Source organism: Manacus candei, unplaced genomic scaffold, assembly GCF_025592945.1.
Source record: "Manacus candei isolate 608988 ecotype Guabito, Panama unplaced genomic scaffold, ASM2559294v1 h1tg000013l, whole genome shotgun sequence".
Classification (NCBI taxonomy): Eukaryota; Metazoa; Chordata; class Aves; order Passeriformes; family Pipridae; genus Manacus; species Manacus candei.
The window spans coordinates 3,570,793-3,624,958 of record NW_026138061.1 but is presented as its reverse complement, the minus strand read 5'-3'; the positions used below and the strand labels follow the sequence as shown (position 1 = coordinate 3,624,958).

Below are 54,166 nucleotides of genomic sequence, written 5' to 3'. Positions count from 1 at the left end.
GCATTTGCCAAGTTGGACTGGAGCAGTGATTCATCCTGCTTCCTCACAGACCATCTCCATCCCTCTGGAGAAAGAAGCCTTGTCATGGCCAATTATGGAATGTCTGCCCCAGGGAGATGTTTATTGCTAACCCTGCAGTGCTGCCTTCCCAAACTCCTTCCTGTTGCGACCCTGCTCAGCTCCAAACTCCAGGAGACGCCAGTTGCTGCCATGCATTTTAGCTGACACAGATTCCTGCCAGGCTCGTGACTGTACCCAAAACCCAGGGGGAAAAAAGTTGACTCAGGGCCATAACCCCATGTTTGCAAACCATTGCCACAGTCATTGGTTTACGCTTAGAAGCAAACAGATTTTTTTTTAATTCCCGTATCATATAACTAGTGATTTTCTCCATGTTCTTGTGGGCACCAAATAGTACCTTGCACAGCTGTAGCTGGGCAGGAAATGGGGAGTGCAAAGAAGAGGCAGGGTTGCAGCAGCATTCCCCTCAGCATCTTTCCTCCATCCCCCAGGGAGCCCTAACATCACCCCCAAGTCCTTGGAGACACCAAGGGCTATGGCCAGCCCTGCTGTGGCTGCAGCCCTGTGCTACTTCTCTTCACAAACTCCTCACCTCATGCCCATAATTCAAGGAATTTGGAGTCACTGGGAGGTAAATTCAAATGCTCGTGGTTTCTGATAGATTTCTGTCTTGTGGTCAGTTTTGATGCAAACTCTGACCAAAGATTTTGGTGCCCTTCACAGAAAAAAGGTTGAAATCAGAGAACAGGGTTGAGCCTTTTCAAGGCAGATGAGGGATGGTGGAGTTGCTTGGTCACAGAGAGGCAGCAGCACATGCAGCTACAGGACAGGGGATACTCAACAGTGGGACAGGCACTATGGGAAGAAGGGATGTTGCCTTTCTAATTAGGTGCTGACCACCATCTGGCCCACCTCGAGCAGTACCTAATACCATCCTGACTGCTTTGCAGTTGTTGTATCCCAGTGGTGCTATGGGTAAAAACACTCCTAGCAAAGGTACTTCTTTCTCCAGTATCAGGAGGGGACTTTTACGAGCAGAATCTGCAAGGCTGCCACTACATGAGTCATTACATGTTTTCTCAGAGGTCTCATCATCCTAATATTCAAACATTTGAGTGCTTGCTTAGATGGGAATCCCCCATGTGATAGCAGCAAGACACTTCACAAATACAATGATGGCCCCATGGAAAGGTGTGAATTTGTTGCTTTTCATTTAATAACCATGGAAGCCAAGGAAAAGAGGTTTTTAGAAAAGGGTTGTTGATTGGAGGTCGGCCTTCAGAAGGGTTGATCACCTGACACATTTTTTCAAATCAGGGAATGTTGTAAAAGCTCATCACCTCCAAGGTCTCATTTTCAAGTGTCCTGACTCAGACACTAGATTATGCAACCCATAGGATCATATGGCTGAAAGTAGCCTGTTCCATGGGACAGTGAGTTACCCATGGCAGGTACTTGTCCAATGCACAGAAAATCTCCCATGAGAGATGTTCTGATCCCTCCCAAAGTAATGTACTTGAGTGTGTTATTAATCTCAGAGCTTTTAATACTGTCTATACTAAATCTTCTTTGCTGTACCTTCTGCCATACCCACAGGGATAAAGGGCAATCGATTACCCTTTTAGATACCATGTATTTTTTTACATCTTTAAAGTTTATTAGGATGTTTCAAATTCTCTAGACTAAACAAACCCAGCCCTTTCAATCTTTCCTCATAAGTCATGTTTTCTAGACCTCTGATCATTTTTGTTGTTCTCTTCTGGACAATTTCCAGTTTATCTGTTGGTGGTTTTTTATTTATTTAAGCGCAGGGCCGTGGCTCAGCCTTGCAGTGCTGAGAAGGGCAATAAACCTTGTCTGCATCTTACCTACAGCATTCCTGGTCTTGCAGACCAGAAGGACTTTTGCTTTTCACAGCAGCAGTAGATCACTGACTGGGGTTCAGCTGTGCTCACCACTAAGGAATGTTTGCAAGTTTGGGCAAGGTCACATGGAAAGACTGCAGGACATCCAGGATCTCCCAGGGTTATTCTGTAACTCTCCATCTTTGCTTTGGCTCATCAGGATCCCAAGTCAGACGCTGTTGAAAACAATAAGTTTCTCCATGAACTTCAACATGGAGCTTTGGACTGGGCCCTAATTATTGTGTTCTCAGCTGGGTTCATCACTAATTCTATTAATTTTAAAGGCAAATATTTAATGTTTGAATCATTTTTTTTTATACTAGGAGAAAAGTTTCAGGCAAAAAAATAAAAAAGGAAGAGAAGAGATTGCATTTTCTTTTCAACTTTCACTTGCCTTGCTGCAAACCCAGAGCTGAGTCCTGCTGCACAGACAGCCTGTGGCGGGTGGTTAGCTTTGCTTTGATCTCAGCAAAGAGCTTCGTAGGTTAAGCCTGTGTTTTTTCACTGTAACAATTTATCAAACAACACAGTCCTTTCCAACGGCAGCCTTTTTCTTGCACAGTAATATGTTTATAATTATAATGCATTTCCTGCTTCTTTTTGATTAAACACACCTGACAAAGTAGGAAAGATGTCAATGCATAAATAAATGGGCACACCAAGTTCATCACTTCGTTCTTTTTTTCCAAAAGCCAAGGAGTTCATTGTGAGGTGAATCCTCTAGTTGAGAAGGAAACAATTGGAGAGAGGATATATGAATAGCGTACAGGGTAATTTATCCCTGGCATTGTTCCTTAGCCTGACCTGAGAGCCATTAATAATTGACAGCAGCAAAAACAATCCCTTTTTACAAATATAAACATCCATACTTTTTTTCCAGCTGCTTGAAAGCTCCCCTGTTAAACAGTCATATTCTCCATGGCACAAGGAGCATGAATTCCTTAGTGCAAGGTTGCACCAGCAAAGGAGCTGAGACCTGCTAATTAGTGAATTGCTAATAACGTTTTCAGCAGCTAAACCTGATGAGTTTTCCCTGGGGCCCAAATGAAGCAGAGTTCATATGGAGGAACTGGTCTCTTAGTCTGCCCGTGCCACCAAAGTCCACAGGGCTCCTCAGGCTTTGTGTTGGAGCCCTGAGAGATTGATCTTGCCTCTTCTGTTTATTGAAGTTTCCAAAATAGTAGCAGAGTAGCGAGGAGCCCAACTGCTCTGTCACTCGGCAAGTCACCCACCGGCTCCAGCTGCCGCCTGTCACTTCTCTCCCCAGGGCTCTTTGTTTCCCTGCACTTCTTTCATGTTGCAAGAACCCTTTCCGAGAAAAGCAAGCAGCAGCACATCCCAAGCAGCCCTGGGCCATTAGGCGTGTGCCTCGTGGCTGCTTTAAACACAAGGCATCCTCACAGCTGTTGGAGACATTTGGCTCTAGGCTTGGGGGTGAGCCACGAGTTAAATACTGCTACAGGTGGGAAAAGGGGACAGAATCTGGTCCACTTCTTCATCTGGTCAGGAAGATGTTTGTAAACCACCCTCCTATATTTAATCCTCCATGTCTAGCTCTCTGAAGTTTGTTTCTTGACCAGGCTGTATCTTCTGATGAACAAGCCGTGTCCCACCATCCCTCCCTAAAGCAGGCATGCCGGAACAAGGACAAAGGCAAGACCACTTCTTCAGATCTCCCAGTACCACAACTGTAATGACATCCCCTGAGTTTTGCCCTGATCTTGGCACGTTGCTGAGCTTTCTCTCTGCTCTCAAACATGTCCTCAGACCAAACAACTGGGCAGATGTGCCCTGAAACAATGTTTGGAAATGGCAATGACTGCCCAGAGCACCAGTATGTGATACCAAGGACTATCAAGTCCAAATTTTCAAGCTGATGAGATGCTCCTGGTCTGTAAAATCAGCCCAAAACAATCTGAACCTTAGAGTAGAGCCCTTAGAGCTCTCTGTAAGAGCTGGGAATATGTAGGGGAATGTGTTTAGCCCTGAGGAGCAGAGAGAGGGTGCTGCAATGTGGGAAAGGGCAGTGTTTTATCCAGATCAGCAGCAAGTCCTGGAATTAATAGGGTTGATTAAACCATCTTGATGTGCATGGTATGTGGAGATAAAGGCCCAATTCCCTGGGGCTTCTAGTGAAAATTATATGTTAACCATAACAGTACGTGACATTCCCCGACAGGGATGAGGGACTCTGCTGGAAGACAAGAGACAAGTACAAATCAAGGGGGCAAAAGAGGCAGCTCTTGGGAGAGCAAAGTTACCACAAACTTGCTGGATCTGTTTCAATGCTGAAATGACGTGGACCCTGGCACCAGGCAGATCGAAAGCAAGGGAGCTATGCCTGCTTTGTGTTGTTATGACACATATATTTCCCTGAAAATGACATTAAAGAGTACCAGAGGCTCAAACATTGTTCTGTTTATCTGTTCCCTGGGTAGGGCTCTTACTCTTAGAGACAGCCTGAGCACTGCAGAGTATGGCCCCTGTCAAAACTTTTCCTCTGTCATGGAGACCATCAGCAAGTGTGAAATGGGAAGCCAGCCCAGGGAGTCAGGGCATACATGACTGTTGCCTGCTGCCGCCTGGCAGGACAGCATCCCTTCGAGACACACAAAGGGATGAGCTGTGGGAGGACACTCCCCTGCCATGCACTGAGGTTTGCCAGATAGGAAGCAGATGGCATAGGATGATTACTCCCCAGGGCATTGACCCTGGGTTCATCCTGTGCAGATGAAAGGCTCCATGGAAAGGCTCCTCATCACCCAGGCTGTGTCAATGGTACCTCAATATGCTTCAGGCCACATTTCAGCCCTGGGGCTCCCTTGCAGTGAAGCTGGCACCTGAGTTACCCGTTAATTCACAGAGTGAACTAACCCATGCTTGTGCAAGCAATACACAGATAGCCATGGCATCCTAAGAAGACTCCCAGCAGCTTAACTGAGTGCCAGCTCAAGCCTTGGCCAAGAAGGAAAGCAGAGAGGTCCTATGGACGTTCTTCAAGATGCTGTGATATTGAATGGATGATTCAGACCTTTTTAAAAGAAGGCAATCTTTGGGCTTGGGAGGTGCTGGCTGAAGACTTCTATCTGAAAGATCCAGTTTAGAGCCTACAAGAGTTGTCTTTCTGCTCATAATAACTTGGAACAAATGTCAGTAAATAGAGTCTGTTTCTTGTCCAGGCATAGAGGGCTCTGGAAATATTCTCAAAAGAAAAACAGCAACACACAGTGAAAGAAGTGGTGCAGGCAAACTGAAGTACAAATGGCAGAGAAGCCAAAAGCGTGTTTGCCCTTCCAATCTCGAGCTCATGTTTTTTATGGCATGAAATGTGACATGCACAGTCAGTCGTGGATTTCAAGCTGAGAGTCTGTTATTTGTGATGGCAGTGTAAAATACACAGACCCTTACTCCAAAGAGCTTATGAGAGATTGAGAGCAGAGGACACAGATGGCCCTCAGACCATCATAAGCTGGAGTTTCAAAGCATCCAGCTCATTCATTAGGCAAGAGCAACACCTTATGCCATAATCTGGATAACTGAAGCAGACCTAAAAGAAAAAAAACTTTGACTCTTTTCACCCTAGTCCACAGCCTATCCCACAGATCAGCATACAGATATGATTGAACAAGTGCCAAGGCATAGGATTATCTGGAAATTTGGCAACACTGGCCGCACCAATCTCTTCTATCCCCAAGTGCCTGATAGCCAGAAGGGCACCATTAACCTAAAACTTACCTAGGATAGGAGATTTTTTCGTGATTTTCTGCATCTAGATTTTTCCCTTCCCCAAGAAAGGTAGCAGAAGGTTTGGGACAATCTAGAAATGGGCACACACCTGGGAAAGTGTATCACTTCTGCTTTAAAAAACAAAGATTTATAGAGTAAGGACAGAACATTCAGACAGCTCAGGGCACTCTGATTTCCAAGAACAAGCTATAAAAACCATTTAGATTGTCTGAAAATTCTTTGGCATTTCCCTTTCATATTTCCAAAGCAATTTACAAGGTAAGGTGATAGGTAGTGCAGACCAACCTTCCTAGGACTGCCACAGGTGAAGGGAAATGTAGCAGGGGAAATGATTACATGGATCAATAGGATTTTGCCTTTGTCATATTTGTTTGATGCTAGAACACATTCTCCTCTGCTAATTTGTGGCTGGACTGATGCAAATACATGGATTTTCATGTAAGTACAGCATACTGCTTTATGGCTGCAGAATGTTGATGAGCTCAGTTTGATCAGGAGAAAATCCCTTCCCAGGCTTTAGTAGAAACCTGCAGATACACAGATAGCAGAACAGTGGTTCTGCCAGCCTCAGTGGGATGTGGCACTTGCAAACAGCATGAGTCATTTGCCCTGGAGCTGTAGTAGCAGAGAAGATCTGAAGATCTAGATCAAATTGGTGAATCTGCAACATCTGACACAGTTTAAGAGGTTAAGCCTATTTGTAGACAAATGAGGGTAATTTTCATAGCTGAAGGGATTATGTGTTTTTTTTTTTTAATAAATTCATAATAAACTCTAGGAAGGAGAATACTGAGACCTGTACTCAGATAACTCTGTGGAGATGAGAGGAAGTTTGTCCAAGATAGGGATGGAGTCGAAGGAGCCAGAAACTCAAGAGTGCATTATCCTCAGTGCTTCGTTTTTATCCACTCACAGGATTAAGTTATGCTTTCAGGACAGTACAAAGCATCCCTCTGGAGCCAGACCTTGATCTCCCTGCCTGGTGCATAGGTGGAATCCACAGAAGTGCATTTGAAGGGGGAACCTGGGAGAGATAGAATGGCTGTGCATCCATGGGCAAACATTCCCTTCTTTTCAGGGGAATTTCTATTCATTGTTTCTTGTCTTACTTCTGCTTTAGTCAAATATAATGCTTCATATAATTAAAAAAGGGACAACATTTTGCTCTTCTAATGACATGAAGTACTTGAACAGACAAATTGTAAACTATTAGCCTTATAGTTCTGTGGTAGCTCACACCACTTCTCATTCTGGTCATGTCACCTTTCTGTGTCTGTGGATTACGTCTTGCAGCAGAATCAAATCAAAGCCAATTTAGAATTTTGCCTAAAGGAAACCCTCCAGGAAACCCCCTTGGTTATCACTAGTGGTGAACATGAGAGTCAGTTTGCCAGTGGGCATCAGCAGTGCAGTTATGTGGCATCATCAGGAAGTGAGAAAGGATGGGAGTTGCTGAGTGATTGTGGGTAAAACATTATTTCTTTTATGTCTCCAATGCCACTTCATTAAAATAGCAATGATACCAACTCCTTAAGAGTATTTAAGATGAATCCACTAAAGCCTAAAAAACACTGCCTTTTGTGAATTGCCAAAGATTGTTTTTTTACAGTCCCACTGCAGCTACTTGCACTTCAGGAACTAACCGCACCTATAGAAACAGTGTTCTTAAATTAACATAATTATGATCTTAAATGAACTAGTAATCATCTGGATAAGTGCAAAGATTTATAAAATGAATATGGGACAGATTTTGACTGAGGCTATCCCTACCCCCCCAAAAAAAGACAAAAAGGCTGAAGTTAGCCCCCACTTCCTTTTCCTAAAGTGTGGGGGATTTACACTGCTTTCCATAGAAACTAAGGATGGATTGACTATGGAGTTATATAGACTCACTGGGAAAACAGGGCCTTATGAAAAGGACACAAACACTAACATGGTTTGCAGGTGGATTGTGCCCATGGACTAGTGATGCTTTCACTTAAGCAAAGGCTATTCTGCTTGGAGGCAATCTCCCAAGTAAGCTTGAAGATTTGAAAATCATTCCTTTGAGGTCATCTGAAACTTTTTTTCCAAATTCAGAGTAATAATATATGGAGCACTCCATGCACTCATGGCATTTACATAACGTAATGTATATGCAATTACATACATACATTACATTCATTTCTACATCCAAGGTCTGTAGGACCAGGTCCTTTCTTGTTCTCCTGGAAAAACCAAGTTTTTCAGTTCTTTCAATGTTTTTACACCAGTCTTTCTGAGACGTCTTCTTACAATGTCCCCTCAGCATCTGTTTTATTTTAAAAGGATAAAAATGCATCAGTCTCACACATTCTTGCTACTTTCAAGCTTCTCCAATTACATTATTTATATGAATCTATTCCCTTTTTTTGTTAGGATTTTTTTATTCTTAGTTTAAGTTTCATATACCCAGTGGCAAGGACAGAGACCTTCGGGTGTGTTGTTTTTAAAAACCATTTTATTTTGTCTGCTCTGTGATGAAAATATCTCTGCAAATGTAGGATTGCAAGGATGTTTGGGCACCTGCCATCACTCTTATTAACTTTAAGCTGATCCTAGGAACTGGCAGTACTTGACTATCCGGTTCCCAAGTAGCATTTGTGAACTGCGGGAGTCCTTCAATCTTATCTTCCAAGCATGACTCTTTGGGTCCCTGCACTTACCACCTGTCTTGGTAAGCTCAGCTTATTCTGAAATCTTAAAGTTAACATGAGACATCTCCGTTCTTTGGCCTCTGCATGTCTGTCTCGGTACAAAAGGGGACATGGCATGAAGATGCCCAAGCTGGCAACTCAGGACATTCATCTGCACTTATGCAAGTCAGAACTCCCTAATTTTTGGCCTGGACCTTGTTCTGAAAGTAGATGGGTCAAATGCTTCAAAGAGCCTTGTGGCATTGGTTAAGTCTCCCAGGACTAGAATGGGGCTCCTTGGTGCTCCACTGTTTCTCACACGTTCCCAAAAACGGCTCCACTCAGCAGAGGCTAGCAAACCAATTAACTGCCTTTGAAAATTCTGGCCTTGGTCTTTATGATGAGATCCTCTTCATAATAGCACTGCCTGGAGTGAGTAAAGAGCTTTCCTTGTTTTCCTCAATCAGAATTCAAGCAAACTTCTGCTGACCTCTTCATTTTGGCCATTTGATTTCAATGGGAAATGGACTGCACAGGGAACTTGGACCTCAAGCCTTGTATATTTTCTCTAATATTCTTTTATCTTCACTAAAAAACATTTACTAATATATTAAGCTAATGTTTCTCCAGAGAGGGTCACACACAGTTCAGCATGCATCTTGCATCCAGAGATTTCTTCAGGTCTCTAGTGTTAAGTTTTTCTAAATAGGTCAGGTATTTACTTGCTGTTGCTGAAGGGAACAAGCAGAGCCCTTCTAGTTGACATCTAAAATAATGAAAAGAAAACCATATGTAAACCATACTTTCTGGAAATAAACTAACCCTTCTACATTTACAGGGTCAAGGGAGTGCGAGTGACCCCATATATCCCCATGTGACTGCCCAAGTTGCTACACAGCAGAGGAAAACAGGTCACACAGATGTAGTTACAGAAGTTGAAACGGGGATGCAGGGGAGATGAGGAAATGCTGCCAGATTTAGAGTAACAGGTGGTTCCTCTGTGGCATCCATGAGGGACGAGTGGAGCTGGGTTCTGAGAGCAACCTCTGCTGAGGCACCTGCACGACATGGGGTGGAAAAGCATCTGCAGGGATGGGGCACCATGGAAAATAAACAGATGAACCAGCACATCAGGACCAATATATACCAAAGGGCATCAGCCCTTTCCTATAATTGGTCCTGCAAGGAGCTGTGGAGAAACCCAACCCTGCGATAAAGGCTGTACCTTAGGACTTTGGAAACACAGGATTTAGGCACCTGCTGTCCCAGACTGTGCCTGACTATCAACAAGCAGCTTGGCCACGATGCACAGATCCCAGTGAGTGCTTAAATACCTTCATATGTGTGGGTGTTGCTGTCTCAGTTCTCCTGTTTCCTTTCCATGCTGGATAAAAAATAGCTCCCTACCTTGTATGCTGGAAAAAACAAATACATTCTGCTGGGTCAAATGCTATTTGAAATTAGGTTCTTATTTTAGGGGCCCACTCAACTCAGAAGAAATAACACATTCCCATGTTTCCAGCTCAGCAGAGGCACCTCATGTGACCCTGTAAGTTTCTGCCCAGCAGAGGACAGGTCACACAGAGGCGGTGACAGAAATCCAAGCAGAGCACTGTGATCCAGAGAAGATTATCAAGCCCCTGCAGCTATGGGGGTGAACTCATAGCAGGTCAAGAAGAAAACAATTAGTACAAGGTTTGAAACAGTTTCTGGCGAAGCTCAGGGAGACTTCCCATAGACATCTCAGTGTCTCACGTGGACAATGATCTTAGTTCTCCATCATCTTAGCCCTCATGTGGGCACTGGCACATAATGTGCACTGAAATACTATCCAGCTTTAGGTCACAGCTTACCTCCAATTCATGTTCTTGAGCCTGTCCAAGAGAAGGTAGAGCTGTATTTTTACGTACTAAGCTTACAGGATTACACTGCTGCCACGTGCCCAGGGCTTTCAAAAGATGTAGCCAGACCCTCCCTAGTCCCACTGACCTTTTCCCATTGATGACTAACCTCAGGGCTGCCTGTACGACCAGACAGCAAACGAGTCAAGAGTGGCAGTTCCTTGGCAGTGACTTTATTCACCTTTCAGTGCCGCATTTAATAACTCTGGATGGCACTTATTGGAATAGATTTTCCAGCAAGTGGCATGCCAAAGTCTTGATGAAATCAGGCCTTCTGTCCTATGTCAATCACCTACCTTTTGCCAATTCAAAAGTGCTATCCATGCTGAAAAAGCAAGTCCCAAGGAGAACTTCAGCCCAGAGCACACAGCTAAACCTGGCCTAACAATAGGCTGCAGTAAAAAGAGGTCATCAGTGCATGGTCTTCAACCTGTTCTTCTACACTTTGCATTGAACAACAGACTCCCCAAACTACCGGAGGTACTTCCAAGTGTCTTCCTATCTGTTTCAGGGGAACCCTTTCATGGTCACTGGAACTAGAATGTGCACAGGTATGGGTATCTGCTGAGGGGCAACAAAATAGAAGTGCATCCACCACCTTATTTTAGAGACACTACATAGTCTTTACTTAAACAGCTGATTATATATATGTGAAGATTTTAGGGTGTGGGCAAAGCTAATTCTCAGCTCATGGCCTAAGCCTGTCCTTGCTAAATATGCAAAAGTAGACATTGTTCTCACCCTAGATTAGGTTATAGTTTCAGTTCTTGTTGTTCCCTGGTGTCAATGGGAAGTATGTTCTCTGGCATCTGCATCAGGCGCATTCGCACCAGTCCCCGATGGCTGCAGAGCTGCAAATTCTGCTTGTGGGTGGTGACTTTGCCTCCGGATCTTTTGTTTTCAAAATGCAGCTGCAGAGGAGAGGAACATGGCATCATTATCACTATGAAAGGTCTTTTCATCCCCTGTGGTTTCCGGGTTAGAGCTGTGTTGGCTGAGGATTCCTCCCCCAGGGTGGAGGAGTAATGGAAATGCAGCCTAAAACAGGATCAGGAGGAAGATGTGAAAATGAGCACAAATGCACAGCATATGAGTCAGTGCCACAAGGAATCTCTATCCCGTAAGTCAAGATCACACCTCCCCTTGGTACAGCAGAGCTGTTCCCACACAAGGAGAAGGCATCATGTGGTGTTCAACATCTTTAAAAGGACTTATGTCCTGACTGAAAGTTTAATAGTGGGAAAATATTTTCAGGTCAGTAACATTTCAGCTTCAGAGAAGGGTAGGAAAAGCAAGCATGACATGCTGCATTCATTATCTGCTGTAAAATAATATGGACCAGGCACTGAGGCCAAATCCTTTGTGTGGTGCAAATCAACCTCCTGATGCTAAACTGATGCTGAACTGATTAACTCTGCTGATGAGCTGGCCTTTGTCATCAAAAACAGTTCTCATACTCTCATGCTGTATTATATTTTAAATTTTTCATTAACAGCCTCACCTCAGACTGCTCAGAGGAATCAAACTATAGTTCTAGCATCAGGAGTAGGCAACATGGGCTGAGAAACACCCAAAACAACAGCTCCACTGTCAAGTGTTTCCAGACTCCCAGGGTCTATAAATCCACAATCCATGACAGCCTTGGGTTGCTGATGGCTGGAACCTGAGCCTCTGGGTTCTTCAAGGCAGACACCATGTCCTTCAGAGTGGGAAGAATTTGTCCCCCAAGGAAAGACACAAGGCCCAACAGAGAAAGACCTTCTCCTCTTAGGCAAGCATGAGCAGGGCAAGGCAGAGTCAAACCCAAAGAGCAAAGCCAGGTTTGAGCTGAGCCAGGATAAGTAGGTTGACATTCAAGGCAGCCACAAGGCAGACTAGAAAAGCTGCAGTCTGTTCTGAACCAAAGGTCCAATGGAATGGCATAGTTCAGGTCAAGGAGCACTGTAAAAAGAGTTATTTTTATTGCTGCACATGTTCTTGAGGACAGAAAACAGAAGTGGGATGTGAAGGGGCAGGATGGAGCACAGAAACAATGAGTGGGACTGCTGGTGGACTGCAGATCTGACCACTGGGCAAGCATCAGTCCCCTTCACCACCTTCTAGAGAAGCTTATCAAGCCCTGCCTCTTCCAGGGAGCTGGTTGCAGTGAGAGAGGAGATCTGGAAACCCAGGTAGGTCTCATGGTCCATCCATCCAGGCATCATGCTTGACACCAGCCCATCGCTCCTCCGGACGGGCCGCACCAACGTCTGAGGAGCAGCCACATGACACAGAGCCTGCTCACCTGTCACGTGCAGGCAGAGCAATCTGTGGCATTGTGCAACTGTGCAGCAGCACAGCACCAAGCCTGCCCACAGGCAACCTCAAAGCCCAGGGAGGCATCTCACATTCTCCTGCCATGACTGTGGCTTGTCTGGCCGCACCCAGCTCCCTGCCACGTCACAGCAGGTGTTCCAGTGCCAACCCTCCTTCCAGCAGCTCTCCCAGGCAAAGCAGGAGGAGCTTCTCCAGGAGAGAAGGTGCTCACAGAGGTGATGGACAGCAGGTGTCACTCCCCACTGGACTGGGCAGATGGTTTTGGGACAACCACCACAAGACGAGGATGATTCGGCTGCCCCTGCATGCTCGAACATCCTATCAGCCTGGGAGACACACTGGAAAATCCAGGACAGCAGAGGCCTAGGACTTGGCCCAGGACTCATCCCAGGATGGCAGCCTGGGCCATAGCTGTGCCCTTGGCACCCATTTCCCAACTGGTTCCTCAGAGGTGTCCATGCAGATGTGCACCTACACAGGCAGAGGGACACTTGTCACCCTCTGGATCAGGAGGACATGGCCAAAGGCAGGTCTTGAGCCATAATGGGTCTGCTTTCCATGCCTCCTGGTTTAGGGGTGGGCTGTGACATGGCACACTGTATTATAAAAGCCTTTGTGTAATTTCCTACAGTAGCTGGTCTCTACTGAGTTCAGTTTATAAGTACAGTGACTTTTTTCCTAAGTGCTGGACTGATGAATGCCACTGGCATCTGAGGTTCAGGATGTTCCCAATAAAATCGTGTTTCCAAGGGCACATGCACATCTTCCTCTCTTCTATGAATTTACACATCTAGAACCTGGTGAACTGCTGACAAGGCACAAGGAGGAGTAGGATGCAGGTTATCCTCTGGAATCCATCCTCGCTTATTTGAAAGCAGTTTCAAATGCAAAGTGCTGAGTAGAAGATGCTATTTGTCACTCTTCGGAGCAGATTTTCACTGTAGAGGCCCTAGTCTCATTTACAATAAATTTCCTCATAATGTGCAGGTGATTTATGCCATTCCTCAACTATAAATTATACTTACATCCACTCTGTGGTCTCTTTACATTGTTAAAGTGTAGTGAAGTGACCGTAGGGTAAGTGATAGGGATAATTTGTCTACAAGGAGAAATTCATCAGAATGACTGCGTGCATGAAGAAGAGTCTTTTTCATCTTGGGAAATACTCTGTATGTTTTCTTCATGTGAAAAAAACATTCACAACACAGATTCAATCTGCAGGCGTTGTTTCCCGTGACCCGAACACCACAGATATGTGCTATATCTTCCTCTGAAATGGGGTCAGGAGTTATGAATCTATTCTGTAACTAGCATCATTTTTATTCACAGTATTTATCCAAAGATCCCAAGCAGAGAGTAGAAAGCAATCAGAGTTGTGAATGAGGATATATTTGTCCTGTTTGCTTTCTTAGGTTTGCTTTTCCAGCATCCAGAGAATATATCTCTTCCTATTATAAGCTATTTTTCCAGAGTGATTTTACTTACAGTCAAAAATGAGCATTGTGAAATCAACTGTTAAATTTAGATCTTTGAGCTGTTTTCATCAGAACAAAAACACAGGGATTTGTAGCTGTCAGCTTCCCTAAAACTGATTCATACAGAAAGACCAAATCCTGAGCTCAATTAATTTAAGATGGTTTCCAGTCATACCAGAGACACAGGCATGAAAGGTGCCTTTGGACCTTCGGATGAGGATCTTTTGAGCATTTCAGGCAACGATCAGATCGGGAGAGGTAGCTGGGAGAGAGCCACTTTAGTGGTTTCTTGCTGCTAGCTTCCTGCTGAAGCTTTTGAAAGAGGAAAACATTCCTGGTTTCTCATTTTTATTACTATTTTAGGATATTACTTTGGCTACAGTTGGAGTTTTCTAGCTTTGAGAGCCAAATTCTACCATTAGATCAGCGGGGCATTTTATCTGGGAGGAGAAGAACATTGGCTGGAACATGTAATGGAGGACCAGCAGGATTCTTCTGCATTCCAAATAGCGGTCTTGGTGGATCTATGCTGATTCTGTGCTTGGGATAATGTTGTATATTCCTCAAGAGGGAGCAGTTCTAGTACTACCTACACCACTAAAAACAGATGCCATATTTGTCTATACTAGGGGCTAAGTCCTCCCAGGAACTGTCTGATAGCTTTTGGGCCCAGATTGCTTAATATGCTAAATTACAGACAATTACTTTATTATTCTGGACAGAGTATTTTTGTCCAACATGTCAGGGAGATGAACACTGTTCATAAGATAATGCTTCTGAAGTTCTCAGCAGTGCTTTCTGAGAAAAGGTGTCCTTCTGGTTCACTGGTAAAAGCGACATCTTCCCAGAAGAGTGAATCAACTAGTTACTGGATAAGCTCCTGCCTTCAGAGCTATACTTTACTCTTGGATTTTAGTCCAAGAACTACATTTGGGGCCAAAAATATGGTATCTGCCAGCTTGAGTTTTTAGCCTCCTCTGTTAGTCCAGCAAACCAGAACAATGGTCTGACTGACACTGTTTATTTGCAGGAATTGGTTACACCACTTATGTGCAGGTTCATTTTTTTTGTTGTTTTGAATGTCCTTTACATCAGGTTAGTTTGTCCCAGCCCTGATCCTGTGTCACCTCTGTGTGGTTTCTTCTAGGGGAAAAAACATACAGACTGACTGCTGCTGATAGCCTGTAGAGGATAAAGTAAATTAAAACCACACATGTGGTTGGTCAGAAAATTAGGTTTACATGTGAAGAGGCATAATTCTAATGCTACCTTTTTGTATCCCTGTTAAACATCGTGGAACCTGTTGTTAACACATTTTATGCTGCCAACTGTGTGAGCCATTTCACTAGTAAAGACCAAAACCCCCAGGAAGCACTGAAGTTGTCCTTCCAGAGAAGGAAAATGTTATGAGTCACTGATGCTGGTGCACCACAGATGGCTTTCAGTGGCTCAGAAGGTCATCCAATAGAAAAGGATAAAAAAGCAGAGAAACAAAAATCCCATCTCCTGGGGCACAGTGAGGTAACATCACCATAAGTAGCAAACCCTTGGTGTTTCTAAACACAAGAGTTTGCCTGGAAATCACACATTTCATGAAAAAACGTCATACACTTGAATTTAACCTTTTCCTGCTGGAAACATTGCAGCCAGACATTTTGCCTGCCGAGCTGTATTGACAATGCATGGGCTACAGCTGGGGGAAAGAGAGAATTTGGGAGGCGATGTCCTCTTCTGCCCTTTGTGCTATCCATGCCTGGGGAACAGGGGGATATTTTTGGAATACTATTTTAAATTTCCGGGAGGGGCTATCAGGTTTCATTTCATCTGTTGGTCCTGATCTGTGGTGCCAATCAAGCTATAGTTTTAAATTATAAAATGGAGTCCTATGTGGTGAGGAGCACAACAAGAGACAATGCCCTTCTTCACAGTTGGAGTTACCTGTGGCGATCTGTGCTTTCACCACTATGTCCATGTTACTGCAATTACTGTCTGCCTCGGACTTATTGATTTGAAGCCTATTATGTCAGCTTAGCCAGTCAGATCAGAGCAGTAATGCTCTGCTCTCCATATATCAGCCCCCAGAGGGAGAGAAAATGGATTCCTCTTTCTGGAGAGACTGTGAATTTTCTAACAGTGTGTGATGGCAAATTCATGGCACAGCTGACATCCTCTAAATCCTTGAGTCTTTACCCAAGGCTCCCTCAGGAAGATCCATCCAGACCCCATACACCCCAGTAAAGAAGGATCAACATGGAGTACGAATTACCCCCCCAGTGCATTCCTTTCCACTCTGGGAATAGCATCCATCTGTGCTTTGCATTTTGTCCCTTCTTTACAGCCTACAATCTTTCAGACATTTTGCTTTCACACCAACTAATGCTGAAACATCTGATGATCATAGAGTGTGACCATGCAGGGAAGATGGCCCAGAGATGCACTGAGCATATCTGTTTATATCCAGATAAGACTGGGTATGGGATGGGGAATGGCTTTGAAGGTCCATCAAGATAAGGGAGTTGAGTGGTATCCCCAGCTGACTTTTCTTGAGAAATACATTTGACTGTAATCTTGCAAAATCCCAGCACTGGGGAAGGGTGAAAAGGGATAAACTGTTCTTATGGTATCAGCCATTTTTTAAAACTTCAGCTACAGTGAAACCACACCAGAAGATAAGGTGGTTTCTGACTCTGATTACATGAACACTTTGGGGTTGATCTTGTGTCCAAAGATTTTAAGTTAAATTTACCTCCCCTTTCTTCCTTCAGCTTAAATGTTCTATTCAAAAGACAGCAGGCTTGTCCCAAAGATATCGTGAAATTAGTTGTATAGGAAAAGTAATAAATTTGCATTCTGGCTTGCACAGTTGTATATTGTCTACACTGCTACAATGATCTAATTTAGCTGGAGGAGTCAGACTCCAATATGATGACAAAGGTCGTTTCTGCACAGGCTGAACAGTAACAGCTTTGTACAAGGTAAACAGCAGTGCCTGGGAACAGGGGGAAAAAATGGATTCAGGCAGTTTAAGGTAGCTGTCTTATGATGTATCTCTGCGTTTCAAATAGCTCACAGATCTAAAACTTCAGCTGTTTAATCAGCTGTCACCTCTTCAAGATTTCCTAATTCTCCTACGCTACGCATGCTGCCTCGGATGATTCGTATTTTCCACAGACACATGATGAGACCTCCGTTAGGGCCCATGTGTCTGTCATTACCCTCCCACACCAGAGCTAATGTCCTTCCCATAATGGATATTGATATATAGATATACACAACACATCCCCTTCCAGAAAAGCTTTCCAGGCTTTTTCTCCATTAAGTTAACCTCTATTGTATTACCTGAAATTAATTTTGCTGCATGTTGAATGTTGGATGTTCAACCAAAAGATGAATGCTGTTAAGTGCTTACACGAGTTTCATGTTTAATGGAATATCTGATCACTAAACTTGGATCTAGAAGTGTTTTCCTTCCCTGTGCTCCAGCTGGTGTACTTACAGTGGTCACACTTTAAAAGTCAGCATACACTGCACAGTGCTCAACACCCTCTAATGCACAGTATTTGCTGGGAAATCTTCTCTTTACCAGCAGCTCTGCCTCCAGACAGCAGAGCTGGAAGAAAGGTACTACAGCCATCAGCAAAAAGCCTCATTGGAACCACCAAAGAGTTTCAAGCAAGAATATTCCTTAGGGACACAAACTGCAAATTTAAGAACAGAACCTCCTGCACTATTATCAGTGGGAAAGTCGCCAACAGCAGATGCAGATGCCAAATTAGCTGTTCTGGCAGCAGAAGACTGTTTTGCACTATTAGATGAATACAGTTACTGTGTCCCACCTAGCCTGGGCAAACACCTGGTGAGTTAGAGCAGAAGAACCTTAAAATTAAGTACAAACTTAGAAGCACTCACCTTTTTTTGATGCAATATGGGTGGGAAACCACACTAGAGAATACAGCTCTGAGAAAAAAAGTAAATCCTGCTCCCAGGGACCTGCAACCTGAAGAATAGGCTGGAACAGACTCAGCTGATAAACTTGTTCTTGCAGTCAATTACTGTAATTTAACAATTTCCTGCCTGTGAGCTGAGTCAGGGTAACTGTCCCAGAGCCCACTTCTGACTCCAGCGGAACCGAGGTAACCTGACCTTGTGTACCCTGTGGGAGGCCGATTGCATCGCCCCACAGCTGGTGCACGCGAGGAGCAAGGAGCCACGGTGTTCCTGCAGCTCTCCTCGTGCCCAGGGACTTGTTAAACCCAGGCAAGTGTGCATCTTGGCTACCAAAAAAAAAAACAGAAGAAAAGTTCTCTCCTGGGACAGGTGATGCATTTTGGATCAGTGGGACAAAATTTTCTCCTGAACTGGCCTTTAGCTGTAATGTGGCAGCTCACATATCTTACCGTGAGCCAAGGAAGGATGACAGGTAACTTTTTTTTTTTTCTCTTTAGGATTGATTTACAGTGGCTGGGTAGAGCACCTAACTGCTTCTGCAGAGCTCAGAGGCTCTTCATGCACACCAGCTCTTGCCAAAAAAACCCCTAAAATCGATGTTGCAGCCACGCAGGTGGCCTGCTTGGACTTCTTCTGAATTATGACCCCGCTGAGTTTGCTGAGTTATTCAGGGTCCTGCAGTACCATATGCCAATTTTATTATGTCTGGGATTAATTACTTTTTGCCTCAACCTCAACCACCCAAACTCCTGTCAAAGTATAAAGGGGTCTTTTTCTGACTCTTAGGTATTGTCATGGCTTGTTCCTCAGGCTTTGGGAAAGGACCCTGTGATACTCTCTAAAAAATGCTTCTGTCCATCAGCCAAGTGTTGAGATGAGCAACTCAGCACTAGGCTGTGTAATTGCAGTGAGTAAGAGACAGGACTTGTCTTCTGAATGGGAAGACCCTCAAAGCAGCAGTTATTTCCTGAAGTTTTAACTACATTTTAAAATTTAAAAATCAAGATGCTAGATATGTATTTATAAAGATAGATCTGGTACTACTTAGATCTTCCTTCTATTTTACAAGGAGAAGACTGCCTCTTTCCCAGCTAAATCTTGGAAAAGATGTAGCTGCGGCCGAAGAAATATAGACTTACTCTGAATTCATTCCTCCTGTTGCAGGTACCAGTGTTGTGCCCTCTCCTTGCAGCTACCAACTCTGGACTGATGAAAAACACCTTGGAGAGTATCTCTCTTGGGCTATTTCCAGGCTGCCTCCCCTTTTCCAGGATATTTTAGAAGCTGGGTTCCCATTGCTTGCAGAAAGACTAAGAGATCCCAAAAATGCAGTAGCCACCCATCATCATTTATAGCACAGCATGTGCTGAAAAATCCCTGCTTGTAATAGTAGTGATACTGCTGTGACTCCTTGGCACTTTCTCTGCAAATTCACTTTCTTCCTGGAAAAATCAGGCACACTCTACTCCATGCCTGGCCAAGAAAGTCCAGATGCTTTATTGCTTCATTCTCATGCTGCGTTTAGATTTTTAATGCTTTCATGTGAAAACACATGGGAACCCTAAGTCAATATTCTATTTATTTCTTCTGTAAAGTCACTTCTTGGTGCGAGATTTAAAGGTTACAAGCAGTGAATGGCTGTTGACTCCAGGGGTTACTCTTATAAAGCAAACCAACACTGATTTTTATTTCTGTTTATCTGATGACTGCAGAACACTACACACCATGTAAACAACACAAGGCACCAAGGGGGAAGTTGAAAGCGAGAATTGACCACTGTGGTTAAGTCTGCACACAGCACAGGCAAGCACAAAAAAGTGGATTAAAAACTGTTATGACTGAGCCACAAAGTGTTTGCATCTACTGGAGCAATACCAAGCCGGAGAGAGATGAAGCCAAAGCCCCCAAGTTATGTCTCTAATATCTACTTGAAGGGAAAACTCAGATACGCAGTGGCCTTCAGCAGCAGGACTGATATGACAAAGTTCAGTTTCCATGCAACTGTTGATAGAAAAAGAAAAGGATTATAAAAATACCTTACTTGTATGTATTCAGATTAAGACTGCTGGTGTCGTTGGGTATCCGTCGAAGGGCCTCGGCTTGAAGAGGGAAAGAAGGACAGACGACACACACGAGGATGGTGAGACAAAGAGATGTCTGCCTGCTCAACGCAGCAGGCAGCTTTTTTATTCAGTTCTCCCACCTCTACTTTCTCATACACAACACAAACATATTCTTACAACAACATCCAGGAATGCAGCACCTGCATTTAGCCACACAGCTCAAGGCTGTGTCCATGGGAACTGTCTAATAGCTCCACTGCTATTCATGGGAAATGGCCTAACACTCTGTAACACTCCAAATCCTTCAAACTTCATTTGTGGGGCTGTGACTTCACCCCACATGCTGGCATTAAGGTTGCCTGTGGGCAGTGATAGGCAGAACAAGGGAAAGGAGCCAACCTGGTATGATGCCTCCTATCTGCTCCTCTAAAAGGCCCTGGGCATGAGAGGTGGCCCACTGAGCAGCTGTGCCCTTCTAAGACCTCCCTAGGAGGGAAGGGAAGAGTTTCTCACCTTTTCCAGGACACATAAATCCCTGCGGTCCTGTTTCTCAAAATTATGCATAAGCTTCTCTGTAACAAAAAGGCCTGGAACACTGGCATCATTCCCTGAAATTGGCAGCGCCAAGTACTCAAGGACCAGTACATAGCCTTAAAAAATATAATATTCCTTCTTGATTGTCTTCTTAACCAAAACACATGGTAATTTGCATTTTCTGAGTCACAGAAGCATGCTTGGAAGTCACTTTGTAGCTTCTCTGCAACTGTCAGGGCTCCAAAGGTGCACTCTGGATTTAAACTGAAAGCTGAGCTTCTCACCCCAAAACTATGCTCCAGATATTTGTGCTGTCAAAAGAAAGCCAGCTATCACAAGGTTTATGATAAAAATCAGAAAGCCAGTAACCGTCTTTCCAGCAAAGCATTCTTTGTGGCTACGAATATCCAGCTGAATCTCAGCTATGTGTTTTAAAAGACAAATTAGTATCTCCGGCTGCATGACAACAAGCCTTAACTATATTAACTCAAGAAGGTGGCTCCACTAGTGTCCCTGCTCACTGGCACCCATGCTGACCCAGTGGGCAGCCCAATAGAGGGCAGTGATACAGAAAACAAAGCTGAAAGAGTGGTGGTGCTTTTAAGTCACAGGTGCGAGGGATAAAGAATGGATGGCATTGGGTAGAAAATGGCAAAAAGACCAATAGTTACAATACTTCTCTCCTAGTCTGAGTTCAAACACATGGGCCAAGTGGACCTATTCAATTAAGGATGTATTTGAGAGAGGTCCCACACGAAGCTGCAGCGCTATTCCTGGCCACACTCTGGGTGAGCTACGCTGGCAAGGAATGTATGCTTCAGGAATGCAGCTGGACAGGCTGTGTTTAGGAAAAGTTGTGTATCCTACCAACAGGGTGGAGGATCGGAACTCTCTAATAACCATGCTCCTCTCTCCACAGGAGGTTTCACACAGCAGATCACCCTGCTGCCCTTTGCAACAAGCTCCCATCACTGCGCTGAGCACTGGCCACCTACAAGATCTGGACAATTCCCCCTGTCAGACAGGGATGCTCAGTGTGTCCCACTGATGCTGCCAGGGTGGTGTTGGGGTAAGAAAACTGTAGAGTGACCCAGGATGGACTGGCAGACTGCAGACACAGAGGTGAGCATCCTGAGAAACTCCTGTGGGCTCTTCATTGAGACTGAGCAGTTGAATCTCTGGCTTTCATGGAAAGCAGCTGCTGGTCCAGGAGAGGGCTTTCTTACATACGGAAAAACAAGCTTTCTGTAAAACAGGTAGTTCTGGGTTAGAAACTTGTAATGGTCAGCTAAGGGGCACCTTCAAATCTAGCCAGGAACAACTTATCAGGCTCCTTCCCCCGCAGCGTGTCCCATAGCATGACCATGAAATGTGCATTTGCACAGTGAGAAAAACAGCTCCTTTCAGAGCCCATGAGCGAGGGTAGATGTGATATGTGGTTAAACAGCAAGGAGTTGCCTTCAGATTTTCTCCCTCATCATGTTGAATGGAGGCCTGGAGCGGGCAGCATGCCTGATGGGCAGGGCTGTAACCCTCTGGAACCTTCCCAGACCGTGCCTGGGGCCACCTCTCACCTTTGGAAACTGCCCTGCCCAGGGATGGCTTTTCACATTGTGGAAACAGCTGCTTTCTGCAGGCTGCTGAAGGGACAGAAGGGCAGAAATTCACACTCCATTCCCTCCATCTGTGTTCCTACCTTCTCTTCCAGGGACATCTGTCCTTTCAGCAGGCTTGCCCTTGGACTGCATGAGCCTTCTACCGCTGAAGGCTCCAAATCACCTTCGGAGATGGGAAAATGAAGATGCAACAAGGCTGCAAAAGGGAGTGCCTGGCATTAACCATCTCCCTGCAACAGGCATCCAGAGAACAAGAGAAGTGGGGGAAAAAATGGAGAATTTGGGTCACCAAACTAGGTCCCCTGAGACTGCAGGCAACCAGGCAGTGATGCTTGTTACACAGGGGCCACAAAAGCCACAGATAACACTGCAGCACCAAGAACAAACTTCAGATTTATTCTAAGAGCCACAGCCGTGATGTGCCACAAGGAGAATGGAAGAGATGAAAGACATGGCCACTACACGATGTCCCGGAATAATTACAGGAGCTCACTGATTATTCTAGGAGGTCAGCCATAACCTGCAGTACAAAGCCAGGCCAAGGCAACCCCACTGCTGACTTGATCTTCACAGGTGTGATACCCTCAGTGCTTAGTGGCATTCAGTGCCTTCTGCTTTCCCCAGCACTGGCGGTGCAGCAACACATGGCTGTGGACCTCGGGGAGGCCCTGACACTGATCCAGCTCTTGGCTTGGTTTATTGCTGTCCCACAGAGAAACCTGCATCCTGCAGGACTGTTGCCACAACCGGTTCAGGCGCCACTGGCCTCATGCCCACTGTAGCTCTGTACTCCAGCTCTTCTCCGTTGTGGAACTGAATGTCCAGCACTAACTCCTGACTACAAATTCCTGGGCTTAATGCAGTGGGCAGGAGGCAGAGACACCCTTTGACACGGAAAATATATATTTTCTATGAAATCATATCCCCAACCCTGTTGTCAGCTACACTGTGCACAGTTTATTTACTAGAAGCAAGAAATTATTCCCAATTTGACAAGATACAACTCCCTTGGGCTGCTCCTCTTCTCAATTGGTTTGCTGACATTAATTTGCTGCCAGCCTCCTGCCTTCCTTAGATCTACCTATGGCACGAGGAGGAGGGAGGATGGGCTGTCCCATTGCGTGCAACGTATGTGGAAGTTGGCTCGCAGACAACATCCCGTTGTTTGTCTTTTGTGCACAGGGAACTGCCAGTACTGTTGTGGCTTTCTCATCTCTATTATCTGTCCTAAGCAAATCACCTCACATTTAGGGGTGTGTTTCTGTGAACTGAGGTAAATCCAAGGGCATCATTTTACTTTTCCTAAGTATTTTTTATTTTTACAACAAACCCACTTGCAGGTATTTGCCCAGGAAACTATATTCCTCTCCCTCCGATTCCCAAGAAGCTGCTGATCTGCACGGCTCCCATTTCAGTGTGGAGAGAGCTTCTCCCTGCTGAGATCAAGTAACTCATCCAAGGTACAGCAGCAGCTGGCAAAACCAAATGACCTTTGGGGACAGTCTTCTGGCTCAAGTCCACACTAGTTACTAACACAAATGGCCTTCTTACCCCAACATCAGCAGCCAAAATCCCATCCAGAGGGTTAAAATCTTAAGCTCAGGCTTTCAAAGCAACCAGGAAAAAGTCTGGTAACCCAACCTGGCCTGCAGCTGCTTCCCTCAGCCCTTCAGCATCCTTTACTGGGTGCCCTTGTACTGCCAGACCGTGAGAGTGAGTCATTAAAGGATGCACCCAGCAACTCTTTGACCTCACCCAGCACTAGAACCTGCTTCCAAAGGTGAGTCATGGCCCAGCACCTCCCCATGCATGACTTGCCTCCAGAGGAGAGGCTGGCTCCTGCACCTCCTTGCATGCCAGCTGCCTCCTTGATGAGTACATAAGGTCTAATGGTCACAGGATGGGCAGGCAGGAACTGCCATGATTTCATTGCAGCTGTGACCTGATTGACCCTTCATCACATCATTTACTCTGCTTCTCTGTGGAGTGACAGTCATGAGACTTGCCTGCCTGGTATGAGGATTAATTCCCACCAGCTAATGCTTTGAAGATGAGAACAGCATACATTGCCAAGTGCTGCTGTTGTTGCTGTTAGACCTGTGCTCTGCCCAGGCTGCAATAATGCACAGTTCAGGAGCCCACGGTGAGAGTCATTTATGTCACTGGTGTCTGTGTGACATCCTTCTTCTAGGAGGATTCCAAAGGGATCCACTATTGGCTGCCTGGAGGGACCCACATCTACCATGTAGTCACCAGGAGGCTGATGGGCAGGGGCAGGAGGGTCCCCTCCCATTCCCATGGCTCAAGGAAGGCCTGATCCAGAGTAGAGCTACGGAATTTTTTGAAAGAAGGCTTCACAGGACACCTGTGAGCATCCAGAGAGTCCTAGAGTAAAACCAGCTCTCCTAAAGTATCCCTGGAACACACTGGCCAGTGAGTCAATCTTATTTCTGGCATTTGCTCTTGCTCAGTGAGTCGCTGCTTTCAAGGAATAGAGGTGTAGCTTGGGCCACACCATGGCTCACTGTTCCTGAAGTTAGATGCTCTTCATCATCACTGTGTGGCTTTCACAGATGGCAAACCCTCCCGCAGTGGCATGAACCACAGCACGCTAACTCTGCCACTGGCATGCCTAGCCAGGGATGACAGGGGCATGGAGGCTACCAGGCTACCAGATCTGTCTCCTTAAGGAAATATCTATCATCTGGATCATTTTTTAGATAAGAGGAACATGTATGCTTCTGAGGTTTGAAAGCACAGGCTGCCACAGCCAAACACGGGCTCCTTGCCTCTTCCCATCAGATGGACAACTGGGATGGCCTGAGAATGTGACACGGGCAGGATCCTAAAAGATGTGCCAAATGAGGGTTTGCTGCCCAGAGTCTACTCTGAAAGAGTGTTTCTGTCTTTATCCTTGTGTGGGAAATGCAGACAATTGGCAATGCAATGACCACATCAGTAATTCTCCTGATGACCTGTGCAAACCCAAGAGGGTCACGACATCACGCATTGCCTTTCTGTAAACCAATGCTTCTGGGTTTTGCCCAGCACAGGGCCCTTTACCCACAGCTTCATTTTCACTACTAAAGCTGATTTCCAGGGTTAGCTTTTACATGTAGTATCTGTGTGTGCTGACTGTGAACGTTCACAGGTTGAAATCAAGACATTGCTGGAATAAAGTCCTACCACCCTCCATGCAGAGTGGCAGCACCAGAACTGTGTCCTCTCCCCGCTGCACCCTGTGGCCACTTTGCCATGTCACTGTGTACTCGGTTTGTCCCAAAAACACAGTTTTTCCCTCTGAAACTGTGCTGTGGCAAATCCCCCCTGGCTCCAACCAGCACTGGGCAATGGAAGAGCCACCCTCAGCTGTTCCTCTGTGTCCTGAGATAAAATTCATTCTTTGGCATGAAAAGCCCAGCTTTGACGGGATTCAAGGTTGGGCAGGTGGCTTGTGTCCTGCAGCTCCAGGAGGGTGCATAAGAGGCTGTTTTGATGTCTGTGCAACACATGCACACACCGGCCAGCTGTAGGGAGGGGAACGTTCTCCTTTCACAGCTAAACATGCCACTTTTAACCTCTCTGCTGCCAATTCCCAGATCTGTAAACACGGAGCCACAATTTGTTACAGATGTACCAGCTTTGGACAAAAACAAATCCAATGCCTCCACGGTTCCTTTGCAAATCCCTGCACCTTCCCAGGCATTTGAATGGGTTTGTCCCTGCTTTGTTAACCCCTGCATACCAGTTGGCTGTGAAGGATGGAAGGCAGAGTTTAAGCACTTGTGGTACCTGCAAAGTAGAGGCTGAAGCAAAGGAAGGAGGCTGCTGCCCCACAACACCCCAATGTGGAAGCACCTGTGGGAGAAGCCCTCAAAAAAGCTGCCTGTGACCTACTGCGTGCAGACCATTGCTACTGCACCAGCCAGTAGGAGCTGAGCAGCTGGGCCACAAGCAGATCTATTTTGGTCTCTGGGGAAAGGGTCCACGCTCTGGAGCAGTAGCTCTGATTTCTCTCTGTACCACCATTTCTAAAATGTCAGTTCCTGCAGCTGGTCCAGCCTGGCTTACCCTGGCTCTGCACCTGTGTTTCTGTGCCATGACCTTCACTCTTGGTTTTTTTGTTGTTTTTTTCTCAGTCCTAAAATCTTTTTAGCTTTGATTCAGGCTGTGCTACAGTGCCAATGGTGGCAGCTCTCCTGCTGCCTGTTAAAATCTCCAAAGGTTTTAACATGCCACATGCTCAGTTGAACCCACGGCTCTTGCTGCCTTACGGTCTGACACAGTGCTTTCAGTCAGCAGGTGACCACCTACTGCAGCCCACTGGCAGCTCCCTGGCTTCTCACAAGGTCTGACAGTGATTGTGGGTTATCATGACAGATCATGACAGCTTTTAAAAGAGAAAGGAGAAATCAATCCCTGTGTCTGCCTTTCCTAGCACTCAGTTCTCTCTTCATTCCCTATTGCAGACCAAACCCAACTGCAGTTCAGAGTTGCTGAGTGATCCTCATTAAAAGGATGAAGGTATTTTCAGTGACATGGATCTGACTGGCTTAACCCACTCTGCAGGGCAGGATGTGGGTGACAGGCGACTACAGCTGTTCAGGGACACACTGAGCTCAGTGATGCTGCTGGGAGTTGCCTCACCCCAAGCAGCTCCACTGCTGCAGACCTGGTCCCCTCTGAAGCCTCCTGATGTGTGGACGGTGGTTCACCTGCAGTGATGCTGTTGAAAGATGTTCGCTTGTTGAAGGCACAGGGCACTTAAACTGCAGAAGAAACACACCAGAGATGATTTCGCAGCTCAAAGCATTCTTGCAAATCAAACAGTGTCTCCTGACACTCAAAAAATAGCTGTCACTGCTTGTAAGAGAAGGTGAGACAGCCATCCTGTAGGGGTGGCTTGGGAGGAGACCTCAGCCCCAGTGTCCTTGTACCTGGATTTTAATTTTTGCATGCACTGTGGCTCACCATCGCTCTCAAGCACTTTCTGTCCCCAGGGGCTGCAAGAACCCTTCACATACGGCAGTTTTAGCCAGTGGGTTTTCACTCTCCCTTCCTCCTGCTGACCCTGTGTAACACCCACAGAGGGGAGCCACGGCAGGAAATAGAGATGGGGCGGCCCGGGGCAGACCATACCTGGTGTGGAGCTCTCAGCATCTGCAGACACCGCCCCTGCAGCTCTCCTGCCTGCAGGGCTCCCACTCCGTCCCGGTAGTGCTGCATCGGGAGCCTTCCCTGCACCTCCAGTGCTTGTTTTCATTAGGTTTTGTTTTGGTTTTTTTTGGTTTTTTTTTTTTTGAGGGTGAATACATAGCACTGTCACTTGCAAGTGCCAGATGTTGCCGAATGCCCCGTGGCAGCCGGCGGCACAGAGAGGGAACGGCTGGCAGCATGACCCGGATTAGGACAGCTTATCCCCCTGGCCCCGCAGAAGGCCCCTCGCCACGTCTCTTCTCTGCAGCCCCCAGCCCCAAGCCGAGGCCAGGCAATGCCGCTGGCTGCCTGTCCTGACAGCCATCCACCCCCTCCTGTGGGATTGGAGCTGCTCCCAGACACCCAGGGATACCCCATGCACGGTGTCCCCAAGTAATGTTGACTTTGCAATAAGAAAATCCGCATATTGAGGTACGTACACCACAGCAAAGGGCAAACATGTCCTAATCCTAGCACAAAACATCCTATATTTATTAAATGAGCCATAGTGCATTCCTGGCTGGGGATGTACCCCCTCAACCTGGGCTTGGATGCAAAAACCCCGTGTTTTTAATGTTCAATATAGAACAGTTTTACTAACAAATGCCAGTGCATGCACTATGTGTATACAACACATATATTTTCATATATAATATTGTCTTATATATATTTATATATCTTTCAGTCATACATATTTATCTATAAAATATGAAAATAAATAGAATTAAATATAAAACCATACATAAAGCATAGATACAAAAAATAATATACATAAAACATTACACCAGTATAAAATATACACATACAAAGCATACACTTTAAAAACATTCTATCGATAATATTTTATATATATATAGTGTTCTCCACATAGAACCACATGTAACATTATTTCATGTATTCTATCTGTTTTCACAATGTTCTAAATTGATGGCTTTTAAAAGAGGCAGGAGAAATCAATCCCTGTGTCTGCATTCTCTAGCACTCAGTTCTCTCTTCATCTGCTCCTGCAGGCTGAACCCAACTGCGCTTCAGAGTTGCCAAATGATCCTCTTTAAAAGGATGACGGTATTTTCAGTGACACGGATCTGCCTGGCTTAACCCACTCTGCAGGGCAGGATTCAATTCTATATGTTTCTATAATGATAACTTTGCAATGTATATATTATTATTACACTATTATAATATTTTATTACATTGTATTACATTGTCTTATTGTATTATATAAAATTGCAATACACAGATATCTAAAATATATTCACAAGCCAACAAAACCATGCCTGTATAAATATTTCTATTGTTTGTGTCGATAAATCAAACATGGGAGCTATATACGGCATCAAAACACGCATAAAACATTATTTTTATGCATGTTGGTGTTCTACATTTAATGTTTTATGTACACAAGGCAGACACACACGAGAGCTGTCACGCACAGTACACAAATTCAGCACACACTCGTAACTCGGAGAGAAGCTCTCGGCCGCCATCCAGCTCACGCCCCCAGCGACCAGACCACGCCCCCTGTGATCAGGCCACGCCCTCTATGTTCAGGCCACGCCCCCACCAGCCCCGGGGCGCGGGCTGTGGGCGGGGCCTGCGCCGATAAACACGGCCACGTGCGGGGGGCGGGGCCGGCCCGCGCTTCCGGCAACACGCGCCCGCCGCCGCCGCATAAATAGCGCGGAGCGGCGCCCGCAGCCCCGCTGGTCGCTCCCGCGTCGCCGCGTCCGGCACCTTTCTGGGCACCAATCCCGCCGCCGCACCCTCCCCGTGCTGGTCCCGCGCCGCCGCCGTCGCCGCCATGCCGTTCCTGGGGCAGGACTGGCGCTCTCCCGGGCAGAGCTGGGTGAAGACGGCCGACGGCTGGACGCGCTTCCTCGACGAGAAGAGCGGCGGCTTCGTGGGCGACCTCAGCAGGTACCGGCGGCGGCGGCTCCTCCCGGCCCCGCTCCCCGGCGGTGCCGCCAGGGGGCGCCGCGCGGTGCCGGGGGGGGCTGAGGGCGGGGGGGCGGCGAGTGGGGCCCGGGCCGGTCTCGGGGGTCGCCCCGGGGCGGTGTCGTCGGGGTAGGGGTCGGTGTATGGGCAGCCCCGGGCCTTCCGGCGGAGGGGATCCACTACCCTCTCAGGCCTGCAGTGAACCCGAACGGCTCTCCCGCGGCCCCCGGGCGCGGAGAGCGGCTGTCCCTGCCCTGTGGTTGCGGGACGGGGCGAAAAAGCGAGGAAAAGGCGAAACACTCGCTGCCCCGCGGCCTGGGCGCTGCGCCTCCAGGGAGCATCTCCTGGAGGCCACGGAGGTGTCTGCCCACCTCCCTCCCAAAACAATCTTCCCCGCGCATCCTGACTCCCCGGCTGGGGAAGGATGTGTCTGAAGCCATAAATCTTCCCCAGGCCGTGAGTTATGTACCTTCCGTGCGGCTTGACTAATCTGGCTGCAAAACATCAACAACCCCCCCAGATGGTGCGGGCAGGAAGCCTTTGCAGCGCGTGGGCGTAGTGAGCTCTGGCCAGATCGCTCCTGTGAAAACCCAAACTTTTCTCACAGAATTGCATCTACTCCTCTGCTGTGTGTCAGGAATGCTCATGACAAAGGGGCTTGGAGCGAGCAGGGATTTACTGTGAACCGCTGCTGAGGTGTTATTGTGCAAGGAGGCTTATGTAGCAGGTATCTCCTGCTCTCTTTCATGCAAACTGCAAGTAAAAATCAAGCATAGGCTTGTAAATAGGTAGAATAGGTTTGTAATGTGTAAATAGGTTGATTTGTAAATAGGTAGAAAAACGTCTGGCTGCTGGTAGTGTGATTGTATTGAGAATACTGAGTTTGGCATGTATTTATACATCCCTTTTCCCATTTAAAAGTGAGGAGCTGACATATTGGCCCTGGGCTGAGGTCCTTGCAGTGCCAGGTCCTGGTGCCCAACTGTTCACCCTGTCAAGATGCCCTGGACAAGTGTGTGGAAACCTGGCAGCACATAAACAGGGAAACAATCTGCCTCCTATGCTGGAGTTTGTCCACTGTTGCTGTTATGCTGGTTTCGTATTACAGAGTCATTCAGTAGGAAGTCAACAGACAAGGATGTGCTGTTGACATGTGAGATTTAAAGCAGATCCCCCTTGTACTCTTGGACTCAAGTTCTGCCACTGCATGGGGCATGTTAACCTGACCCCCTATTGATTTTGTGTAACCATGATAAAATATGAGCTCGAATATCTTAAAACAGCTTCTTCCTTACTACCATATTCTGTTCTCAGGTTTTGGTCCCCCCAGCAGAAGGCAGCATGGATGGGGGACACGAGCAGCTGAGATGTTCTGCTCTCAGGTTTAGGTGGTTCTGAGCTGGTTACATCTGGTAGAATTGTCTGGTTCCCCAAACTGTTGTTTCTGTGAGTACTGTCCACCTGCAATGCTGCTGCTGTTCCCCTTCTGCAGTGTTGTAGTGGAGCCCGCAGGAATGGTGCCTTTTCCACAGCTGTGCTGCCTGGTGAGGGGGATGTGGAGGAGGAAGGGGGAACCAAGGCTCATAGTTTTCTGAGGATGGGGGAGGCTTCCTCCACCTCTGGGGCCATGTGCAGGTGCCAAACCAGAACACCCATCTGTAGCACGCCAGAGGGTATCTGGGTCCCTCATGGGGATGAAAGTCTGACTTGGTCACTTAAGTTTTGCATATGCTGGTGGTGTGGCCAGTGAGTGAACAGAGGAAACAAGGAGGTCCCACAGGTTTCATTCCTTTGCAGGAGCCTGTGCTGAATAGCTATGAGAGGTGTGTTTGGTATGGTGCTTGGGTTATTTTTTTTGGAGGCTAAACAGTGTAAACACTTGGTCTATAGAGGAAGCCTCCTGGCTGTGTAAGGGTCCTCATGGCTGTTGCAGGGGAAGCTTGCCCAGCACTGCAAGCAGCACCATGCTTTGGCACCTGTCAGAGCTCCAGGGCTGCTTGAGCCACAGCAGCTGAGAGGTGCAGTGATGTGCCTGGGACCCTTCTTTGAGATTAGGCCTCCAGACAGCCATAATTCATCCTTTGTGAGTTGTGCACAGTGCACAGTGTGGGCAGCTCTATTTTGTTCTCCTGGATGCATCACCTGTCTTCTGCTTGGTACCTGTGAGGCATCCTTGCAGCTCTGGGCAGCAGGTTGTGTGCTGCTGTGTGCAGCAGGGGCTGCTGCTGAGAGCCCCTGGTGGGTGCTACCTTCCCCTGCCACCCCCAGGGATCTCTGCAGCAGCACTGTGGCTGCCCAGGGGCTTCTCGGTTTCACTTTGTGGCTTGGATCTGCTGATTTGCAGGTCTGCAGAATGTGGAGATGTTGATGCACAGCTTCTTTATAGATAGTCTTTCATTGCCCTTGAAGGAAATAAGGGGTTATAGTTCCCTTCACTAATAATATAGTTACATCAGAGCTCCAGCAAATGCAGATGATGGGCAGTCTTGGACAAGAGATCCTAGCTGTTAACTTGTATAGTCACTACTATGTGGGGTTTGGAAAACTATCAGCTAAGTCTGAACCTCAGCTGAGCTTTTCCTGTAAGCTTGAAATAATATTTTGTAGGGACTCTTTTGTTAATAAATATTTTGAGTGCATATATATGTCCTCAGGCATTTCTAAATATGTCCTTCTGTAGCAGTCTGACTGGCTCAGAGGAATCTGCTACCTACAGTAGGCGGACATGGTGTTACTTAAGGATAGAAACATGTTTAAGGGAGGAAAAGAATACTGCCTAACCGTGTCCCAGCACTAACTGTGCAATCTGTGTTGCCTGCTCCTGTCTGTTATGGGTATCTTGGCTAGCCCAGAAATGAGGCACCAGAGATTCATTTAAAAATACCATTACTGGATGCAAAAAACTGTGTGCAGACTTCTCACGGGCAGCCTGCAAGGAGGCAGCTTTGGAGCTCACAGTGAAAACCTGTGTATTTTCTCTCCTTGCAGGAAACATAGTGTTCAGCAGACTGCAGAAATAAACAGAATCCTTGCTTTGTGTCATTCACAGCTTTTGTAAAAAGGATGATCACAACAAAGAGAATCTCTTCAACAGCCTAAACTATGATGTTGCTGCCAAGAAGAGAAAAAAAGACCTGCTGAATAACAAAGCCAAGACGCAATGTAAGATGTATTTTCGTGCCTTCTTTCTTTAAACAAAAGTTGCTGCAGAAGAATGGAAAATGGTTCATATCTATGGCTTTTGCACAATGCATGAAGACTCTTCTGGAGTCTTGAAGGGCTTTGCGCCCATGTTTGACCTAAGCAGAGAACTTGGATACAGTTTAATGTGAAGATTTATGCCCCCGTTAGTAATCCCTGTTCTGAGGAGCTGTGCTTGTTGTGTTCAAATTTGTGTCATTTGTGTTTGTCAGAAGGAGGGTAATTTTTTCCTATGGTACATTCAAATGAACCAGTTCCAGGGTTTTTCCCCCCCCTGTAGACTTCCTTGTGCACAACGGACTAAATTTATTCTTCCTTCCATATGCATTGTGAGCACTAATCTACATTACTGGAGGCTACAGTCCTGAATGTAAGCTTTGATCCTATCTCTGTGTGCGGAGTGCATGAAAAATGAAATAAGATTTCAGCTCACTCGAAACAATAGAAGTCTTGAAATCTTTCTGTAGGCACAGTGAGCAGCCGGGGTCTCGGTGCACTGTGGGAAGACCCGGGGGAGCCTGCAGGGTCAGCAAGGTCTGTGTTGGGCTGATTGCAAGATAGGTACTGGAGTTACATGTGAAGGCTACAAATGTAAACAGACACAGAGGAAATGAGTTACAATTCCCACACTACTATTAGCTCATTGTGCATCCCCCAGGATTTTGGAAACTGATGCCAAAAGTTGGCCCCTTAGTGTATTCGGTTCTCTGAACAAACAAATGTTACCATGACAGTTTTTGGCTGGATTCTTCTGTGACTTGCCATTAAAAAGGGCTCGATGCAGGGTCAGCGTGCCTGTAACTGAGACTGGGTCTGTCCTTGGGTTCACAGTACCAGGCAGTAGCCTCAGTTCGTCGGTTCACAGGTTGCTTCAGGAGGACAGTATTTTCTTTATGGAAAGGAGTCTAGCAGGGTGAGGAGGAGAACTTTTTTTACCCTAGCTGTTGAATTGCCAATGTGTGTGGAGGAAGTAGGGTCAAAAGCCCGTGTGAGAACAGAGTGGGAGAATGAGCAGCGTAACTGCTTATAGTACAGGCTCTTCTGCAAACCGGGTTAGCAGCATGTGGTGGGTACAGGGAAGTTATTTTGGGGAGTGGATGGGACAACTCCCATTCTGAGGGAAGGGAGGGGCAATTAGAAATAGGAAAATTTTGGTCCCAAATAGTTTTTTCTTTTTTAGCAAGTTAGCTGCAAGCACAAGCATGTTCCTCTGAGCCTGACCTCACTGCTAAAAGCTCTCTCCTACATGCCTGGTGTCTCATGACATTTTTGCTCAACTTCAAATTTGACATACAATCCCAAGCCTGTAACCAAGGTAATGAATAGTTAATAAAATCAATAACAACAAAACCTGGCTGTCAGCCACACTTACTGTCTGGGACCAAAGAAGAGGAGGTGCCATGGTATATCTGTGGCTGGCAGATTAAACATTTACAGTCCTGAGCTGTGTCAATGAAACAGAAGCCCTTTCCAAGGTTCAGGGCTGCAGTCTCAAATGAAGCTATATGGAAACAAAGCAGCTCAGCAGGTTGCTAGATTTGGTTTCAAGTGTGGTGGTGTAAACAAAATAACTTCATTTGTACTAAAAGACAGTGAATATTATGAGCAGAACAGAGATCCAGCCCTCTGATGTGGAAGATTAACTGAGCAAAATGTCTTTGTCCAAACAGATTTCCACCAGGAGAAGTGGATCTATGTTCACAAGGGAAGCACAAAAGAGGTGAGTACCTTCATAGGTTCTTTGTTCTCTTTTCTACTGGTTTTTACAAGCAGTGGAAGATCCTGTGCTGATATAAATCAGCAGAAGCTCTTAAGAGATAAGTGGAAGATCTGGCTTGTGGTTGGAATTTCAGTAATGATTTTAAGCCCCTATCAGGGGATCCAGGGCTTGCTGTACAAGGCTTTGTACATGTGTTTAAAATATGACTTGTTTGCTTCCCTCAGTTAAAAAACCCAGCCATTTGCAGGCCAAGCCATAATACTGTTCTTGGCTTTCACCCAGTACAGTCCTAACATGGAAAATCATTGGAATTCATCACAATGGCTCACTTGCACTCATGGAGAGAAGCAGCTGTAGGAGACTGCTCTGAACTCACACTATATATTGAACCCTAGGAATGTGTGGCTCGTTCTCACCCATAAATTCATGGGTCATGAGCAGAACTTGGGTCACTCTTGGGAAACTACCATAGTCTCCATTGAGCCTTGATCACTCTTGATGTCAGTAAGTGTGGCTCAGTGGGAGACAGGCCTGGCTCCTCTGGCTGTTGGCTGCTCCCATGTTTGTGCAGCTCAGTTTGAGTTGCCCTGGGTCATGTCTACCTGGTTCTGTCTCGACTCAAGTCTGCCAAAACATGACCCAGGCTTTTTTCCTTCTCAGCGCCATGGTTACTGCACCTTGGGAGAAGCCTTCAACCGTCTTGACTTCTCCAGTGCTATCCTGGACTCCAGGCGATTCAACTATGTCGTGAGGGTGAGTGAAAGGCCAGGGTTTCTCTTGCTGTGAGGGTGGTGGAGGCTCTGAACTGAGCACCAGTTGGATAATGGGAAGCACTGGCAAAGAAGAGATGTCTGAACATGCAAGTGCATGTGTTGGGCTTTGCTGCATGAAATAATTCATGGAAGTTGAATGGATAGGTGCCTAAAACCTTGTCTTTGATCTGTTAAAATGAAGGTGAGGGGAAGTGGTGATAACGTAGATGAGCTGTCTAGCATTCCTACTACTTTTCAATTGTGTAATTCATTTCTAAAACCCAGAATGCTTGGCTTCTGAGTATGATTCTGTAGCCCCAAAAGGGCTGTCTGCAGAGACCATAGGGCACTGGAGACGTCTTTGCACAGGAAGCTTCAGTCTGAGGGCTGTGGAGTTTTGTTTCTGTTATAGTGACACAAGAGAGACTCAGGGGACCTGAGCATTTTGGGAATGAGGGAATGGGCTGAACCTCTTGGAGGCACTGATCTAAATTTCTTTGTTAAGGATCATGGTTGCTCTTAATCCTGTGTGACTGTCAGTGGTTTCAGTGGGTGAAGCTTTTGGTTAGCCCTGACACCATTAGTTGGTAGGAAGGAGTCATCAGCCTCAGATTCCCCATGCTTGGCTTTGATAACAGGTCAGGGCTTCTGTTTTGGCCTGGGGTGGCCAAGGAGGAGGTCATGGTTGGGCGAGCTACTGTCCCGAGGGCTGTGGGTGCTTGTATGTTTATCTGCATGTGATCTGCAAATTGATCTTGGGTTTCAGAATGCGTAGCAAGATTTGGAATTCAATAAGCTTTAAAAAAATCTGTTATTAACTTGAGGCTGTTTATAAACAGCTCCTTTTCACATCTCATGAGCAGCTGATCACTGGTGAGGCAACAGCTGTTCAGGTTTTAGGTTCTGGAGCAGGCAGCATTGGTATTGCTTTCCCTTTGAGTCAAATGTCATGAAAAGTGTCTAAGGAGGAAGTGATCTGAGCAGGTTCACCTCAGTTTGTTCACCTGTTGTCTAGGTGACGAGTCACCTGTGAAAACTTCTGTCACCCTGGGAAAGGGTACAGGCATTGGGGGTGATGACCCACCTGCTGTGCAGGAAGGGCAGTCATTAGATATTCCACTGCAGGGGTGGTGGCAGGGAGTGGGGATGCTGAGGGAGGTAAAGCATGATCTAAGTCCATGTGAACTCAGGCTGCCATAACTCTGCTGATCTTGGGACAACTTGTTTTCCTGCACCTTATGCAGAGGTGATCAACAGTGCTGAGGTACTCAGTGTTTCCTCATACTGGAGATATATATATATATATATATATACACACACACACAGTTGTGCCATCTTCAGGGAAATTATTGTGGAAGAAACAATTCATGCCAAGGCCATAACCATTTAGTCAAATATGAAGAAGAAACATAAAATAAAACTTGCTTTTGGTGCTGCAGGTATCTCTTTGGCAGACTTTGTCTTATGGCAGTGAAGAACTCCAAAGACTCTCCTAAGCCTGGCCTTAGGTCATGCTGTGCCACATGACCTCTTCTGCTGCTCAGCCCAATGTGATGGGTGTCTCCTATGGGACTGCAATGGCTGAGCAGAAGTCCCACTATTTTTTGGAAGAAAAAACTCAGATTTCAGTGAGGTCAGTGTGGTTTGGTGGGGGAGCTCAGGCTGATCTTGATATGAGGATTTCATACACAGCAGATCTGGGATCCTTTTATCCAAAATAAGTGTTCTGTTATGGAAATTGACATGTCCTTGTTTCTACAAATCACCTTTCTTCTGAGCTTTTAAGAGTAGCTTCCCCCCCAGTAGTTCTACAGATACAGCACTACTGAGAAGTACGAAACTTTCTAATTGAGGCTGACTTGTGGTTTGGTGGTTTAAAGAACATATTAAACCTGGTACAATGGATCAAATATAAAACTGACTTCTTAAAATGAAAGGCTTGTATCAGCCAAGTGTCCAGTGGATAGTAGCTCATAAAATGCCTTATGCCAGATTTACTCATGAAAAGCTCTACCTAGATGTGGATCATGTTTATGGTCCTCTGCAAGTCACAGGCCTCCTAGGTCACACAGATGAGCAATCTGTCACATGGAAAATGCCTTGAACGTTGGCAGGCAAAACATTTTTCCCTTCCCTCCCTCTCCTTGTTCTCTCTGGTTCCACCCATTGCTCGGTGTATCTGATTAATGTCACACTACTTAATTCATCAAGCAAATGCTTTTCAAGGAGGGAAGTTCAGAGTTAGAGGCTCAGAAAGAATATGGGGATGTCTGTAGGGAAAGAAAGGAGAGAAACAGCTGCAGGCTTCAGGTTCTGCTGGCTACACCCAAGCTTGTCCTATAGAGCTGCATCACTTGCTGATAGCAAAATGGGCTTTCAGGCTTAACATCAACTTGCCTTTCTCAAACCATTCTTTTTGGAATTTCTCTGAACTTAAGTGCTACAGTGTCTTCAGTGCTGACTTCCTTGTCACAGAAGTGTCTGCTTCAGATACAATCAAAGTGCTTGGAGTTTCTGATAGTGCACTCATAAAATGGGCACCTCCTTCGAGTGAGGTGGAGTTGTGAGCTGCAAGAAGCTTGGCAGGTATGTTTCATGGGCAAATACCATCAGCTGGAGCCAGTGAGTTCACTTAATTGAAGCGAAAGAAATTTTCCTCCAATATTAATCTTGTCTTAATTATCTGCTGATATAGTGCTGGAAGTGCCAAGAATTGGTGCCATAACTTGGTCCCTGCTGATCTTTCAAACTTGTGCATCTGCCTATGTGTTACAGGACAATCAGTGTTCCCTTTTCAGGGCTAGTAAGGAAGTGTGTGGTTGACCCAGAGGACCCAAACTGTTGTTGGTCTTTGAAGCAGCCCTGGTTTCTCTGGTCTTACAGATTTAATGAAAAGACTGGAAGCATTCTGTAAGCATAATTAATGGGAGCAGAGACAAATTGCCTGCAGCCCAGAAGTTGTTGGTTCTCCTTTAGGAACACTCTGTTCAGATGGCAGGTTTTGCAGGCTGTTTCCTTCAGAAAGACTTCTCATGTGGTGGTTGTATAGTCTCAAGGGAAAGTGCTGCTTCTGATCATAAAAGCTTAGGTCAGGTTAAGCTGCATGGGCACAGCTCTTCTGGAATAACATGATCTAGGTTGTGCGCAGCCTTCTAGAGTAGTCTCTTAAATTTGTTTAAGTTTTAATAGCAGTTAGCTCCAGGTGTTCTGGATTTATGCTGCCCTGGAAGAATATCAGCTGGATGCTGTCTCATGGAGATCTGTCAGCACCTGCACTGTAAATCGTTATAACTTGCCTTGCTCTTGCTCTGCCTCTCAGTTGATGGTCAATGTGACATTTCAGCTACAGAAAGTGAAGGGCTGGGAGAGTAAGGTGGGGCTGGAGAAGGAATTTTTCATTGTGATACTTTTCTCTAAGCAGTCCAGATGTGAGGAGCCACATCCCCAATCACTGGGACCTTATAGATCCCCACAGGGTGCAGTCCAGCTTCCCTATAGCTGGTTTGAGGTATTCAGAGGGGGATCTACACTTCAGTAGTTTGAGACTTGTGATTTTAATCACTACAGAGCATTTCCCTTTTTGAGTCAAGGTTGCACCCTGCTCAGTGCAGCAGGACTGCTGAGAATTTTTTGGCTCTATGTGCTATAAACCTCTAGCAGTGGTTATTTGGGGTGTGAATTGCCTGCACACCCCTGTGTTGAACCAAGACAGTGACCAAAGTGCCATCTGGCTGTAGCAGATCTAAGCAATGCTGCACATACTAGTCATGGGTGCACAGCAGTGTGCTTTCATGGCCCTGAAATGCAGACCCTTGTTCCTTGCCACATGCATGGCACTGTTCTGTTTGCTGTTTTCTTCCTTGTGCTTATGGGAGAAGGACAACATGCTCTGCTCCTGAAGCTGAGAGGCTCGTTGTACCAGCTGCTCCAGACCAACTGCTGGTGGGGTTTGAGCAGGAGCCTCATCACACTCATGGGGAAGTGAGCGAGTTATTGCCCTGCTGTGGAAGATGCTGCCTCCTGCCAGCTCTTCAGGGGCTCTGGGATAGCCCACTGCATCTCTTGCCTTTTCTTTGTAGTTCTGGCACACCTCTGATGGCAAACAAAATAGGGGCAAGGGTGTTGGAAGATTTTTTTTTTCTTCTTCTTTTTAAGGAAACTACCAGGTCATCTTTTTTTCAACTTCTGAGGAGTTGAAAGAATGAATTGGGATCTAATGCCCTGTTTTCCAGAGGTGTTGCAGACTTCCCAGCTCCAGTTAAAATCAGTTGGAATGCAATTACTTCATGTTTTTGAAAAGCAGACCTTTTAAAATTGCTCTTAACCTTTCCCTGTGCACTCTCTCCTACCATCTGTCCTTCTCAGTTGAGCGTGGGCTGGACTTAAAGCAACTGCATCATAACACATGCTTGCAGCTCTCCAGCCTTTTTACCCTACTCAGCATTAATCTGAATTCATCAATCTGCTTTTAGTCTGTATTATGCAAGTGGCAGCACTGATTTAGTTTTTTTATAATGCTATAGACCCCAATTTGGCAGTCCATTAACTGAGACCATACTCCAGACCTGTGCCAACACTAAAAGACCCCCAGTGCAGTGGAGCATGTGTTGCACAGATGGACTGAATTGCTTACCTGGTTTTTGTATATGAGTACAGAAGAATAAAGAATGTCTTTTGCTGTGGAGGGCTAGCTAGTCACTTCAGCCAGCGGTCCCTGGGGAGTGGAGTAGTCCTAGAAGTATTCACAACATAGTTTTCATATGGAATTTCATCCTGTGTTTATTGCTGCAGGCGAAGGGAGGTGACACATGATATCTGAGCTGGTTCACTGAACATAAATTGAACCTTGATAAACACAGACAAGGCAAATTTGAATCTGTTCCTTTGGCTAAATTAATTTTGTACCAATTTAGCACTCTTCAAGGAACTGAGATTTTTATCCTCATTCTTGAGAGGAATGGCCCTGGAGTCTAACCCTTATGGTATTACATTACATGATGCTTATCATTGCATGCATTTTGGTGTTTTTAGTAATGGGCACAATATTGCTAACACTCAGCCTGGAGAAAGCTGTCTCTGTGCCAGTTCCAGAACAGTGCAATCTGGAGACAGCAGTTGTTTGTGCACAGAAGAGCTGATCTGGGTGCATGTGTGGCTAATGTACAGATGGAGTCTGGCAAATTGATCACTATAATCAAAGGTCTGAAGGCTAAACAGTTTAGTGTAAACAGAGTATTACAGACTATTATGGGACACTGGTGGTTTTTTTTCCTACTTATTCATCCAGTATTTCGAAGAATGAAGACGTTTTATAAACTTTGCAAACATCTTCCAAGCTGCCTTGTTTTTAAGAGTATTTAGTTATTGTGGTCTCATTTAGCTGATATAGCAAGAAGATCCACTGATGCCTGTGCACCAAATATTACCCAACTCTCCTGCATCTCTTGTTTCCTCCAAAACAAGCAGCCTGCCCTTCACAGGAGTTAGCACAGGTCTTTTTTCATCTTGGGATTTTTTTTGATCATGTGAGGTGCAAGATATTAATAGAATGTAAACTCGAAGCCATCTGATGATGGTGTTGGCCTGGATATTAAACAGAAGAAGAGATCGGTCACTCTAGGCGACTTCACTGCTCCTAAGTGGCAGTCACATGCCAGTGCCCCAGATGAGCAGAGCAGGCGAGTGGCTGCAGTGATACCTCTCCCTGAGCTCCCCGCTTCATGGCAAGCTGCCGGTGACTTTTTGGATACGTTCCTGTCATTCTTGCAGCAGGGCAAACAGTTCAGCTCATGACTTATCAAGTCTTGTCAAAAGCCATCTTAGTTACTTGACACAAGTAGTTGCACCTTCTCTGGACTCTCTGTGGTGCCAGCAGTGGGATACTGGAGCTGCGGATGATAAAGGATTAATAAGCCAGTCATGCGGTAATGTGTTGATTGATTTGTAGCATAAAAGGTTTTTCCTTTCCTTTCTAAATTAAAACAGAAGGCTGTGTACATCCAAAACAAATGGACTGACACGTGGACAGTCTGTGCATTTATATAATGCTGGGGGGAAGGGAAGAGGGCTTCTAAGATCCCAGGCCACATGTTCTGCAGAGCATGATCCATAGGAAACTTCCACAGCTGTTCTTGAGGCAGAGGGATGGGGAGGAGAGGGCATCCTTTCCCATGGGAATGCTTCCTTTAGCAACTGCAGCCCAAATTCAGTATTCAGCTTGTACATGAGTCAGGAGGTCAATGAGTCAATCCTAATCAAAAGTAAAAGCAAGATTTCCATTAGAGGGAGGTTAACAAGTAAATAGGACACACAGGGAAAGGTGGTTTGGTGTTGCAGCTGTAATAGCTGAATAGGGGAGGAAATGTTGAGGGAATAGGGGCTTGTTGCAGGGAGAGTTTGGTTTTCCTACAGTACTTAACCTTTCTGTCGTGGTGACAGCATTCTGACAAAACCCATGCAACCCTGGAGTTGACGTAAATTGTGGAGTCTGATTCTCATTAATGCTCCATCAATAATATCCCCATCCAAACAGGCATTTGCTCGTGCTCCCTTATGACACTGCTTGTTTATGCCCCAGTGAAAGATGGTGACGTTGGCTGTTTGTTCCCTTGGTGTGAATAGCAGCTGTCAGTCTGACCACTGCTCTGTGGTTTCTCTGCATCTCTGAACCATGAAATCAAGTTTCCCCACCCCCCAAAGATGATTAAAATGTCTCTTCTTTTCTCCCACCTCTTTTGATCAGAGTTTAATGTTGAGGAGACCTCTGCTCTCCTCCCGCTTTGTGTTACTTTGCTCTGTGGTTGTGTCTTTATATTCAAGCAGCAAACAAGTCTCTGGACTGTTTTGCTGTGTCATGTGACCAGGAGTCAAGATTAGAAAGGTATCTCTGTGCTCTAAGGCTTGCAACTTCTATTTTTATCCACAGCTGTTGGAGCTGATAGCAAAGTCTCAGCTGACGTCACTGAGTGGCATTGCCCAGAAAAACTACATGAACATTTTGGAAAAAGTGGTGCAGAAAGGTAAGAAACGGAAACAGTGAGGGGGAGTCTGGTTTAATCTGATGTATTTTGTGTGAACCACATCCTTGAGAATAGTCAGGCAATGCAAGATGGGTGAAGAGGGGCACCACTACTTATTTCTGTAATGCACCTCTGCTTTCTTTTCCCTCAATGAAGGACTTGAGGGGAGTGGAAAGAAATGTCTGTAGGTATCTGAGAGGCGATTCCTCCTTCTCCAGCTTTCCTCGCTACCACCCCTTCTGCATCCTACTGAGTCCTATTTCTGTCTGCAGAAGAGCTGGCTGCTTCTGCCCCCGGCTGGGCATATCTGCAGTGTCTGCTGCCGCCTTGTTACCAGCTTGCTGTCTCTAGTGCTCCCACTGCTGTGGAGGAAAGGACAGCTTGAGGTGTATCCTCACCTGTTTGGGGGAATGAATTGTGGCTGAGATGTGGCACTTCCCTCATGGAATTTTAGCTCTGGCTGAGGTCTAGGAGCGCACCCTGTTACTACACATAATGAGAGAGAAGGTTCTGAGCTGCCTCCTGGCACATCAGCTGGGGTAGATGGGGAAGAGGTGCACATAGATAACCTCTCGCATAATGTTGGAGGGGAAGACTGGCTGGTTGCCAGTGGCTGGAAATGGGAAGTGCTGCAGAAATGGCAGATCTCATCTGCTTATCCTGGGAGGATCTCTTTCCATCTGCTGTCTAACCTGCTATGCCTGGTTAATGTTTAACTGCTTTCCTCTAAAAAGAAAAGCACAGGCTTGCTCTCTTGGCCTGTGAGGTTAAAGCAAATAACTTGGCTTGCCTGAGAAACATGTAGATTCAGGGAAGGATTTTCACAGTTCCCAATTTTAACCTTTCCTATTCTTCCAAAGTCCTTGAAGATCAACAGAACATCAGGCTAATACGGGAATTGCTGCAGACCCTCTACACATCCCTCTGCACGTTAGTTCAACGGGTTGGCAAGTCTGTCCTGGTTGGAAACATCAACATGTGGGTACACAGGATGGAGAGCATTCTCCACTGGCAGCAGCAACTGAACAACATTCAGATCACCAGGGTAAGCACAAATCCTGAAAGCTAAAAATATTGTGGCTCCTTCATGAAACCTTCTTGTGTAGCAGTTCTTGTTTGGGTGACTGCTTCCCACTGTACTCCCCGTGCAAGCACAGAGTGGAAGGACCTCGAGTTGCCAAAATAACTAAATGCATTCCTAGCATTATTTGAGTCTCTTAATTCAAACTCAATGTACATAACCCGGGATCATGCTCGAGGTTACTGGTCACAGACTGTGGCTTGACTCTGTACTGGCCGTGAAGTGCTGTGTGAACAGAGCTGGGCAGGAAACCACCTCCCCCTCTTCAGTCTTCAGAGACAGGGCCTCAGTATGAAGAGTCAACTCAGTCTTTTTCAAATTGAGAAATTGACTCAAAACTTGTTTATCAGATAGTTGACGTTTTTAGATTTGTTTAATCTGTAAATTGAATGCAAATTTCTAAATAGCTGCATAACTTCATGCTTCCTGGCTGAAAATATCAATTATTCTTCCAATAGTCTGGAGCTACCTGTTCCAGCTGGATGAGTCCTGCTTTCACAACATGTGTTTTTTCAGCAGCATCTATGGGGATGGGAAGGATGTGTTAGATAAATTCCTAACCTGGCTTTGCGTGGGAATCAAATTTGAACTTGCTCCATATCACAGAAGGTTTGATCTTGGGATAGACCATCTGGTCCAACCTCCTTTCTGAAGCAGGGACACCAACAACATGTTGCCCAGGACTACATCTAGACTTTTTTTTTCCACCTCAAATGGATGCCTGGTGAGCACTGAAATGCTAAAGCTTTTCCTCAGTGCTGATACCTGTTGGTGTTCCCTTTTGTAGGACTCTTCTGCAGTGAACTGAACTGTGAAATTCCCATTTAGGGAGACCAAGGCATAGCCCGAGGGAATATAAAAATCGCCTCTTTCCCTGGTGGCTCAACCAGAAAGGCATTCGCGAAGGAATAAGCAAAGGGCCTGCTTTCATAATTTTACATGATTGTGTTCTCTGGGAACACCAGGAAACAATCTTCAGTCCTTCAGTTAGAATAATGCAGGGAATAAGGTGTAGAAGGTGAACTGTGAGACGTCCCCAGGGAGTTTGAGGAGCTGCAAAAGTAGCAGTGCATTATCTGATGGTGGTCTCTGCCCCCCCTCTGCTGTGTCTCCTGGAGACCCTCTCTTGAGAAGGGCTGCAGCTCCTTTGTCTTGCAGGGGAACCACTGGCCTGTGGTGGGGTGGCTCCTAGGGCTGTGAGCTGGGGAGCCATGCAGTGCCTGGGCACTGCCAGGGACATTTCCACCCAGGTATCTGCTGCCCTGAGGGCAGCAGAGGTCAGGACCTACCTCCTGCTGCTCAGCTCAGTAGTACAATGTGGGGTTTTCCCTCTTGGGATTCGAAACACAGACAAGCACACCAAAGAACTCTGCCTATCCAGACAAAAGTGTGTCAAAATGTTGCTTGTGAAAGAAACAGCCTTTTATGCATACTTACTTATATATAGGTTTACAGACACTCTTCCAAAATAAAATAGATGTAGAACTTGGAAAAAAAAAATTCACGTGTCTGAAGATAACTTCAGGTCAAGCTAGAACAAAACCAGCTGCGTTCAGAGAAAGGAAGAACAAACTCAGCTCTGTGCAGCCAGTTACTTACAGTGCACTGAGTGCTTGTGGTGTTTCTGGATGGGGGAAATGTCTTGCAACACCCAAGACCTAAACCATTTTAAAAAAGAAAAATGTGCAAAATATTGTGTGTGCTAGAGCTGCTTTAAAAAAAAAAAAAAGACAAACCTCTGTCCAGAAAGTGACAGCATACCAATCTGTTCTGATCTAATCTGTGTTCTTTCTCCAAAAATAATAATGTTTGAAAAGTTCTGCAATGGAACTGTGAGAGAAAAGAAGTAGCAGATGAGTTTTTGGCCCTGACTCAGAAAACCTGTAAGGATTTGTTTGAATCACACAGGTTTCCTCAGAAAAAAAGGCAGAAGCATGAGCTTTGGGGTTTTTCTGACCCAAGAGTTCCTGAGGTTATTCTTGCCTGTTGTGCCCTAGCAAAAGCTTATATGTGGAGAGAGTGCAGGAGAATGCAAAATACAGGCTGGCAAGGAAGATTAATGGGAGGTGGACATCAAGGATCCAGCGCATTCTTCCCACCTCAAAAAATGACCCAGGCTCTCATGGGAGGAAGTGTCCTCTGGAGATGGTGAAGACAGTTCACTCCTTCTGGAAGGGTTGTTTCAGATCTGCCTTGCTGGTGGAGATGGCCAGAATTGATGTCTTGGTTGAAAAGCTGTGGTCCTTGCAGGCACTGGGCCGTGCTGTGTGGTCCAGGCAGGAGGGAGCTGCTGGTGTGCAGGCATACTTGTTGTTCCTATGGAGTCTCACATGCAGTGGGATGGCTGGAGACAAACTGTATGATTAAAAGCAGCCTCGTGCAGTGTTCCCCTGATGATGGCAGTCTGTGTGCTGCTTGTTTGAAACAGTTAATAGCTCTACCAAAGGCGAGGTGGGTGCTGTGACTCTGCAACTTAAAATAGCAGCATTTCTGTGCAGGGTAGATGATGAACTTGGCACATCTATCTAACATTGTTTCTTCGTTGGGGCCCAATCCTAGAAGCTGCTGTTTGCCTTAATAAGGCTGGAGCTGGTTTTGAAGCAGCTGGAGCCTGTGTTATGGTCCTTGCTGATGCCTTACTCCTCTGTATGCCTTGGATTTCCGCTGAGTGCAGGACCTGCAGATCCATTTTGGTCAACTTTTCCTGGAGCTGTGCCCCATGTGGGCTTGTAAAACAATCCTGTGTAGACCAAGCAAAGGTGGATGGGAGTGGCTTTTGTCTCTTAAGGCTAGGGTGTGCTTTGGTGTGGCTGAACAGCAGGAAAACCAGGGCTGCAGGTGATGGGAAGGGGGCAGGTCCTTCAAGTGTTCCCAGAGGAAAAGTTAGCCTTGCCAGCAGTGACCTGGAAAACCATGCAGGGAAAAATCCTGCTGTGGGTACTCACCAGCCACTGCTGAGGTTACAGCAGGATCCTGTGATGACACAAGCTGAAACACGTCAGAAAAGCATGAGATTCCCAGCAATGTGTGTAACTGGAGCTGGACTTGAGAAGTAATTCCCATCTCCCTCACAGTGGAGAGATCTGGATGGTCAGTAGCTGATACCATGGTGTCCTGCTGCAGTGAAAACTGATGGTGGTGCTTCTGGGAGCAGAATTTCATGAGTATGGAGGTGGGGTGGACAAAAAGGAGTGAAGGAGGCTTGGACTGTAACTCTGCTTCTAACTATTGTAATACAATTATGTGTCCTATTCCTTAAAGATCTCAAACTGTTCTGGGGCGGAAGGTCAAATGGTTTTGTATAAAATGCCTTCTATATTCAGAAAAAGGGACTGCTGCTTTGTTCTTTGTGTGAAGAATAGTGCTTAAAAAGCAGTAACTCTACTGCAAGCTAGGATTTCTTGGTTTTTCAGCTTCCTGGGAGCTCAATTTTGTCTGTCTCTTCCAGCCTGCCTTTAAAGGAACCACTTTCACCGACCTGCCATTGTGTTTACAATTGAACATCATGCAGCGACTGAGTGATGGGAGGGACCTGGTTAGCCTTGGTCAGGTGGCTCCTGACCTGCAAGTCCTCAGTGAAGACCGGCTGCTATGGAAGAAACTCTGCCAGTACCACTTCACAGACAGACAGGTACAAGGAGGGATGCATCAGGTCCTTGTTGAACCCCACTAGCAACCAAACACACAGGGGAAGGACACTCTTACTTGACTATCTCTTGGATCTAAGGACTGTGTTGATAATACAAGCTGGCGTGGGAATGGCTGTGAAGATGATTTATATAGAGGATTTTACATGCCACAACAATGATTCCTGAAATAGGAGCTTGAGGAATTAATCTTACAGGAACTTCACCTAATCCAGGTGGCAAAAACTGCAAGTCATGCAGTGGCTCCTCACCCCACGTGTGCAGGGAAAACATGCAGGCAAGCTCCAGCAATCACCCTGATGTCCCAGGGACTGACACCTCAGAGAGGGTGGGTGAGGTCCATGAGCTCTTTTGCCCTTTAGAGCAAGAAATCCCCTCTGAGCTGTTTTGTGAGTGACGGAATGGTATGTGGAAAACAGCCCTGCTGCTACCCACGTTGTACCTGTGTAAACATCTCTGGCCCTTTGCCGGCTGGTAATTGTGTGGGTTTGTCTAAACTTAAAAAAAAACAAAACCCTCTGTTTATGGGTGAATGTCTGGGGTGTTTATGGGAGATCTCTGCACTTCAGGGCCATGTGCCAGATTTCTTCACTGACTCGGCTTTATTTACTCACTCTGGATCTGACTTTGACTTTGGGGAAGTTATTCCTATTAACAAGCAAATTTAAATCCAGCCTCTGCAACTAATGAACCCTAAAAGAAAGATGGGTATCTCCCAAGCTGATGTAATAAATCACTGACTCTTAGAGTCAATAAAGAAGCAAAATACTTCAACTTCTGAAACTGTTAAATGCAACTGTATTTGCTGTCCTGCCAGCCAGAAACAGTGGCCAAAGTAGTATGAAATAGCTCCCAGGGTTTCAGGCTTCCTACAGTAAAGTTCATGAAATGTGAACAGACCCTCATAATGGTATGTTCCCATCAGGAAGGTGCTTATAGCTGGATATTCAAAGAGCTTTCTTGGTGTTGCAAGGGAACTGTTATGGGACTGGTGAGCATGACGTGAGGGAAAGGGGAATGTCATGAGCTGGAAAGAACAAGTCATTATTTTTTTGACCTGCTACAATTATGATTATCTTTGCTTTAAGATTCGCAAACGGCTGATCTTGTCTGACAAAGGACAGCTGGATTGGAAGAAGATGTACTTCAAGCTTATAAGGTGTTACCCACGGAAGGAGCAGTATGGTGACACACTGCAGCTGTGCAGGCACTGCCACATCCTCTCATGGAAGGTACGAGGTGCTGGTGGGACAGACTCAACTGGGATAGGAGCCATGGGGCACCCAGTGCTTCCTCTGATTGCAGCTGATTTAGGGTCCTGCAGTTCCTTTGCCTCCATAGCCTAGTGAATTGTAACATCTTAGTCCTCCCTCAGCTATTAAGGCCCTTTCTCCTTTGTGCCTCACAAGGATCCTATCTCTATCTTGAACAAGGGTAGTGTCCATTGGGGCTGGAGGGGAGGGAGAGTTGGGCATGCTGTGGGGCTGCCTGCAAGAAATCATTTTGGCATTGCTAGCAGCTTTCTCCACCCATTACATGGAGGTGGAGGTCTTGGCAACAAGATCAGCTGGAGTGAAAGCTGATGGCTACAAAATGGCCCAGGACAAAAATCTGCTGGCCTCTGTGGTAATATCCAAGGCATGTCTCTAGAGTTAAACTCCTGTAGCTGATGGCAAGCTCTAACCTCTCTTCCCTCAGAAGAGAGGAAAAGAATGAATTGGATCTTTGCTGATTTTTTTTTTTTTTTTTTCCCCACGACTTACCAGTAGCCCCTAAAATATGAAGCCCAGTTCTGAGCTGTCTATTATTCTGGGCTCTGCTCTGTTTGCACATGGGATGTCTGGCAGAGGGGCAGTGCTAAGCTGGCTGATCCTTTGGCACCCTTTCTGCAGTCTCTCTAAATGGAATTGTTTTCTCCTTTCCCAGGGTACTGATCACCCCTGCACAGCCAACAACCCAGAAACCTGCTCCACCTCTCTTTCACCACAGGAGTTTATCAACTTGTTCAGGTTCTGAACTTGGGTCACTGCAGCTTATGTGATTCTTACAGGACACTTTATGCCACTGAGCTTGGACACTCCATTTGTAAATAGTGTAAATATTCATGTTTGTTGGAAGCTCCTGAGTCAAGGAACAAGAAGATCTTGGAGGTGAAAGGTGAAGTTGCTCACTGACATGCAGCACTTAAGGAATACAGACTTCCATAGGACTGGTGTATAAATACAGTGTGTTGTACAGAGTCCCTTTTTTATCATCAGAGTACAATATACAGGGCAAAAAACTTCATTTTTTGTCTTTTAGAAGTTAAAAATGAATTTGCCCCACAACCATTTGAGAACTCTTGGTTTGTTTCTAATAGAGAGAAAGCAATATGAGGCTAGGACTGTTGAACTGTTCCTCCATCTGGTTTTATTTAGCATACATATTTATAAATATGACGTTTTAAAAATATTTATGAAAAATATCCCTGTGACAAGTTTAATAATACTTTTATGCTTTTAAAAGGACACATTCTGAAATACTTAGGATAGAACTCTAGCCTACTTGCAAGACAGAATCGCAACATACCACTTTCTACCTCTAACAGATTGAGTACCTTTCAAACAAAAATCCAGTGTACAATGTGAACTTTTGTATTTTGTACAATGATTTAAAGGGAAATGTTTGTGATAGTAAGCATCTTTTCTTGTATTAGTGCTTACCTCTTTACATTAGTTTTCTTGCTCTACTCAGTGCTTGAATGCCTAGATGATAGGCACCATATAAATACCTAAGACTTTACTCCATCCTCTTTAAATTTGTTGGCTTTATGAAAGACTAAGCAAAAGGGAAAGGAGAAACCACAAGGATGACTATTATCTATAAGGGAGGAAGTTCTATTATAGGGGAAACAAAGGACTGGATTTAATCTCACAAGGTAAATTTGTATCAGCTCCACTGGGTTAATTGCACTGGTTTAAATCCCAAGTGAAGTTAGAATCTGGTTTTTTTCAAGCCTGTGTTTTCCAGCACAAACACTGCTCTGTATTCCCACTGCTGTCAAGTGAATTCAGTCATCTTGGAGCTGGTAAAATATAGGGAGAATTGGGCTATTGAATCTTGTGAAATGATGCGGTTTTTAGTCACTGGAAGACTGGCAGCAACATGTTTATTTTCAGACTATTGGAGTTTAGGGAGTGATTATTTAGTAGTCAGGACTGGGGTCAGCAAGGGATTTCCAACAGGGCGCTTGACACATCTTTGGTTACTTCTCCATGCTAGTGGCAAAGACCCAAAGGCCCTAATCCCCTCTTCTTCCAGTGCTGAGCTGCCTTATGGGATCTTCTAACCCTAAACTAGAGCTAAATTTTCAGTCCTACGGAGTAAGTGGCCACTTTGCTGTGGCTGTGATCTGGCTCACTGTCTCCTCTGCATACGATGCTTCACTTTTCCCTACAGTGGAACTTGAAGCATCCAGCTCATACAGAGCAATTTGAAAACCTGCAGTGGAAAGTTTTTGCTGTTTGCCAGTAGATTTCCTGTATAGCACTTTCTCTGTGCATGATGTAAGCAGGATACCTCGGAAGGGTAAATATTTAGTGGGTTGTGTGTGACCATGTACAAAGAATTGTGAGGAAGAGGAGTACTCAGGACAATTCAGGAAGAACTACTTGAGTTAATTACTGTTAAATATTCTGTTCCTTTTTTACATTTTTATAACTGACTTTCAACACTTTTCTGCAGCTGTTTGTATTTAAAAATTATAGTATTTGCATTTTTGCAAACTAAATCACTTTGCATACTCTTGGAAGAGACACAGAAAGGGAAAAAAGCTGCCTCTAGATGGAGCAGTGGGGAACAGGGGAGGAAAACAAGGAAAACGCTGACAAGAACTTCCCTTCTCCTGCCACCTAACAGCAAATCCAAGTTTTTGTTCTTCCAGAGAGCTCTGTGAACCTGTGCCACCCTTAGCCATGGCTCAGAGCTCAGTAGTCTCCAGAGATAAGGAGAAAACATGTGCAGGATAGGGAGCTTTATCTTAGTGTTGATGCCCCCTCCATCAGTTTGACTGCGGGTAGAAAGCATAAGCCTACTGATCATACTCATGTCAACTGAAAGTGATTTAAAAGCTGTTACCTTGGAAAAATAAACTTGTGCTTGTCTGGGGGGATGTTTGTGAGTGAAGGAGGCCAGTTTCTGTTTTCATTACTGCATTGATGGCGGGTAGACAAGGCTGAAATCTGGCTTGCTGAGTGAGGACACTAAGAACAGAAACTTGCAAGTGAAGTGAGTGAAGCATTGCCACTGAATTGAATTTGAAGGGTCCTGTAGCTTCTTTTTCCAGCAGTGAGAGGATCTGTCCCTCTTGGCATCTTCTGTTTCCAGATCTGACTTGGGGTTGGTTTGTTTCATAGTTTTGTGTCTGCCACCCATCGTGAGCCAACCTGTTGTGATGGGGAGGCAGGAGTATTTTGGTATGAAATGCTGGGGGGTTATGCCCAGTCTGCACCTGTGCTTAGCAGATGACACCCACTGTGAGATGGTGACACTGAGTGAATGTTAAGCTCAGGTTTGAATCTGGCCTAGTGCATTCCCTGTACAGCAAGACAGAAAATCTCAGCATTGAGCTGCGATTGGGGAATGTCTCAGGTGTAGCCATTGCCTCTATCAACTCTTCACTTGCCTTGAGCAAAGAGTTTATTCTGTCTTCTGCCCAGAGAGTGTGGGTCGTGCTGACGTGCAACTGAGGCTCCTATTTATAAAACTTACTTCAATTAGTGTGTTTTTTACTTCTTAACACTGGAAGGGTCAGAGTGCTGAAGATGATTTGTTAATACATAGACACTTGTGTGTTGCTTGTGTGAGGTCTTAAGATATTGCTGTCAGTGTCCAAACCAGCAGAACACCAAGCAACTACTGTACTGGAGAACAAAACAGGCTAAACAAAAAGAAACAGAATAAGCCTTATTCAGTTACTGCCTCAGTCATTACCCTTCTGCTGCAGTAACTGTCAAAGAAGACCTTGGTCTCTTTGGAGACTCATTGTTTCTCAAGTGGCTGGTACAGGGAGATGTTGTGGTGAATTCAATCCTCTTAGTTTGTATTTAAAACAAAATGCTGTTGCATCCAAATACCTTACTCTAACCATTTATAAACAAAGCAATCAATATTTTAGCAGTGCAAAGGCATCTGCTTGGCTGAGGATGGCAGAGTAACAAAACTGACAGTGATAACAGGGGCTTCCAGGCAGAATGGTTTTAAGGCTGCTCTCATGCAAAAAGGACCTCTTTATTTTAAGACAATTGTGGCAAGGCTGTTGTTGAAGGGAAAACAGACTTTTTCTTGTATTTTGGAAATAATAGAATGTTCTTTACAAATGACATTTCACCTTCCAGTTAGTTGATGCATTCCCATTAGACATGCATCAGTTCTTATACTAGAAAAGGAGAGTTTTTCCTCTCTTTGGGGTTTTCTCTTGCCAGCATATCCAGAGAAATCTCATTGTCTTCAGAGGATGTGTTAACTAGTACAACAGCATAGAACATGGTGCTGTGAAGAGAAAAAAATAGATCCATGCAAGGGAGAAGGCTTAGGAAGAGAGAGATCCCAGGGATCTGTTTCAGCTTTCTAGAGGAGGCAGGTGTTTGGAGTTTGTTTTGGTGTGATGGCTATTTCAAGAGGCACAATTTCAGCTGTACATACCTTAAGCCATTTATACTAACTATGGTATGCTAAAGTTTGATCATAAAATGTGTGTACCTCCTCTTATGTTTTTTGGGTTCTTTTTTTTTTTAACTGTGGGAGTTTCTAGATCCTTTTATTATGTAAAGTGATTAGGAAAATATGTATTGCTCTGGAGACATTGCTTTGTATGTAAACATTTAATTGCACCCTGCCACTTTCTGTATATGGGAATATATTTTTTATTATTTTTCTTTGCCCCTGGGTTTTAAACTGTTTGTATTCCCATATCTGTTTGACTTCAGTTACTCTTGTGAATCTGTCACCTTCTAGAACATATGCAGGTACTAAACCAGCTTTTCTTGCCCAGAAAATTCCTTGGCCTTCAGTAGCTCAAATTTCATTTAGAGCAGGAACATTTCAAATTCTGTTGTGTAGCAAACAAATCAGGTGTGCTGTTTCACACTGATCTCCTGGTTGGTACAGCAAACCAACATTGTCCTCCTTTGTTTTTACAAACCTGTTGCACGGCTTCCCTGTAGATCAGCACCTTGCCAAAAAGACATAGCTTTAAATTAAAATGCCCCTCTTTCTAGCTGGCCTGTTTGCACAAGCCCTGTGGAGCTGATGGCTGATCAGGTTGGTATAGACTGCCTTGTACAAGTTTTGGGACTCTGGTGTTCTGCTTGTACTGCTTTTCTCAGCTCACTGGTTATAATGATGCTGGTTAAAGGCTCTGAAGCCACGGTCAGCCATTCACACAGCTGTCAGCACGTGGCTGCTGGGCTCTGTGGGCATCTTTACCAGCACCTAATTTCTATTCTGTGTCTTCCTCCAGTGATTTCACTGATGACAAATTGGCTTTGCAGGATCTGACCCTAGGGAGAACAAATCCATCTTGTCCTTGACACATGCAGTCTCTATTACATAAATAGCCTGAACCCCCTCTGTTGACCAAGTGCTGCTGCTTCTCCTCCTGGGAGGGCAACTGAGGGTAGAACTTGCATTTGTTTAGCCATCATGTGCTGCACAGAATGCTAGCAGGTCTGCTACCAAGAGAGCTTTTTAATTCAAAATAGTAAATACGCTCATCTTTAGGAACTAATCTACAGTAATTATAAATATGTACTTATATATGGAAGAGAGCGTGTGTTGTTTTTTTTTTTTTCTTAAAGTTGTAACTAGAGATGATATGAAGTGAAAGGCATCCCTTATATAAGACTTCTGTTTAATATTATTGTGTGGTTAAATCCTTCCATTATAAATTTGCACACTTTTTTCCTCTTCCCTTGCATGTTCAACTCTGATTTTTACAGCTGTTCTGTGCAGACAGTAATGTATTTTTGTAAAACATTTTTGACACTGAATTGCAATAAATGTTCAAACAATGTGAACCACAGAATTTGTTGTCTCATTGCTTCCAAGTTGGTGACCTTATCAGCCTTGAGCTTTTGGTGACTGTAAGCAAAGACTTCTGCAGGAACATCCAGAACTTGGCTTGTTGTTGCAGCAGATAGAGCTGTTGCTTCATCATGCCTCAAAGGGAAATGAGCCTTAGTGTCTTAACAAAAACTATGCTCACATGGAGCTTGTCCTTGTGAGTCTGTACTCGCCCAAAGCACAGGAGTAATTGCTGGTCCAGAAGAGATTGCCAGTGCTCACACCGATCTGAGACCTTCAGCTCCAACTTCTGGCTTACAAAATGTTTTTTTTATGGACATGTTATTCAAGTAACTTTGATTTTTATTTTCCTTTAATCTTTTTTTTTTTCAGGT

General features: G+C 45.4%; 1 protein-coding gene and 1 long non-coding RNA gene across 2 annotated transcripts; both read left to right on the top strand.

Moving 5' to 3' along the window:
• The first annotated feature begins 9,094 nt into the window (after positions 1 to 9,094).
• On the top strand, positions 9,095 to 25,367 carry LOC127466997 (uncharacterized). Its single transcript, XR_007902930.1, has 4 exons — positions 9,095 to 9,644; positions 21,483 to 21,685; positions 22,272 to 23,959; positions 24,371 to 25,367. It is a non-coding gene; the product is annotated as an uncharacterized LOC127466997 (long non-coding RNA).
• Positions 25,368 to 29,010: 3,643 nt separating this feature from the next.
• On the top strand, positions 29,011 to 53,793 carry FBXO32 (F-box protein 32). The gene is made up of 9 exons (XM_051778499.1): positions 29,011 to 29,292; positions 32,360 to 32,472; positions 34,182 to 34,231; positions 34,892 to 34,984; positions 41,909 to 42,002; positions 42,863 to 43,047; positions 46,532 to 46,714; positions 47,819 to 47,962; positions 48,657 to 53,793. The coding sequence occupies exons 1-9, from the start codon at positions 29,177 to 29,179 to the stop codon at positions 48,744 to 48,746; spliced, it is 1,068 nt and encodes a 355-aa protein (XP_051634459.1). The 5' UTR covers positions 29,011 to 29,176; the 3' UTR covers positions 48,747 to 53,793.
• The last annotated feature ends 373 nt before the right edge of the window (positions 53,794 to 54,166 follow it).

Coding starts and splice junctions, on each gene's coding strand:
- FBXO32 (XM_051778499.1), top strand. CDS start 29,177: ATGCCGTTCCTGGGGCAGGACTGGCGCTCTCCCGGGCAGAGCTGGGTG. Junction 32,473..34,181: donor TAACAAAGCCAAGACGCAAT/GTAAGATGTATT, acceptor TTGTCCAAACAG/ATTTCCACCAGGAGAAGTGG. Junction 47,963..48,656: donor GCCACATCCTCTCATGGAAG/GTACGAGGTGCT, acceptor CTCCTTTCCCAG/GGTACTGATCACCCCTGCAC.